The 72,089-nt window shown below is 42.7% G+C and overlaps 2 protein-coding genes and 1 pseudogene across 3 annotated transcripts; 1 reads left to right on the top strand and 2 right to left on the bottom strand.

Moving 5' to 3' along the window:
- Positions 1-18,641: 18,641 nt before the first annotated feature.
- LOC308293235 (proline dehydrogenase 1, mitochondrial-like) lies at positions 18,642-20,489 on the bottom strand (the record flags this gene model as incomplete). Its single annotated transcript, XM_080735670.1, has 1 exon — positions 18,642-20,489. One exon carries the CDS (start codon positions 20,487-20,489, stop codon positions 18,642-18,644), a length of 1,848 nt encoding a protein of 615 aa, XP_080591796.1.
- Positions 20,490-29,953: 9,464 nt separating this feature from the next.
- On the top strand, positions 29,954-45,090 carry LOC308293234 (protein disulfide-isomerase-like; annotated as a pseudogene). The gene is made up of 3 exons: positions 29,954-31,222; positions 44,537-44,586; positions 44,985-45,090. The product of its transcript is annotated as a protein disulfide-isomerase-like (transcript).
- Positions 45,091-45,181: 91 nt separating this feature from the next.
- Positions 45,182-60,795, bottom strand: lrrc3b (leucine rich repeat containing 3B; the record flags this gene model as incomplete). Its single annotated transcript, XM_080734508.1, has 4 exons — positions 45,182-45,397; positions 47,673-47,903; positions 58,955-59,131; positions 60,625-60,795. 4 exons carry the CDS (start codon positions 60,793-60,795, stop codon positions 45,182-45,184), a joined length of 795 nt encoding a protein of 264 aa, XP_080590634.1.
- Positions 60,796-72,089: the final 11,294 nt, after the last annotated feature.

Below are 72,089 nucleotides of genomic sequence, written 5' to 3'. Positions count from 1 at the left end.
TAGCTGAATAAATTAAATGTAATGCATAATGAGTTGTTGGTTAACAACAGTAAAGGTACTGTAACATCATTGTTATGTAAATTCTCAGATCGTATATAGTAATATAGAAATTGAATTTCCACAAGGTAAAGTGACAATGAATACAATATATTTATTAACAACAAAGTTCAGAGCTCTGAGGTAAACTGCATGCTAGTGTCCTCCCGTTCTCTCAGGCCAGTCTCCTCTTATAGAAGACAGTATTACAATAATAGGTGAAGGAGTGTCTGCTAAACAGTGTCTAAAGATACAATTCTGTTGTGAAGAGTCTTCCCTATATGGACTGGTGACGTAGGAGCCAGTCAGCATTTGGCAGCTGTTCTTATCACAGCTGCTGTTGAGTTAGTCTTATGTGGAAGGTGACTCATCTAATATTGCATACAGTAAGTTTGGGAAATACACAATATTACATATTGACAGTCGTATAAATAGTTTCTATTACACCATGGAAATCCACAACACATAACAGCAAAACATAAGCAGCTGACTGACATAGAGAGCTGTGCCCTAACTACGAATAGGTCAAATGGCTAAAATAAACAACATGTGATTAATTGTGATTCAAATAATTAATCGCGATTAACATAGCGTTGAGTTAATTACGATTAATCAAGTTGTTGTTTATCATACCCAACATAATCCATTGAAAATAATCTATTTTATCAATTATTTGGGGTTTCAACCATATACTGACGTATCTAATATTTGATTCATTGCAAACAGACCACTAGGGGGTGAGCCCAACTTGTTTGTGATGGTTTTTGAAAACCTTATATCCGTACCAAAAATCTAAAACTTTACCAGTTCCTCCCCAACTATTAGAATTAGTGATGTCAGCATGCTCATCTCCAAATTTGGGCATTGTTTCAGCATCTATGTTTTAGCATCTATCTATCTATCTATCTATCTATCTATCTATCTATCTATCTATCTATATTAGAGCTGTCAGAGTTAACTTGATTAATCGTAGTTAGGGCACAGCTCTCTATGTCAGTCAGCATGCTGCTGCTTATGTTTTGCTGTTGTGTGTTGTGGATTTCCATGGTGTAGTAGAAATTATTTATACGTCAACATACTAAAAAATCTGGAAAGAAACTGTTTTTAGCCCAATGAATGTGTTTTTGTGCAAAACAAATGCTTGCAATGAATTCAGAATAATTAAAAACACCTAGTTAGACCCCTCACATCCCACTTAAAGCAGATTTTTTGGGAGTATTTTTTTCCTTTATAGTACAGTGTATAGTAAGTGAATGAGACCCAGAATTAGCTGTCAAAGATTCTCCTAGGGATGTTGAATTTCAATCTTTGTTAGATATGTTACTAGACACCTTTACCAACACATTGTTAGATATGTTACTAGACACCTTTACCAACACATTGGTGAAGAAATCGTTTGGTAACACATTTATTCCCAGGTGTTATTAATATCCCCTGACTATTTGCAACACCTTCTGGTGAACAGACCTACAGATTCTCTGCCTCCTTCTGAGTTCATTCTTCAGCTCACTGAATGGACTCTCAAAAACGATGTATTTCTTTTCCAAGACCAATTATATACTCAAGATGGAGGTACTGCTATGAGGGCTTGTTTTGCCCCTAACTATGCAAATTTGTTTTTATGTCTATGGGAAAAGGATTCTCTTCATAACAGCAACTATAGTGACAAAATAAAATGGTGTTGGCACATTGATGACGTTCTTTTATTTTGGACTGGTTCAGAGGAGGAACTTCTACTTTTTCATGATTTCTTGAATACAGAACAGAAATATAAAATGTCAATTTCCTAAAGCAGACAGCTTCCAACCAAATTGTCTAAAAAAAAAAACATAGCTTTTGGACAATTCCAACGCCAACAGAGGTATTTGTGACACAGAAACATAGTTTGAAGAGCAGGCTATAGTCATGTCTAACCGTTTTGCACAGAGAGGCTATAAAACAAAGACTGCCCAGGATGCCTATAAAAAAAGCTCAGTCTGCCCCTAGATCTGAACTTCTTAATAACAAAAGACAAGAAAATCCCCAGGACAACAGGTTTAGTTTGTTACTACATACAGCTCTGTAGCAAATCCTATAACAAGGATAATACAGTCAAATTGGGATCTCATAAGCAGTGATCCTATAGTCTCAGGGAGGTTTTTCCTACCCGACCTAAGGTCAGTTTTAAGCAACACTACGGGATAGGCTGGTGCCAAGCCATCTCCCTGCTGACAACAAAAGAACCTGGCTTCACAGGTCTCCGAAGGGTACTTACAAGTGTGGTTCCTTTAATCACTGTATGAACATAAAGGAATGTAAGCCATTTACAGACTTTAAGACACAAAGAATGTATGACATGAAAGCATTTATCAACAGTAACACTACATTTGTGGTATACCGCTTGTCGTGTCCCTGTGGTTGCTTTCATATAGGTCGCACAAAGAGACGACTAAAAGAGTTTCAGAAGAGGTAATCTGAATTACCCTATGGCTAAACATTTTTACAATGTACATAACAGCAAACCAGATAGTAACAAGGTTGAAGGACTAGAAAACATCAAAAACAACATTAGAGTAAAACTAGACTAAAACTATTACAGCAGAGAGAAACTATGCATATGCAAGCCACTGTATATCCAGGATTGAATGAAGAGATTGATTTCAGTCCTTTTCTGTAGATGTCTAAATATGTGGACCAGCACCGACCTGGTCACCTATACCAACAGTGATGTTTGGAGGTGGAAATGCTATGGAGTTGTTTCTCATCTGTTGGTACTGGCAGACTTCATATCATTGAAGGAGCAATGAATGGAGCCATGTATCGGCACATTCTTCAGATGAACCTTCTTCCATCCACCAGGATGATGAAGATGAGACTTGTCTGGAGCTTCCAGCAGGACATCGATCCTAAGCACGCAGCAAAGGCAACTCTCCATTTTTTTTCTTTCAGGGAAAGAAAATCAAGGTGTTAAATGGTAAATGGTGCATTTATATAGCGCTTTTATCCAAAGCGCTTTACAGAGATTGTGCATTACATTCACCCATTCACGCACTCATTCATACACCGGTGGCGGAGGAAACCATGCAAGGCACCAACCTGCTCACCGGGAGCAATGTGGGGTTCAGAGTCTTGCCCAAGGACTCTTCGACATTCACTCAGGGGGAGCACGGATTCGAACTGGGAACCCTTCGTGCTCTAATAACGGTTTCTCTACCCCTGAGCTATGCCGCCCCAGAATGGCCAGTCAATCACCTGACTTAAATCCTACTGACCATTTGTGGAAAGAACTAAACTAAAGGGTTCACCAGAGGGCACCACAGAATCCTTGAGATTTAAAGACAAGCTGTGTGGAGGAATGGGCCAAAATCACACCTGAGCAGTGTGGGTGATTGGTTAATACATAATACAAAAAGCATCTGGACGCCCCCCCCCCCCCCCCCCCCCCGTTAATATGATGACGTCATAAAATGTCGGATCGATTCAACTTCAACTTTACTGTAAGTCGAGTCGACTTGAAAAAAGTCGACTCGACTCGTTAATGCCCTAATATAGGCTATATTAGGGCTGGGACGCGATTACAAAACAATTACCTAATTAATTAAAGGCTTTGTAATTAAAACCCACTTACTGCCAGGGGCCACAAGGTGCCGCTAGAGTGCCAGACATTTCTGCATAGGCCTTCGCTCTAACTTCCGTCTACACAGGCAGCAGTGGCTTGGGCTTTCACTGCTAACACTGCTAACGAAGTCCGATCTGAAGCTATTTAGCCGCAAAAAAACTTTGTCGCTGCACTGGGAACACAGTTCAGAGAAAAAGGTCTCTAAAGATGTGAGTTTGTATTGGAGTGGGCGGCGCGGTGCGGCGGCGTTACCCGATTACGTGCCGATGTAAACAGAATTGCGGCCCGGGGCATGGATGGAAAATTAGACCGGGGCTTCTTTGAGGCCTCCGATTAATTAATTCATTTTATTAAATATCCCGGACTAGATCGGGATAGGCACCCCGGAATATGTCGTGCCGCCGACAGTATAGATTGAGTTTTTTTGGGGGGGCTCTAAACTTTATTTTAAACCATTTTCAATGGAATAAATCGTTGGACCATCTAGAATCACTCGTTGGAAAGCGTAGGACGAGCCAGGACCACCCACATCTCTACAAAATAGCAAGAAAAACATTGTATTGGATTGAAAAAATACCGAACTTGTCCGGGATAGGCACAAGAAGGGTTAATTAATCACAATTAATCAAATTTTCAATTAAGATACCCATGTACCTGACAAAATACTTCCAAAACGTCAATAATGTTCATAATTACAATACCAGGGCAGGTCCACATATCACGTCCAACCCAGATTTGGCTTAAAAAAAAGGGTAAAATTATTTCTCTGAAGGCTTTAAATGAGTGTAAATACCTACCTTCCTTCAAAAACACTCAAAAAGCCACTAGATAGATAGATAGATAGATAGATAGATAGATAGATAGATAGATAGATAGATAGATAGATAGATAGATAGATAGATAGATAGATAGATAGATACCTTTATTATCCCACAGGGGAAATCAGTTGCCCAGAGGCAGCACAGCAGTATACAGTTATTTACAAAGTTTACAGAGGAGTAAGAAGAAAAAAATTAAAGAAACAAGAACAGAGTACAGTAAAGAGCAAGGTACATCAAGAGAGTGAACGAATAATATATAAATATATATACATGAAGTATCCTTAAGCACAACTATCAAAATAGTACAGTGTCCAAATCAAAGTGACCATAGCAGTCAATGCTAGTTAGTGCAATTAGTTAGTGCAACTAACAGGCGGCTGTATACCAAAACTGCTGGTAAAAAAGCCTACCTTTCTATTGTAAATACCATTCATTTTGTAAATATGTATATGTTTCTTTATGTCTTAGCTCAGGTACTTAAATGTAAATAAATATGTAGATACCACACCAGATATGTTGATCTCTCTCTACAATTTACAGTTAAGCATTTAGCAGACACTCTTAATCCAGAGCGACTTACAATAAGCAAGGTAATACATCAAATACATAGAAACCCAAGAGGGCAAATTGTCTAGGACGAGTGGATTTTTGTCCTGGGGTTTTTAGCGAAGGTTGTGTCAGCATCCCTGTGTTGGCTGATCTGAGTGAACGGGTGGGGTTATAGGGGTTGATCAGGTTTTGGAGGTATGGAGGAGCCATACCTTTGGCTGCTTTGAAGGTCAGCATCAGTGTTTTGTATTCAGTGCGGGCCGCAACCGGCAGGGGGGGACTCGGGAGAGAATTTTGGCTGGTTGAAGACCAGTCGTGCCACGGCATTTTGGAGAGGAGAGGTTTAAGGGCACATGCTGGGAGACCAGTGAGGAGAGAGTTACAATAGTCAAGTCAATACAACTATGGAAGGGGGGAGCAAGGGGGAAGAGAGATCAATAAAAGATTAATACAAAATAAAAACAACAAATGATAAACATATTTACACATAATTAATACAGTATAAAATGTCAAAGTTTAAGTTGTAGTTTTGGTTTGACGTCTGCCTGGTAACAAGTGATGAGAGTGAATGGTGTGTTTTCATTGGTTGTTGTTGAGTAGAAACTGAAGGCGAAGAGAGTCAGTGTTCATTTCTCTGAAACATCTCAACTCATCAACACTTCAACTAAACTCTGAAACATCTCAACTCATCAACACTTCAACTAAACTCTGAAACATCTCAACTCATCAACACTTCAACTAAACTCTGAAACATCTCAACTCATCATGACTTCTCATCTCTGGCTCTGTGTTTCACTGAGTTTCATTGGTTTAAGAGGAACAGGTAAACTTTATTTAATCAGTGGCTTGAGTCACTATTGTTTTTGTACTGTTTATTATTCTTCCGTCGTTTTACAAATAAGCCGGTGTATTGTCTCTACGGTGCTGTCGGTTTTGACAAAACTGGGCCATGCTTATTCATGACCCGAATCCCTCCCCTGCTCTCCCCTCCTCTCCTCTCCTCTCCTCTCCTCTCCTCCTCTCTACTCTTGTATTTCCAGATGGATATCAAAACCGTATGTTTCAAAAGTGTGTGTTTAACTCCAGTGAGCTGAAGGACATGCAGTACATAGAGTCACACAGCTTCAACAATGTAGAGTACCGGAGGTATGACAGCAGAGTGGGTCAGTGGGTTGGTTACACTGAGTTTGGAGTGAAGAACGCAGAGCGCTTCAATAAAGATGCTACAGTGATGGCTTTCATGAGATCACAACCAGAGAGAACCTGCAAACCCAACGCTGAGGCGTTCTACCCCCATGTTCTGAGCAAGATGGGTGAGCTGATCTCACAACATCACTGAACACTGTTCACCTCACTGACTATGACATGACATCATTATAAATCATCTATTCACACATTAATGGTGTTAAACATTATATTATTATAAAGCATTACTTTATAATCATTATAAAACATTAATTTATCTGCAGAGAAACATTATTAAGCCTGATTTATACTTTATCGTAATACGGTGTCACACAGCGGAAATAGCAGATCTACAAGTATGAATGAAGCACATATGACTGACTAGACCATTTATGTCTATAATAATAATAACAATGACATCAGGGTGAATGTAATTAAATACACTTTTTAAATCACCAGGATTAAAACCTGTTTATTGTGGGGAGCCTGCTGGCCTAGTGGTCTGGGTGTATACCACATGTAGGCTCTAATGCAGCCTGACAGAGCATCACAGTTTTGAATTCTATCAATGAAGACAGAACCCTCCTCCCAAATAAATAATAATATTTAGTTGTTTTTATTGTTATGTAAATCATTTGTATCATGTGTATTTATTTAATATAATGTTTTATTATTTAATAGTGTTCTATACAGTAGGAAACTGTCTCTGGCGCCATCTGTTGGCCAAACACTGACATTCACATTGATGTTTCACTGATATTCACAATTAAAATATTCCTCCATTCAACTCAATGACTTTAATAGAACAGGACACTTCTCTATTCAACTCTACTTTAATATAACAGGACTAAAAACTAAATAAAAATAATAAAGTAGGACAAGAACTATAGTATATTATTAGCTATAAACTATATAGCCTAACGTATTTCTCAGCAAAATGCTAGTCCCGATGAAGCTGTTCGATTTGACATATGATTTGACATAATTAATAAGTGCGTGCCACCAGAACAGTGGGAGGAGCATAGCGCAGCAAAATAAAGTTTATCTGAAAGATGGATGGAAGAAAGTTGGACAAGTGCTACAGTGTGGTCTCCACTTATTGCACGGCTTGTTTGGATCCCTGATTCTGATTGGTTAATGGCTGAAATCAGAGGTCTGTTATTTCTTGATAACAGACCGCTCCGCTCTGTAACAGACCTCTGCCTAATCAAAGACTCAGAACACCTGCTGGCTGCTGCAGTCAGGCTGCACTGTGTGAATCTTGTGCCGTATCCAACATGTCAGCCATGTAAACAAACACACACATTTGATTAACACTTCCTTGTTTGCATCGGGCGACGTTACGCTCTGCGGACGGCCCGTGCAACACTTTCACTACAGTAAGGAAATATGTATTTTTTTTTTTTTACTTGGGTCAATGTATTCATTTATTTAGTAAGTAACCGTGTAATAAGCGGGTTAACATCTCACTCAGTGGTCATTATGGAGTGATAGGAGCCTGACAGGTTGATATGCCACCGACTTGGAGTTATCCCTTACTGATAATACCATCATTGTTGTTCCAGTGAAGCCCTATGTGAGACTGGCCTCAGAGACTCCCCCTGGTGGTGGTAAACACACTCACATGCTGCGCTGCAGCAGCTATAGCTTCTATCCTAACCTGATCCTGGTGACCTGGCTGAGCGACCTGCGACCCCTGACCTCTGCTGTGACCTCTAGCACCCAGCTGTCTGATGGAGACTGGTACTACCAGTACCACTCCTACCTGGAGTACACACCCAGGTACACACCTAATAGACACCTACACATAGAAATACACACCTCTACTGGTACTACCAGTACCACTCCTACCTGGAGTACACACCCAGGTACACACCTAACAGACACCTACACATAGAAATACACACCTCTACTGGTACTACCAGTACCACTCCTACCTGGAGTACACACCCAGGTACACACCTAACAGACACCTACACATAGAAATACACACCTCTACTGGTACTACCAGTACCACTCCTACCTGGAGTACACACCCAGGTACACACCTAATAGACACCTACACATAGAAATACACACCTCTACTGGTACTACCAGTACCACTCCTACCTGGAGTACACACCCAGGTACACACCTAACAGACACCTGTACATAGAAATACACACCCAGGTACACACCTAACAGACACCTGTACATAGAAATACACACCTCTACTGGTACTACCAGTACCACTCCTACCTGGAGTACACACCCAGGTACACACCTAATAGACACCTACACATAGAAATACACACCTCTACTGGTACTACCAGTACCACTCCTACCTGGAGTACACACCCAGGTACACACCTAACAGACACCTGTACATAGAAATACACACCCAGGTACACACCTAACAGACACCTATACATAGAAATACACACCCAGGTACACACCTAACAGACACCTATACATAGAAATACACACCCAGGTACACACCCAGGTACACACCTAACAGACACCTATACATAGAAATACACACCCAGGTACACACCTAACAGACACCTATACATAGAAATACACAGCCAGGTCAGCCCTTAGTACACATCAGTAAACACCAGTACTCTCCACTATTAAAACCATCATAACTTACGCATTTACCCAAGTGTGTGTGTGTGTGTGTGTGTGTGTGTGTGTGTGTGTGTGTGTGTGTGTGTGTGTGTGTGTGTGTGTGTGTTACAGATCAGGACAGAACATCTCATGCATGGTGGAACACCCCAGCCTGACTGAGCCTATGTTTGTGCACTGGGGTCAGTGACTCTAATAAGTTTATTAATAACCCTTTATTAATAGACCTTTATTAATAAACCTTTATTTATACTGGGGTCAGTGACAGTATTATACTCCTTGATTTCTGTTGAATACAGTAGTTATTCTCAAATTCTCAAAGATGACTCCATGCCAGAGGCAGTGAAGAACAAGGTGTTTTAATAAACTGTAATAATATAATATCATTAATATATCATATTTCTATGACCAGATGACTCCATGCCAGAGGCAGAGAGGAACAAGGTGTTTTAATAAACTGTAATAATATAATATAATGTAATTAATATCATATCATATTTCTATGACCAGATGACTCCATGCCAGAGGCAGAGAGGAACAAGGTGTTTTAATAAACTGTAATAATATAATATAATATAATTAATATAATATATTTCTATGACCAGATGACTCCATGCCAGAGACAGTGAAGAACAAGGTGTCTTAATAAACTGTAATAATATAATGTAATTAATATCATTTCTATGACCAGATGACTCCATGCCAGAGGCAGAGAGGAACCAGGTGGTCTTGGGAGCTTCAGGTCTGGTTCTGGGTCTGGTCTTGTTCCTGTCTGGATTCATCTACTACCAGAGGAAGAAGAGAGGTGGTTCATTAATATGTTTAATCAATGTTTAATTAACAACCGACCAATCAATCAATCAATCAATCAATCAATCAATCAATCAATCAATCCCTTCCTAATAAACATTTTAGTTTTGTTGACCAAATTGTCATTATATTTAGTCATCATTTTAGTGCTCATAGCTTAGTTTTTATTTACTTCTTATTTGGTTTTCATCAGTGAAATAAAGTCGGAAAGATTCTCGTCAGTAGTTGAATAAATTATCATTGATTTCAAGGTCTGTGTGAATGTAAATATATCATCCATGTGACTCAAATGTATGATCGTTAATCTTCAACACTTTATGTATATAACATTTAATTATTTAAACATATTTAATTATATTACACTAAATGATTCTGATTATTTAATCAACTAGACATGTCTGCCTGCCTGCATGTCTGTGTTTTACCTGGGCGCGTATCGGTATTTCAATGTCCTGTTGTTTCGAGGTACGAGTAGTCCGAGGCTCGCGTAGCCAGACAACTATTCCACAATCTCCGAATGCTATATAGAGCCTGGAACGACAGCTAGCCACTGCTGCACTGAACTGCAGTCCCATTGGAAACATAACAGAAACACACTAGCACAGACAGAGTCATTATAATGAACTGTAGTCCCATTGGAAACATAACAGAAACACACTAGCACAGACAGAGTCATTATAATGAACTGTAGTCCCATTGGAAACATAACAGAAGCACACTAGCACAGACAGAGTCATTATAATGAACTGTAGTCCCATTGGAAACATAACAGAAACACACTAGCACAGATAGTCAGTCAAGCAGCATATTCTTGTTATGGGTGTATAGTTTAAGACAACATTTGAAAACATCATGGAAGTAACACCAACAACACCAGAGAAAGACAAAATAACGCCCCCAAAGCGGATGCGTCACATCCGCTTCATCTCACACTCATCGTTTTTATTTCTGTCTCCCAGACTGTATGCCGGGAGCATTTGTAAATCGCGTTAAGCAACAGTCTGGCCACACAAGACTAACATAACCCTTACCGGACAACGGGGACATCCAAACAACGGGACCTCCAAATATCGAGATTTTGTCGTTTTACCTGTATCTCTTCTCCTCCAATCAGGTGCTGTCCCCGTGCCGACGACTGAAGTGACCTGGAAGTGAACCACATCCAGGTTCACTTCCTCTTCCTGTTTGACACAAACTCACATTTAGTAAAATATTAACAAATACTAATATAGTGTATTAATAAACACATTTAGTCAAATATTAACAAATACTAATATAGTGTATTAATAAACACATTTAGTCAAATATTAACAAATATTAATATAATGTATTAATAAACATGTATATAATCAACTATTAACACATACTAATATAGTGTTTTAATAAACACATTTAGTCAAATATTAACAAATATTAATATAGTGTATTAATAAACATGTATATAATCAACTATTAACACATACTAATATAGTGTATTGATAAACACATTTAGTCAAATATTAACAAATACTAATATAGTGTATTAATAAACACATTTAGTCAATATTAACAAATACTAATATAGTCTATTAATAAACACATTTAGTCAAATATTAACACATACTAATATAGTGTATTAATAAACACATTTATGATACAATATAATCAATTATTAACACATGCTTATAAATAACTAGTAGTGTTAATCACTGATGATCCAAGGTTCAAAGATAAGGTTTTAAATATAGTTTTAATTTGGTTAATATTGATCTGTTATCAACTTCAATTAATCAATTATTGGATTTTTGGTTCACTTTAACTGCTCCACTGTATCTAAAGGAGCATTTACATATTCAGTTAATTATTCATAAGAAGCTATAGTTATTGTAATGTGTTACCCAACTTAATAAGGTCTAATTCTCATTGGTTCATTGTCTTTAATAACTAATTCTCATTGGTTCATTGTCTTTAATAACTAATTCTCATTGGTTCATTGTCTTTAATAACTAATTCTCATTGGTTTGTTGTCTTTTCTCTCGACTGTCTGTCATTCTGTGTTATTTTCAGAGACGCAGATGCAGTCATCACTGCACCCTGGTGGACAGAGGAGGAAGTACACGTCTATCAATCAGCTTTTTAAATGAGTGTCTTTTATATCAATGCTACTCAAAGTGGGGTGCGGGGACCCCCAGGGGTCCTTGAGGGGGTTCCAGGGGGTCCCCAGCAAAAATGAGATCATCATTTTAACCACATTAACCTTGCTTTAAACTTTGGCTAATCAAAAGTAGAATCTACAAGCTCATATATTATATCTGCTGTTTCTGACTATGTTTGAAAAATCTTGGAAAAATTTAAAGAAAAATGTAGATGGGGTCGGCGGGCAAATACATTAATTTGAGGTCTTTTGCATGAAAATGTTTGAGAACCTCTGTTTTATACAAAATGCTAACTGGCTAGTTGCTAAAGCTAATGTTGTTGTTGTGAGTGGGTTGAATTTTAACCTTTTATAGTTTGTTTGTTTGAAACATAAAAAATCGGTGACAAAAAGGCCTGACAATTATTAGATAATCGTCTCATCACAATTATTAGAGATCATCACAATTAATTTGTCATAATCGTTTCCATGCTAAAAATATTCATACATTCTCAAATATAAAATGTTTAGAAATCCATGGGTTTCATTCGTTGTCCTAAACGGCCATGTTGAGGACCAACGCAGGTGTTTCAATGTTTCTGATTGGCTTAGAACTAATGTTCTACACCAATTGGCTTAGAACTAATGTTCTACACCAATCAGAACTAATGTTCTACACCAATCACAACACTTATTTGTTCTGATTGGCATAGAACAAATGTTCTAAGCCAATCAGAACAGCTGTGCTGGTCCTCAACATGGCCGCTGTAGGACTACAAATGAAACCCATGAATAGCAGCTCTACAAGATTACAACGTGTTGTAAGCTTGTAGATCTTGGAAAGTATCAAATTATAAATCAATTATGTCAGGGATATTTGTCACATCTGCCCTGTGCATCGTTTGATTAGGCCCACGAAGGAAAACAGAAATATAATTTGTACTCAAATTCTCTAAAGCCAAAAACACAATTAAATCATTAAGGAGTCCCAGGGGAGTCCCAGGGGAGATCCGTCTGTAAGTGATCTTTTAGCAAGGTTTTGAAGCAGAGTAAGGATTCAGAACATGGTTTGGTAAGGATTCAAAATGTGGTTTTGAAGGAGAGTAACAATTCAAAGTAGTATGAGGTTAAAGCCACAATTATCACAAACTGAGAGCCCATAACCTGACTTGCGCCAGATGGTGGCAGTAGTTCGTAGGCTACCGCCCTACTTTACCATCTGAGATCTCTCAGGGGGAGTTGATAACGCTCGTAAAGCCCCGGGCCGGACGAATCAGCGGCAGCTACGGGCGGGCTCTGAGCGGCTCTGAGCCAATAGAGTCTGATTGCAGACCACGTGTAAACCCAGGAGGCGGATTCTGGGTGTAACGTCATGCAGACAGGCCAATATGAGTGGTTGGAGTTGGCACTCCCAGACTGTGATAGACAGACGGCCCCATCCAATCACCTGCTAAAGAATTTGAAAAAATGGCCCGCCCCTTACATCGGGTCTGCCGGAGTGATCCCAGATGATGGTAAGCAGAGCGGTATGCAGCCAGGCATACGCACTGCTGCCATCATCTGGCGCAGTCAGGTTAGAGAGCCCAGTATCCTTAAATAATAACTAGAAATATTGCCCCTAGGCAACAGTGTGGGCTCGCTGCTCCTTCATTGGCTAAAGGCCCTGCTGTCAGACACTGTTTTAGGAGATTAACCTGAGTATATAAAGATCCATCAGAACACACTGGTCAATAACATACTGGTCTCCATCAGAATAACATGAGTATATAAAGATACATCAGAACACACTGGTCAATAACATACTGGTCTCCATCAGAATAACATGAGTATATAAAGATCCATCAGAACACACTGGTCAATAACATACTGGTCTCCATCAGAATAACATGAGTATATAAAGATACATCAGAACACACTGGTCAATAACATACTGGTCTCCATCAGAATAACATGAGTATATAAAGATCCATCAGAACACACTGGTCAATAACATACTGGGCTCCATCAGAATAACATGAGTATATAAAGATCCATCAGAACACACTGGTCAATAACATACTGGTCTCCATCAGAATAACATGAGTATATAAAGATCCATCAGAACACACTGGTCAATAACATACTGGTCTCCATCAGAATAACATGAGTATATAAAGATACATCAGAACACACTGGTCAATAACATACTGGTCTCCATCAGAATAACATGAGTATATAAAGATCCATCAGAACACACTGGTCAATAACATACTGGGCTCCATCAGAATAACATGAGTATATAAAGATACATCAGAACACACTGGTCAATAACATACTGGTCTCCATCAGAATAACATGAGTATATAAAGATACATCAGAACACACTGGTCAATAACATACTGGTCTCCATCAGAATAACATGAGTATATAAAGATACATCAGAACACACTGGTCGATAACATACTGGTCTCCATCAGAATAACATGAGTATATAAAGATACATCAGAACACACTGGTCAATAACATACTGGTCTCCATCAGAATAACATGAGTATATAAAGATACATCAGAACACACTGGTCGATAACATACTGGTCTCCATCAGAATAACATGAGTATATAAAGATACATCAGAACACACTGGTCAATAACATACTGGTCTCCATCAGAACCAGTAAGACTCCCTAATCGGGAGATAAGCGACCGTTGGTCGCTTATCTCCACAAATAGGCCAAAAGTTTGTTTTACCAATTATCAAGACATACGGGCAGTTGACAGTTTGCCATGGTTACTCATTGAAGTTGAATCTCCATATATGGAGATAACCTACGCATCACACTAAGTCTGACCTCACCAGCCCATATTTGGGCATGAGCAACTTATGTCTCCATATATGGAGATATGATGACATCACACAGTCCTCAGCCGATGATGTGGCGTGATGTCATACAATACAAAAACGAGCCCTACAGTATAAAGGGGCAATTCTTGCCAGGAAAGAAGCATTTCTTCGACTCAGACCTTATCGCCAGGGTTGGCTTATAGCAGCTGTCGGTAGGACCATATATGGATTCTGTTAGTGTGGATCTCCTAACAGGGCATCATCTGGGATACAATCCCTTTTATGCCCATATATGGAGATCCCTAACAGAATCCCTTTCATGCCCATATATGGAGATCCCTAACAGAATCCCTTTTATGCCCATATATGGAGATCCCTAACAGCATCCCTTTTATGCCCATATATGGAGATCACTAACAGCTAACAGAATCCCTTTTATGCCCATATATGGAGATCCCTAACAGAATCCCTTTTATGCCCATATATGGAGATCCCTAACATAATCCCTTTTATGCCCATATATGGAGATCCCTAACAGAATCCCTTTTATGCCCATATATGGAGATCCCTAACATAATCCCTTTTATGCCCATATATGGAGATCCCTAACAGAATCCCTTTTATGCCCATATATGGAGATCCCTAACAGAATCCCTTTTATGCCCATATATGGAGATCCCTAACAGAATCCCTTGTCTGCCCATATATGGAGATCCCTAACAGAATCCCTTTTATGCCCATATATGGAGATCCCTGACAGAATCCCTTTTATGCCCATATATTATGGAGAAATCCCTGCTCTGAGTATCTGACATCAGTGTGATGTCACCTGGAGATCCCTGCTCTGCGTATCTGGTTGCTATGGTAAACAGTTGGTTGCTAGGGTAAAAAAACATGGTTGCTATGGTAAACAGTTGGTTGCTATGGTAAACAGTTGGTTGCTAGGGTAAAACCATGGTTGCTAAGGTGGTTGCTAACGTACACTAACAGACCAGCAACAACAGACTGTTGCCACAGCAACGTACACAAAGGTTTGTGTACACATGTGGTGTGATGTCATACTGATGCGGAGATATGAGCAGGGCAAAGGTGTGACGTGTGACGTGTGACGGACGGACGGACGGACGGACGGACGGACGGACGGACGGACGGCCGGTGGAGGTTTTCATAGTAAACTGCTCCCTGACGGTCTCCATGGTCTGCTCCCTGACGGTCTACTGGTCTCCATCAGAATAACATGAGTATATAAAGATACATCAGAACACACTGGTCAATAACATACTGGTCTCCATCAGAACACACTGGTCAATAACATACTGGTCTCCATCAGAACACACTGGTCAATAACATACTGGTCTCCATCAGAACACACTGGTCAATAACATACTGGTCTCCATCAAAACACACTGGTCAATAACATACTGGTCTCCATCAGAACACATTGGTCAATAACATACTGGTCTCCATCAGAACACACTGGTCAATAACATACTGGTCTCCATCAGAATAACATGAGTATCTAAAGATACATCAGAACACACTGGTCAATAACATACTGGTCTCGAGCCAACATGTTGTTGTTATTTATATCAGGTCGCACTTGGTCGCTGGTGATGATGTCACCTAGAACGCTGCTCCTCATTGGCTAAGGGCCCTGCCTTTGTACTGTCTGTCTTTTTTTTTTAGGAGAATAAAGTTGACCTATAAAGTTTTGGTATAACATACTGGTCTGGCCTTTCAGCGAGCCCACAATAACAAGAAATCCACTCTGTTGAGGTGCCAACTTGCGTCTTGTGCACAGAGAAATACTAAACTTTATTTATATAGCACATTTTAAAACAATGTTACAAAACACCATAAGAACAATTACCTCAACAGTGATCACTAGAAAGACGCATTTGGAAATTGCAAGTGTGGTTGCCGACATGACTACATTTGTATTATGCAGCAAGCTAACCGTCATGTGAAGCTCCACCAATACTCGTTTTGTTTTCAATTTCAATTTCCTTCAATTTCCAATTGCATCTGGTTTCTATAAATGTCCAATGGCAGCAGAAACGTTTATCTCGTGAAAATAAAGTTTCCCAAGAACTATAGAGTGTTGGCAACCACACTAATAAACAATTTCAGCAACAATAAAACGGAAATAAAAACAACACACGACAACAGTATCAGTGGGAATAGATGCACTTTGCAGTTAAGAGGTTACAAAGGCCTTTCTATAAAAATGGGTCTTTAGTTAAGATTTAAAAATATAGTTATGGAGCTAGCAAATCTGAGGTCCACTGGAAGGCTGTTCCAGAGTGTGGTGGCACACATTGGAGGCGCACATTGGGGGCGCAGAAGGCAACGGTTGCGGAGATATGAGCAGGGCAAAAGTGTGACGTGACGTGACGTGACGTGACGTGACGTGACAGACTGACTGACTGACTGACGGACTGACAGACAGGCGGTGGAGCGATCTGACGGTCGCAATCAATAGAAAAAAAATATTATGGGGTGAACTACTCCTTTAAGCCGCATACTGGGCCCTTTGTTACAGCATAACTCTAGATACTGACACCTCCACAAAATCAATGTTGTTTTTTGCTATTAAATATTAAATATGATATATTATATATATATTATATATTATATGTTATATATTATATGTTATATGTTATATGTTATATATTATATATTATATGTTATATATTAACATTGTACAATTCTAATTGTAATTCTGTTAAACATGCGGACATGTAATAGATCGTAATTTATGTTGAACAACTCATTTAAAATTATACCGTCACTTGGGTGGCCAAAAAGGGTTGGAATGACAGAGTCACTATGACCACTGGTTGCACTTGAGAGTCTGTCATTATGACCACTGTTGGGCAACTGGTAAAAAGAACTTCTGAAAACTCAGATTAAGCAACAGGTAGCTACCGGCAGGGGCCTCTTTGTCCTAATATGGGCCTCCAAATCTCCACTTCCTCTTCATAATGCTTACGTGACATGTAACCTATGTTTTTGGGAGGATCTTTCGGGAGGTTTTTCCACTTGGGGTTTTTGGGCTTCGGCCCTCCACGGGCTCCGTGGCCCCCGGGGCCCTTGGGCCCTATGGTCTCTTTTTGGGGATTCTTCTCTTGCACCTTGCTCAGATGTCGAGCAGTAATGGTTCTACATGGAGGAAGGTAAAAAAATGTGTGAGTGAGACCCCTAGTGGCCACTACGAGTACCTTGTCATGCCTTTTGGCCTTATGCTCCGGCTGTCTTTCAAGCTCTTGTCAATGAATAAATCGTAAACCTCTTTGTCTTTGTCTATTTAGCCTAGATTTGATCGTCTCCAGTAACCTGCAAGATCACACTCATCATGTGAACAATTAAATTATTATTATTTATTATTATTATAATTTTTAAATTTCTTTGCACATTTATTTATTTATTTTAGCATTTCTGTATTTATAATATCATTTATTTATTTATTAATTTAATTTGAGATTTGTCATTTTTGGTCCTCCATAACTACTACCGATAGATAATAAATAAATAATGAAGATAACATACGTGTGTTCGCTTTCAGCGAGCCCACAATAATGTCGAGGCGCCGACTCCGAAGCGGAGCGGGTCATGAGGCGTGCCCTGCTGACCTCATTGGATGGTAGAAGACATTACCAAGAACGCTCTTATAAACTCTGCTGACATCATCACCAGGAATGCTGCTCACTCATTGGCTGTAGGGAGACACCTACATACATATACATACAAACTGTAATGCATTCCCAGAATCCCATCCGTTTCAGGGCTAGGGTCTTCAACAAACCCATTTGCCTACATAAATACTCTGCCGATTACAGCACTTGCTCGCTCTGCCTGTGCAAGTAATAATAAACGTTATTTATATAGCCCGTTTTAAAACAATGTTAAGAAAAATTTAACCAAAACAGTGAACCATAATCACTAGAGAGACGCAATTGGAAATTGCAAGTGTGGTTGCGGACGTGACTATATTATGCAGCAAGCTCCATATATGGAGATGGCCATATATGAAGTGTGACATGGGGCGTGACTTACATACCGGTACGTACGGACGTACGGACAGACATGATCTGTGTGTTTTCATACTAAAAGCTGACCAGAGAACAGCCTACGTTTCAGCTCCTTCCACAGCAGGTGGCGCTCTCTCTGCGAGCCCTTCATGAGGCCGCGGTTCTCCTGGGCCCGGCGAGAAAGATACGGCAGGACGTCTCCCACCGGGCCGTACGGAACGTACTTGTAGACGGGAAACCCTGCCTGACCCAGAGGGAAGCTGATCTGGTCGCACATGCCCAGCAGCTGTCCGAAGTAGACTTTGTTCTGTGCGGGCGACATCCCCATGTCGCCCATCGCCCGCAGGGTAAACCTCACCGTGTCCTCGTTGTGGGAAGCCACCATGACGTTGGCAGTCCCGCGGAGCTCGATCTCCTCCAGCAGGAACTCCAAGCACCGGCGGTACATCCTGTCAGTGGCCTCGTAGTCCGGGTTGACGGGGTCTTCGTAGCCCACCTGCCTGGCGCGCTCTCTCTCCTGGTGCATGTAGGCGCCGCGGACCAGCTTGGCGCCGAAGTGCCAGCCCTCCCGCCGCGACAGCGCCACGTCCACGGTGACGCTGTCGTACGCGTCCTTCAGGTAGCACTGGTAAGTGTTGAAGACCACAGGCTTCTCCTCCCGGTTGAACCTCCTCTGCATCTCCAGGGTCAGCCTGCTGATGGCGGGCTGGAAGTACGTCTGCTCCGCGTCCACCATCAGCCTCACGCCGTGGGCCACGGCGTGCCGAGCCAGAGCGTCCGCTCTCTGCAGCATCCTCTTCATCTGCCGCTCCTCCTCGGCCGTGAAGCGCTCCAGCAGGGGCTCCAGGCGGCCCGTCTCCAGGTTCGGCGCCACCAGCAAACTGGACATTTTCGTCGTGTCGTCGATCAAGCTGTTCCAGTCGAGCAGATCGATCGTCCCCGAGGATCCCAGCCGTTCCCCGGTGAACCATTTATCGATGACGTCCTTTCCTCCGACGCCCAGGTCGGCCAGACTCTCCTTCAGTTGCTCCAGCTCGAGTCTTCGTTCCAGAGCGGCTATTCCCGATTTTCCTTGTTGCGCGGCGAGAAGGTCGAAAAAGTGTCTCCATTTCACCAACACTTCCGAGAACTGAAGGAGGAACTGCGGTCGGCCGAGAGCGGTCATCTTGATGGCGGAGAAGCCGTCCACGGAGCTTCCTCCGGACGCCTCGATGCAGTCCATGAAGGTCTCCAGCTGCTTGTCGCACTTGGCCTCGTCGGCGTAGAAGTACGTGCGAGCGCCGGTCACTCCGCCGCGCCGGTCCCCGAACTGACGGTGAGCCTCGTACTTCTTCTCACGACAACGGCGGCCGACGTGCGACGGATCCTCTCTCTCCGCTTGGGACACCAGCGAATCCATCTCCTTGTCCTCAGCCTCCTCCTGCGTGAGGTCTTCTTCCACGCTGTAGTCCAGCACCGCCCCGACCCCGAAGCTCCGGTTCCTGTGGATCAGGGGTTTGATGGAGTCGCGGTCTTCCCCCGCCACGAACTGTCCGTAGAAGGTCATCCTCATCATCTTCTCAAACAGCCACCGTCCGAAGACCTTCCTACTAAGGTCCATCAACGTCTTGTTGTTGTCCACCAGGAAGTCGATGGCGCAAAGCTTGAACACCAGAAGACTCCTGAGCAGCTCGGCGGTCGTCTTGCTTCTGTACGCTTCTTCGGTGTTGTTGAAGTCGACTTCGATCCTTTTAGTCTGAACCTTTTCAACATTTCTGCTTAGTCTGGCTTTCAGCGGAACGGCCTCATCGTTCTTCTCCAATTCTGGGCACTTGGACGATGCGGATGTCGATCCCAACCTGGCTGGTGAAATCCCAGCTCTCCTAACATTGACTGAGGATGCCCTGAAAAGAGCTGCTGCCACTTTAGCGTACGACATCAGCTCATATAGGGTTAGGGTGGAGTTTTCCTCTGCCGTTGGGTCACAGACAGCAGACGGCGCAGAGTTTCCTCTGCCGTTGGGTCACAGACAGCAGACGGCGCAGAGTTTCCTCTGCCGTTGGGTCACAGACAGCAGACGGCGCAGAGTTTCCTCTGCCGTTGGGTCACGGACAGCAGACGGCGCAGAGTTTCCTCTGCTGTTGGGTCACAGACAGCAGACGGCGCAGAGTTTCCTCTGCCGTTGGGTCACAGACAGCAGACGGACAGACAGAGTTTCCTCTGCCGTTGGGTCACGGACAGCAGACGGCGCAGAGTTTCCTCTGCCGTTGGGTCACAGACAGCAGACGGCGCAGAGTTTCCTCTGCCGTTGGGTCACAGACAGCAGACGGACAGACAGAGTTTCCTCTGCCGCTGGGTCAAGGACAGCAGACGGCACAGATGGAGGACATGTCCTTGGCAGCTCCTTTCATGTGACGATCTGAAACGTTTCACTTTCATTTAACAATGGAAGTCAATGGAGCTCTGATCAGCCTGAAACCACGCCCACATTTGGAGGCTTACGTCATCGATATGTCACACAGGCAACTGATGATGTCATAGATGATGTCACAGGCATGACACCCAGGGCTGTATTTTGATTTGTCTTAAAGGGGTACTGTCACCTAAAGGGTTTGAGGGGCAGATTACACTGTGACCTGAGCTTCTCTGAAACGGTCTGAAACAGTCTGAAGTTCATGTCACAGTGTAATCTGCCCCTTGCCCCCCAACAACAGCTGACCAGTACAGTAAGTAGTCATACAGTCAGGCTATACAGACAATTAATTTGATTGGCTTATAATTGCGCATCCCCACAATGACATCATAAAAATATTAACTTGTTTTTTTAAGATGATTCTTAAAGTGACAGTAACCCTTGTTGTAAAAAAAAGAAAACAAAAACAAAGTTGTCCTTTAAGTACATTTTTATGCCAACACTGTGTATTTTCCTAACATAAATTGTGACTACCAGACTCTTACTGTAACAGAATGTTTCTACATTGTGATGTTGATGCTTTCACCACTGCTGCTGTGTTTCCTTGCTCCTGGACCATGATGAATTATACAATTATTATTTCTGCAGCTCCAGTATTTTTGATGGATGGCCTGACGGCATACAGTTAATGATTCAGAGTCAGTGCTACCGTATGCTATCATAGTTTATATACTGTACAGAACCCTCGCTAAAAGCCCCAGGACAAAAATCCACTTGTCCGAAACAGTTTGCCCTCCTGGCCCCCAAGCTGTGGAATAAACTCCCTGTCGCACTTAGAACAACGGACTCACTAGTAGCTTTCGCAGAGGACTGAAGACTCACCTTTTCAGACTCCACCTTGACCCATAGCACTACTGTAACACTCAATGACCATATATGAAGCTAGTCAACATTTCTTTTTTCTTTTTCTCTTTACTGATTTAATTGTTTTAGATTGATATTCATATGCATTTGTTATATTGTTGATGTACTGACATATTATCTTGTTTATTATTGTGATGTTTTATCTGCTTATTGTAAATCGCTTTGGATTAAAAGTGTCTGCTAAATGCCTAAACTGTAAACTGTAAACTGTACCATAACAGATGATAACACAGTGCTACTGTATGCTTTATATCTCATAACAGTTGATTGTTGATAACAGTCGGTTGATGTATCATTAACACCGTGAAAGCATCCTCTTACATTTTAGCTATATTGGGACAACACAACTTGTGCTTTTCCTATGCAAACTGCTAATAAAGTATTCAATCAATCAATCAATCAATCAATCAATCAATCAAACCAACCAACAGGTCTGGATAACAACACAGTGACCTCACAAAGTCATTACTTTTACTTTTTTTTTATTTTGTAACCCGTTTTTCACCCGGTTCCAACTGCCTAAGCTGTAATCCTGGGCTCTGCTCTCCCTCTGCCAACCTGGGGAGAGCCCTGAACTGAAAAATATAATGGTTAAAAAAAGAACGAAAACGAACTAAGTTAGTTCATTTTGAGGAACCATGAACTTTAGTTCAAAATGTAGAATTATGAACTATGAAATGAACTAGTTCATTTTAGAAGTTTTGAACTTGAACTAGTTCATTTTGAAAGTGAACTTTCCCAACACTGTAGAAAGGATGAACCGCCGTACAGATGCTATGTCGCAATATCGACACGCTCCCGGAGGGAGCTTCCCAGGCTGGACGCTTCTTATCACCTGACAGGAGGGAGCTTCCCAGGCTGGACGCTTCTTATCACCTGAAAGGGGGAGCTTCCCAGGTTGGACGCTTCTTATCACCTGAAAGGGGGAGCTTCCCAGGTTGGACGCTTCTTATCACCTGACAGGAGGAGCTTCCCAGGCTGGACGCAGGGCGTGGAAGGAACACGTTATTCCAACCAGTTCCTTCCCCCTCCATCAGGCGCCCGGGCTGGCCAGGGGGAGGCAGTATAGAGACCAGGATTACTGCATGTTTCTGTGAGGGTATCAACCCTAGGAGACACGGGGAGAACATGCAAACTCCACACAGAAAGGCCCTTTGGCCAACCCTACCTAGGGTGTGGGCACTGATGATGCGGAGGAAAGAACACGCCCCCCCCAGTGCCCACAGCGTCCCCCGGTGGGAATCGAACCCAGAACCTTCTAGCTGTGAGGCGACAGCACTAACGACAGTGCCACTGTGCCACCTCTGCATTACTCTGGTAGTTTTAATAAGTCATCTTTTTTAGTTCTACTTGAGGAAACATTAGTTGCGTGAAGGCAGGGACGTGCTGGCCATTGGGAAAAGCGGGACAACTCCCGAACGGCCGGTTCATTCCCGGCCGGTCCAGGCCGGCCATTAGGAAAACATTAAAAAGTAAAATGTCGGCCTTCGTTCCATTTTGTGGGCTTGGCGGCCAACAGTAAATCGTCACTGTCGGGCAGAAACCTCGTATCTTCAAGTTTCAAATTTTTTCGCAAAGCAAAGCCCTGCTTCATCATACAAGGCTGTCGCACAAAAGTAGTGAAAACAGCAGATCTACAAGCACACAACGCCTCGCACCGCGAGGCGTTGTGTGCTTGTAGATCGGCTGTTTTCACTAGTTTAATTAATTTTTTAAACGATAAATACAAAACAAGCGGTTTTGGACATACAAGGTTTCCACCCGACAACGATGAAATACAACTCATGTACAGTAATTGGCCCACTGGCTTGTCACTTTGTCATGATCTGAAATGACAAATCTTTGAGTAGCAGCAGCGCTATAGAGAGAGATCTCTCTCTATAGCGCGCAATGAGGGCCTCTACAACTCTTTTTTCCCGGGATGAATCAGAGGCCCAGCACGTCCCTGTGTGAAGGAACAGCAGATGTACTTTCACTAAATATTCTCTCTCCGCTGCCAAGCGGTCCAGACTCACGTGTTAACCCATTTAGTGCTCCAGACATGAACGGGTTAAATGTCCAGCGTGCCTCTCGCAGGGCTCCATACGCGACCAGTATCTTATTTTGAAGGCCAGAAGTCCATTGCGTAAACACTTCCGGGTTGACGTCATGACGTCATACAACGGGAGCGGTCGTCACCCCATGCCGTTCCTAAAATGGCCGATCGATGCCTTTGTTATTATGTTATTGTAGCGAGAATCTAATGCCATCCTTGGCTTTAAAAGTGTTGTTTGGAGAAAATGGACATTAAAGATGAGATTCCCCGTCGGCCTCCATGTTAAGGGATTACTATTTTGTGCACGTGGATCCGTGATGATGATGAATCGGCGAGGCCGATCGTGCCAGGACTTTCCAACGGGCTATAGGGTAGGAGAACCGGCGTTACTCTATATACAGTATTTTACGCAAGTTTACTCGGGATCGGCACTCTAAATACTTGAGTATTTTTCGCGAGTATACTCGGGATCGGCTAGAAATGAGTTAATTCATACCCAGGGAATGGAAGCAATGCATCCTGGGAGATGTGCAGATATAATTGGGCTCCAGCTTCAGACGGTCACAGATGAAGAGCTTTGATGTTGCTGTCCGTCCGTCCGTCCGATCTGCTGCGTCCTGGAGAGATAAATGAGACAAACACTTTATTTATAGCCTCCCACGAGTCTCTGACTAAAAGCTCATTTTCATCTTAGGTTTTTCTCTGTGTGTGTGTGTGTGTGTGTGTGTGTGTGTGTGTGTGTGTGTGTGTGTGTGTGTGTGTGTGTGTGCGCGTGCGTGCGTGTGCGTGTGCATGTGTGCGTGTGCGTGTGCGTGTGTGCGTGTGCGTGTGTGTGTGCGTGTGTGCGTGTGTGTGTGTGTGCGTGCGTGTGTGTATGTGCGTCCTCTCTCTTATCTGAGCCAACATTCCAGTCATAAACAAATCATCACTCCATGGAATGAGGAGCGGTGAGGCCTGCCTGCGTGCCTGCCTGCCTGCCTGCCTGCCTGCCTGCCTGCCTGCCTGCCTGCGTGCCTGCCTGCCTGCCTGCCTGCGTGCGTGCCTGCGTGCGCGCGCGCACGTGCCTGCGTGCCTGCGTGTGTCAGAGAGAGAGAGAAACAGAAACTTTGGTGAGGCCTAAATGTCTCCAGGTATTTATGGTAGAATTTGAGATACAGATGTGATGTCTGAGTGTAACGCCCGGGATTCGAATTCAGGTCTCTCATTTGAAAGTCCAACATCTTAATCACTAGACCAAAGGGACATCCCTATGGCCACAGGGAGATACTAGAGTTTCAAGGACCATCAGGCTGAAGCAGTGAAGCGCTCTGCATGAGGAGAGAACAGAAATAGTTGTTTTGTGGACCAGATTGAGGTTAATGTTAATATGTTTAACATTAGGAACAGATTTGAGGATAGGATTTCATATAGGATGAGACATTTATAGGTTAACATTAAATGTTGGGGTTATGGCGTTATGCCTGATTTATTTATACTTGAGAAATAGCAGATCTACAAGCTCACAACGCAACTCCCTGCACCATTTTTCTTTTTCTTTTTTTTTTTTTTTTTTGCCTTAGGGTTATTGTATAAAATGACAAATCTTTAGAAAGAATTGTCCTTCTGAAAAGATGAGATCCTTGCAAGTACAGTAATGAAAACCTGTCTTTCTGTGTGTGCATGTATGTGTGTGTGTGTGTGTGTGTGTGTGTGTGTGTGTGTGTGTGTGTGTGTGTGTGTGTGTGTGTGTGTGTGTGTGAGAGAGAGAGAGAGAGAGCGTGTGTTTGTGTGTGTAAGTGTGTGCACTCATCCATGAACTACAACAGTACATAATGCAGTTATGTGTTTGTTTGTGCGATAGAGTTCATGCTTCCATCCTCTTACAGATTAAAATGCTCGTCAGCCACAAGAAGCTCATTAAAAACACAGTCATTTATACATCCACGTGTGGCGGTGTAGCGCACTGCGCATGCCAACAATAACCGATCTACAAAGCCCACAACACGGCGCCTCACAGTGCATCGTCAGCTTGTAGATCGTCTGTTTTCGGCAGAGGACTCTGTGGTTCGATGGAGTGTAGCCTACACCCACCTTCAGGAGGAGAGGATGTGGATTTAACCATGTTTTATTTAGGAAGATTATTGTTGAGTGGTGGTCTCACCACTCCTGTAATTCGCTTTCACGATGTTACTGGCTGGCTGGCCGGCCGTGTATGTCTGTCGCCTGCCATACCTCTCCTGACCACACACAGACCACAAACACACACACACACACACGTTAAAGGAGGGGCGCTATTGAGCAGGCAGACTCAACACTCTCTCTCTCACACACACACACACACACACACACACACACACACACAAATGTCCGCGACTGGGTGGCTGCAACAGCACGCACAACGTTGTGTGTGTGTGTGGCTGCTCGCGCTAATGTTGCAGCCGGAGACATAACTCTGAGCATGGAGAAAAGTCCCACGCTGAGGTAAACGCAATGTTGTGGTTTCATTGGAAGTGGCGTGCCGCTGAATGGAGCTCCCTGCAATTGTGTTCCACTACTTTACCTTGCATTGGATGTTTATTTTTCGGCGCTGTTGTGTGCACTCTGCACTGCAGCCTCGTCCGTCCGTCCGTCCGTCCGTCCGTCCGTCCGTCCGTCCGTTCAACACACATCACATCACCCAAGTAAATCCTGGCTTATACTTCTTCATCATGGCGTGTTCCGTGACAAAATGTGGCTGATCTACAAGCTCACAACGCCTCGCATCCGCGACGCGTTGTGAGCTTGTTGTTCTGCACCACAGCTATGGGGATCCTAAAGCCGGCATCATAGTCGCCTGGGCGGTGGAAGGCTTTACACCGCGGTGTAGTCTTTTCGAGTCTTTTTGAGTCATGAAACTACAACGTTACATCATTCCTCACGGTGGAGAGCTTTCCACCGTGAGTCCCAACACATCTCTCTGTTTTTACTATCAGACAGACAGGCTCTACACCCCGTTCACTGATTGGTCGACCTGAACCGGTCTAGACAGGGTGAAGGACTTCACTGTGGGCCGTGACTATGATGTCCTGCACTTATTTTCTGACTTGAGGTGGAAAGCTTTCCACCTCAAATTTGCAGTGGATAGCTCTTCACCGTACACTCTGATATGGGCTTCATAGTCTCCATAGACTCTATAACCTGATCCTAATAGACTATAACCTGAGCACTCTTTAAACATGGGCAACTGGCGGCCCGGGGGCCACATGCGGCCCCCCACCTTCACTTAATGTGGCCCGCAGATTAATATTGGAATACGGAATAGAATTGACTTCATCACCTCCATCACTCTAGTAGGCATAGGCCAGGGGTGGGCAATTTTGATGATGGAGAGGACCACCATATCTCCACACTCACTCCAGAGGACCACTATATCTCCACACTCACTCCAGAGGACCACTATATTTACCTCACTCCAGAGGACCACTATATCTCCACACTCACTCCAGAGGACCACTATATTTACCTCACTCCAGAGGACCACTATATCTCCACACTCACTCCAGAGGACCACTATATCTCCACACTCACTCCAGAGGACCACTATATCTCCACACTCACTCCAGAGGACCACTATATTTACCTCACTCCAGAGGACCACTATATCTCCACACTCACTCCAGAGGACCACCATATCTCCACACTCACTCCAGAGGACCACCATATCTCCACACTCACTCCAGAGGACCACTATATCTCCACACTCACTCCAGAAGGGCCCCAGGGACAAATGCACAATCTGTGTGAGTTTTGGATTAAATCTGAAGTAGTAGCCCAAAAAGTGTGTTTAGAAGAAAAGTTCCCAGAATAAGGATGTGGAGGACCGCTCTAGACCATGACCTTTTAAACGTGGCTATGCCATGGAGGACTCATTGAGCTCAACTAAAGGTTTACAGCATGAAAGCAGACAGGAAGAATTCCTCCACACAGTATACTGTATGTTAACTGTACATTACAATCCTCCACACAGTATACTGTATGTTAACTGTACATTCACAATCATCCAGGGAACTACCAACTACCAACACAAAACAGACTGGAAGGAGTGAAGAACTGTCTGTCTTGTCTGTCTGTCTCTCTCTGTGTGTGTGCGTGTGCGTGCGTGCGTGCGTGCGTGCGTGTGTGTCTACCTTCTCATGACGTATAAGCAGTAGAAGTGTCTCTCCTCTCCCTCCTGTTTTCAGACTGTACAGTGAGCTCAGGTGTTTGTTGGTGGATGTGTTTGAAAGCAGCTCAGGAGAGAAGCCAGGCCAGATGGAGCTGCAGTAGAGGAATAAAAGCGTACAGATAGAACACACATCCTCTTATAGCCCAGCCAAAACCAACAGTCTTTTTACAGAGAATGTTTTAACCCATTTAGGCCCGAACACATTATTACGCAATATTTTATGCTTTAAATTATTAAAAAAAATAGCAGATATACAAGCTCACAGCGCGGCACCGAGTGCCGCGCTGCGAGCTTGTAGATCTGCTATTTTTCACTGGTTGAAGCATTCAATAATTCTAGGCATAAATGTTTTAATTGCTCCCTGCAGGATGAGGTGTCAGAGAGGAGCAGAGACACAGTGTTTGTCACAGTAACAAACTGCATCTCAACAGCAGCAACACAGAAGGCTCCATTCATCCAACTTTACAAACGTCGTAGGCTAACAACGATCTTTGTGCTGAGAAACGGTATAGCGTGGTGGAAGGAGGAAAATAATGAAATAAAATACTCAAGTTGAGAGGTATTGAAGCACTTAAGCCCATTTTCCACAGGCCCAACTCCACACCACTCCACACCACACCGCCCACTTGTGCCAGGTTTTCCACTACAAGGACCTGGGTAGAGTGGTGTGAAAGTGGTACTAAACAGGGTTCTAAAAAGTATCCACTCTAGAGTAGGTCTGAGCTAGGCCAAATAGGGCCAAACACTTCATAATGACTGATCACTCACTGACTTTTCATTTAATAGATTCTATTGTGTTATAGCCACTATTATAATCTATTATAGTGTATTTTAATTATCATAGTAATACATTAATACTTTATAATGTATTATAATCACAGTTATAATCCATTACAGTGCATTATAATTAGGATAGTCGTAATACAAATTTATATTGTATTATTTATAATCACAGTTAAAAGGGTCAATTTGTTTCTTACCGATAGGGGTACTTTTTTGTAATGGAAAATGTAGATAGTTTTATGTGGTGCGGTGTGGTGTGGTGTGGTGTGGTGTGGTGTGGTGCTAAAACTGCAGTCGAAAAGGGGCTTTAGACATGACAGGAAGTTAGTCTTTTGCGTAACATTTAATTTTGTTTTAGTCACATCTTTGTCATCTGGAAAGATTTAGTCTTAGTCCCATCTTAGGTGCCCTCCACACTACAGGCGGTTGCCGTCGGGGCTGCCGCTAGGATCAGCGGTGAGACACAAACACACTCGCTCAGTGAGTAAACGCCGCGCGGTATTTCACAAAGATGAACACAATCCATCTCTCGCCGCCCGCGTACGCATGCACAAGCGAGCATCCACGCTCGCGGGGATTTCACGGGACCGCGCCCCTCTCCTCGCCGCCCCAAAACTTCCCATGACATCACAACATACAATCCCTTTTATGCCCATACATGGATATCCCTATCTGAACCAGCCACACAGATATGGGCCATGCCTTGGCCATCTGGCCAGTGATGTATATCGATGACATCAGGGATCTCCATATATGGGCATAAAAGGGATTCTGGGGAATACCCATATATGGATGTGTCACAGTGATGTCACATGTGATATCACCTGTGATGTCAGAAGGCTGTGATGCTTTGGAGAGTTTGTGGGCATAAATAAACAGACTTGACTCAGTGAACCCAAGTTCGGTGTTTCTTAGTGGTTTACGGTTGAGGCAGAGTTGGAGGATATGGATCTACCACCAAGCAGAAGAATAGTAGTACATGTACACCCTAACCCTGTTGTTGTTGAAGACTCGAAGGACATATCTGTGACACAGTACGCCGTACGCTGTGTACTACTGGTGGCCATGTTTTGGCTGGTGCTCAGCAGATGGTCATCCCCAAATCCCATCCCAGAGGAAGAGGGCGTCCTGGTTCTGAAGAAGAGTAACTTCGACGAGGCACTGAAAGCCCATCCCAACCTGCTGGTGGCGTTCTATGCCCCGTGGTGCTCCCCCTGCAAGAAGCTGGCCCCCCAGTATGCCAAGGCAGCCGGCATGCTGAAGGCAGAGGGCTCGGATATCCGCCTGGGTAAAGTAGACATCACAGTGGAGAAGAAGCTCCTCGATGTCCAGATGCTCCCGACCATCTTGTTCTTCGAGGGAGGAGACAAGGAGTCATACAGCGAGTACCTCATACAGCGAAGTGGTATTCAGGCTTACAACATTGTGAAGTGGCTTAAGAAACGCACAAGCCCAGCTGTTAACCACCTGGCCGATGTCGCGCAGGCAGAGTCTATGGTTGCAAACGAAATGGCGGTCATCGGCTTCTTCAAGGATGCCGAATCTGAGGACGCTAAGGTCTTCGTTAGAGCAGCGGAAGACGTAGATGACATCTTAGATGAGGCCGTCCCATTTGGGATGACCTCTGATGACGAGGTGTACTCAAGGTTTGAGGTGTCCAAGGACGGCGTTGTCGTCTTCAAGAACGGTGTTGTCCTCTTCAGGAGGTTTGACGAGGGTCGTACCATCTTTGACGGAGAGTTTACCGCTGCCAACCTCCTAGACTTCATTAAGGCCAAAAACCAGCTTCCTCTGGTCACTGAGTACTCAGAGAAGACTGTCCGTAGGATCTTCAGTGGCGAAGTCAAGGTCCACGCCTTCATGTTAATGTCAAAGGCTGCTACTGACTTTGTGGACAAAATGGATCAATTCAAGAAGGCAGCAGAAAGCTTCAATGGCAAGATCCTGTTTGTCTTCATGGACACCGACGTGAACGAAGAAATGATAGAGAGTAGTGGCCTGACGAAGGAGGAATGCCCCACCATCCTTATCTCCCCGACAGAAGACGAGAAGATAGCTTACATAATGCCAGAACATGAGGCCATCACCACTGAAAACATTATCAAATTCTGCACATTCTTCACCGAGGGAGACTGGAAATAAAACCCTGTCGACCCCACCAAGAACGTCTTTGTGGATTTCTTTGTGGATGCACCGTGGTGTGGACTCTGCAGACAACTGGAACCCGTCTGGGACAAACTGGGAGAGCAGTACAAGGACAGAGAGGATATCATAATGGCCAAGATCCACTTGGCAGCCAATGAACTGCAGTCGATTGAGGTTCACAGCTTAAAGGTGTGCCCACCCTCAGGTCTTACTATATATGGGTATTCCCCGAAATCCCTTTTTTGCCCATACATGAAGATCCCTGATGCCATCGATACATATATCACTGGCCACTGGCCAGATGGCCAAGACATGGCCCATATCGGTGTGGCTGGTTCAGATAGGGATCTCCATGTATGGGCATAACATATTTTGTATGTACATGGATGCATATTATTATTAATAATAAAGGATTAAATAAAAAGTCCATTTGGGCATTCCCAGAAATAAATCCCTTTTATGCCCATATATGGAGATTTCTGATGTCATCAATCCCAGGACCTAACTGGCCCAATAGCCTGCTTTACTCTGATTTACAACCTACCTTCCCTGAAAACGTTAATATTAAGTCCATATGGATATATATTAATAAAGGATAAAATAAATAAAACGTCCATATATGGTATGGGCATTCCTAGACGATGCCCTGTTAGGGTACCCCCTTATGCCCATATATGGAGATCCCTGTCCCAATGTCATCAATATTAAGGACCTATCTGGGAATGCCCATATTTGGTAATGCCCATATATGAGCATGTTTTGCCATAACATTGTTGACTATCATGCAGGGGTCTCCATATATGGGTAACTGGTCCGATATACTGTACATCAGTGGCCAGAGGTGGTATCGTGCGGAGGTGCTGAAAGACAGGAGGGGGCGAAGATTTACTATCCTGTCCATAACAGCACATAACTTGGTAACGGCGCTGAGTCGGCTCATGCGACCGTCGCAACGCTCGACACGGCGACCCGCTCGCTCGGCGGTGTCTCACGTGTAGTCAGGGAAAATTAGCAGAATACCTGTCAAATCTGGGAATAAATTCCCTACCAAACAATTTCTTCACCAATGTGTTCGTAAAGGTGTCTAGTAACATATCTAACAAAGATTGAAATTCAACATCCCTAGCAAAATGTTTGACAGTGAGGGTAATTCTGTGTCTCATTCACTTAGTATACACTGTACTATAAGGGAAAGAATCACTCCCAAAAATATGCTTTAAGTGGGATGTGAGGGGTCTAACTAGGTGTTTTTAATTATTCTGAATCCATTGCAAGCATTTGTTTTGCATGAAAAACATTCCTTGGGCCACAAATGGACCCCATACACCTTGTGAAAAGTGATGACTCATCACTAAACCATCGTTTTTTTTTCGTCTGAATGAGACCCAGAATTACCCTAGCTGTCAAACATTTTGCTAGGGATGTTGAATTTCAATCTTTGTTAGATATGTTACTAGACACCTTTAGGAACACTTTGGTGAAGAAATTGTTTGGTAAGGAATTTATTCCCAGGGTTTTATAAAAATTCCCTGACTGGTGGCGTCATCTCCACGGAAAACAAACGCTCCGCCCTTCCATTGTTGGAAGTGGGATGGTGTTTTGATTGACATGTTCCAGTCAGGGGTCTTGCCCTCCCTGCTCAAATAACCTGTCTTTCTCTCTATGCTGTGGTGGAGACTGTGTCAACACTATTAGGTTGGACATTGAAGTTAACAATGATGAAGATGAATAGATCCTGCATGTCTGAAATTATTGTATTGTAGTGAATCTCTTTGGGCATAACTGACCATGGGCTCTTTTAGAGGATAGGGTGAGGGTTTTGGGGTGACAATAACAAAGAGGTGTGTGTGTGTGTGTGTGTGTGTGTGTGTGTGTGTGTGTGTGTGTGTGTGTGTGTGTGTGTGTGTGTGTGTGTGTGTGTGTGTGTGTGTGTGTGTGTGCTGTTGTCAGTGTGAGTGCAGTGCAAGAAAATGGACACGTTCTGCCTGCCCAAAGTGAGAAGGTATTATACCTTCATTATTGTTAACAGCTGTCAACAATACATAAACCCAGGATACATAAAAACATTCAAAGTTTTAAATGGTAGTAGCAAATGGTATTTGCTACTACTCATTTTTGTTTTCAGAGCCCAGCTACAACTTTTATGCTTCAATCATTGATTGATTGATTGATTGATTGAAGAATTTATTAGAAGTTTGCAATAGAAAAAAGTACAGTTTCATGACAGTACAAATCACTGGTACAAGGTCAACTAAAAGGAGATCCTAGAAAGCCGAGGCTTATTTCCACAGGAACCACACTTTAAGTATCTCATATAACATTGAAAGACAGACGGATAGAACATAGTACTTTATCTAGGATAATATCAGTTTCAAAAGCATAACATCAAATACAAAAGGCAGAATACAAAGAAAGGGGGGGGGGGGGGGAGCATGGGGGCTTAGTCTATTTACAAGTCACGGGTAGCTGCTGTCTGAAGGTGACTTTTCATACCAATTTTGAAGGAGGCTAGGGATTTGCTCTCCTTTAGGGCTTGTGGAAGGGCGTTCCACATGTTGATGGTATAGCAGGAGAACGAGTTAGCGCCTTGTTTAGTGTTAAATCTACGCTGATGATGATTAGTGGAGCTGCCTCTGGTGTTATGATCGTGAACATCCTTGACCTTTAAGAAGTAGTTTGTCAGGTACATGGGAATCTTGGAGGTGTAGTGTATCTTGTACACCAGGCCCATTGCAAGATGCTGTACTCTGTCAGCTACTTTGAGCCACCCCACGCTTTCGTGGTGATGCTCGGTAAGGTGGGTCAGAGGAGGGAGACCAAGCACAACCCTAATTAGTTTGTTTTGGGCTGTTTGGAGCTTTAGCTTTAAGGCAGCTGGGGCGTCGCGATACCAGACAAGGACTCCGTAATCAATGAGGGGCCCAATAAGAGCACCTCCTAGTGTCTTTCGGGATTTAATATTGATCAGCGGGGCAACTCTTTGCAAGAAGCGAATTCGTTGATTGACTTTATTGATTACCTTGGTGGTCATTTTTTCACTGGATAGGTTAGCCTCCAGGATGCAACCCAGGTAGCAGATGTGGTTTTTTCTTTCTATCACAGTGTCACCTACTTTAATTGTGAAGTTCTCAACTAGGCTAAGTTTCTGACTAGATCCAAAGAGGATACATTCAGTTTTGCCTAGGTGAATTGAGAGTCTGTTGTCATTGAGCCAGGTGCAGATCTTGTTAAGTTCACAGTTAAGGGCCTTTTCAACCTGCAATATGTCTCTGCCTGAGACTAGGAGAGCCGAGTCATCCGCGAACAGAAACAGATTGCAGTCACAAGCAGATGACATGTCGTTTACGTATATTAGGAACAACAGTGGTCCTAGTATACTCCCTTGAGGTACTCCACAGTTTACTGGGAGGGGGGGGGACAGGGTTCCGTTGACTTCCACCATCTGTTCCCTCCCCACCAAGTAAGAGTGCATCCATCTCACTGCTGTGCTATCAAGACCAATAGCTTTGAGTTTTTCAATCAGAATAGAATGATCGACGGTGTCAAATGCCTTCTGGAGGTCCAGCATGACCATGCCGCAATATTTGCCATCGTGAATTTCACGTTTGATGTAATCATTCAAATAGATGAGGCATGTATCTGTGGAATGGGACTCTCTGAAGCCAGACTGGAACTCGTAGATCAGTTTATTCTCTTCAAGATATTTAGCCACCTGTTCATAGACAATTTTTTCCATTACCTTAGAGATGGAACTAAGGATTGAGATTGGCCTGTAGTTGCCAGGGTCAAGTTTACTGCCTTTTTTGTGCAGGGGGGTTACCTTGGCTAATTTGAAGTCCTGGGGGACATAACCCTGCTTGATAGATAGATTAATAATATGGGTAATGATTGGGGCAATGGTGGCAGCTGAGTCTATGAGAAATTTGGGGGCGATTTTATCATGGCCAGCGGCCTTGAATTGAGGTAGGGTGCGCAGTTTTTTAAACACTTCATCAGTTGTCACCGTGGCAAGTTTAAAGTTGTCTTTGCATACCCCAAGGTTCCTGTAGAATTTCAAGATGTGCCTAACACCAAACAGCCCAGATGGAGCGGGCAGTTTATTGACCAGATTTTTGGCCATGGAGGTGAAGTAGATGTTGAGATTTTTGGCTACATCAAGACTATCAGTGAGGAGGGTTATGGGAGTTTGGATGGATATGTTCATGATCCAATTTAACATTGTTCTCGAGCAGAGCAATTACTGAGATAGGCTCAAAGGTCTGTCTGGGGGGTCGCAGGTGAGGAAAGACCCCAACCAAAAGTCAGAAAGGTTAATATGGTTTTAAAAGTGTAATAGATGAACTCCGAAACCTAGAGCTTAAAAACCCTAGCTTCTAATGGAAGCTAGGGAGTGAGTCTGTAGTTCTAATGGAAGCTAGGGAGTGAGTGTGTAATTCTAAGTGCAACAGGGATTTCATTCCACAGTTTGGGGGCCAGGAGGGAGAAGAGGTGAAGTTGAATCCAGCCGAGGATAAAAATGACACCAAAGAACAATCCAAATGTCCTTTATTTGCTTCAGTGCATCATTCATGACATGTGTTGTCTTTACATCATAACCTGTGGTCCTATTTTATCTGCTCACACTGCAGTGGCCCTATGCATGGACACAAAGAAAATACACTATCTCACATGGCAGTGACATTCAGCTCTACACACACACGCACGCACGCACGCGCGCACGCACGCGCGCACGCGCGCGCGCGCATGCACGCACACGCACGGGCACGCATGCGCGCACACACACACACACACACACACACAGCACATTAGATCAACAACATTAACTTTACAAACGTCGTAGGCTAACAACGATCTTTGTGCTGAGAAACAGTATAGCGTGGTGGAAGGAGGAAAATAATGAAATAAAATCAAATATAATAATAACAATAATAAAATAATAAAGTTTTTATTGAGGCACTTAGACATTCTGTCAGGTCCTTGGCTACACTGTGCTTTCCTCCTTCTAATTATTACAAGGCAGTGTTGATTGGACAGGAAGATTACATTTAGTTTTAGCCGTAGTCTTTTGAATAACGTTTAATTTAGTTTTAGTCATATCTTAGTCATCTAAAGTCAACTAAATCAGCGGTTTAATTTGTCGGCAAAAACATATTTGGGCGGTGCCTTGGCTTGATGGCAACGTAATGCCCGATCTTACACTCGGTTGCATACTGAATATCTGATATCTTTATGCATTTTTAGATCTGTTATTTTCAGAACGCAACTCCCGAGCGCAAACCGAACATTAAACTACTTGTCTTTCAGTTCTACTGGATCTCTTCTCCACTAGTCCCTCCCTAGTCTGGATCTCTTCTCCACTAGTCAGTCTCTAGTCTGGATCTCTGCTCCACTAGTCAGTCTCTAGTCTGGATCTCTACTCCACTAGTCAGTCTCTAGTCTGGATCTCTACTCCACTAGTCAGTCCCTAGTCTGGATCTCTTCTCCACTAGTCAGTCCCTAGTCTGGATCTCTTCTCCACTAGTCAGTCTCACCCTAGTCTGGCGTGGCCTGACTGTTGACTCCACGATTTGCAAACGCTCCCGACGTCCCGTCATACGGTCTGGAATAACGTTAGAAGAACGATGAGTAACCGGTTAAAGCGGAAGTGAAGCCTCTTTTCACTTCCGTTTCCGTCTCACATCGCGCACATTTATCCTAATATAAATAAAAATCATCTAAGCATATTTAGCTCTGCTTAGCAGAAATTATATATAATAATAATATAAATGCCAGCTTCCATTACTTGCCGTTCAGGAGGTGTAGTTCCAGACCCTATATAACATTCAGAGATTGTGGAATAGTTGTCTGGGTATTACAACAGAAGAGAGAGAGAGGAGCACTCATCAAACACAGTTCCATCAAATACTTGTCTTGGGTGCACGGCTCAGGGAACGCATGAACTTTTTAGAAAGGAGATGCCAGCACTCACTTTAGAATGGAATCTTCCTCAGCTGAGGATTAAGACCCAGACGGGTCGAAACGTCCTGTGTTTGCTGCTGTGCTGCTGGGGCAACTTGAAATAAAAATTCCAAGATTCCTTTCTAAAGTGAGTGCTGGCATCTCCTTTCTAAAAAGTCTGGCTACACAAGACTAGTCCCTCCCTAACATTTTAGTCTAGTTTTTATTTGTCGACGAATTTGTCAATACATTTAGTTGTAGTTTTAGTCATCATAGATTAGGTTTTATTACGTTTTTTTTTCCATAGTTCTAGTCGATTAAATCAACACTGCTGCAAGGTTTGCTCTGCCGCGCCTGGCTGGTTCTATAGCTCTGTTCCTCTTCTAACACTATGGACCAGAGCTAGGCTGGTTCTATAGCTCTGTTCCTCTTCTAACACTATGGACCAGAGCTAGGCTGGTTCTATAGCTCTGTTCCTCTTCTAACACTATGGACCAGAGCTAGGCTGGTTCTATAGCTCTGTTCCTCTTCTAACACTATGGACCAGAGCTAGGCTGGTTCTATAGCTCTGTTCCTTTTCTAACACTATGGACCAGAGCTAGGCTGGTTCTATAGCTCTGTTCCTCTTCTAACACTATGGACCACAGCTAGGCTGTTTCTTGCTACAACTCTCAAAGACCACCAATTAAAGGGATTTCAAGTATCCAACAACAAACAACATTATCCTACTGCATGTTTATATCTTAATCCGGTCGGCTCCAGCTACGCGTCTCCCTGTGCTATTGATCTCACTATCACTGATGTACTGTCTTTGTTTGTTTTGATATTTATTCATTGTTATCTTTTTGTATTATTCTTTTAAAGAAACCACGAGTTATATTATGAAAACCTCCACACAATGTTGGCATTTAATAACGCACCGCCGCCCACCCTGCCTTGACTGACAGCTCATTCATATTGTGTTGTTAGGATGATCAGATAGCTACTGTAATAGTGATGTCAACGCAGGCCTAATAATCTACTGCTTATGAATAATCGCTTCTTCTCTCTGTGAAGTCTTTGCAGAGCCCTGCTTGTCTGGCTGTCATTTACTGCAGTCTCTCTGTGTTCCGGCACGCAGTGTGTTATTAAATCCTAACAATGCGTGGCTTCACAGTCACACACAGATCTGCATTTATTTCAGCACAGAGATGGAACAGAACGGAACAGGCTGTTTGTTACCGACTGCTCACAGAGATGGAACAGAACAGGGCTGTTTGTTGTCCACTGCTCAACACTGCGGCTGAATTGATTACTGGTCTTCCTTCTGTTCTGAGCCTGAAAACATGACACTGCTTCAACCTGCATGGTTTAGAGCGATACCTCCACAATTGCCCCTTAACGTAAACGTTAACATTTCAAATATAAAGCCCTTATCCCCGGGCCACGGATGTTACAATAACTGTACGGGTCCGCAGAAAGTACCCGTATCTTCCGTTATGTTTGAGAAAAAAAGCTTTTAAATCCGATCGGTGGCTGTCTTCTGAAAAGGTTAGTTGAAAGCACATGGAGAAAAAATGGCCACCGATCGCAGTGATTTAAATTATTAAACAATACGGAGGATACAGGTACTTCTGTGGGGCCGTACAGGGTATCGTAACCTCTGTGGCTCGGGGGTTGAGCACTTTATATTTGAAATATGAATGTTTATGTAGACGATAGAGGGTACGCGCGTGACATCATCATCAGACCAGGAAGTTATGCGGGAACGCCTACCGAGTGGCAAAAACTACTTTCTGGTCTTGACAGCCCAAACATTGAAACAGAAAAGTCCTTTCTGATTGCATTACAACAACGTTAAATGACGTTAAACTGCCACTCGATTTGCCACTCACCCTACGCATGCCCATACCCTCCCTCTACTGAGGAGAAAGCACTCTAAACAGGGACGTGCTGGGCCCCTGATTCAGCCCGGGAAAAACAGGCCCTCATTATGCGCTATAGAGAGAGATCTCTCTCTATAGCGCTGCTGCTATTCAAAGATTTGCCATTTCAGATCATGACAAGTGACAAGCCAGTGGGCCAATTACTGTACATGAGTTATATTTCGTCATTGTCTGGTGGAAACCTTGTACGTCCAAAACCATTTTAAAATGATTTAAACTAGTAAAAACAGCCGATCTACAAGCACAGGTGCGAGGCGTTGTGTGCTTGTAGATCTGCTGTTTTCACTACTTTTGTGCGACGGCCTTGTATGATGAAGCAGGGCTTTGCTTTGCGAAAAAAATTACAAATGTGAAACTTGGAGATACGAGGTTTCTGCCCGACAGTGACGATTTACTTTGTTGGCCACCCAGCCCCCAAAATGGAACGAAGGCCGTCATTTTATTTTTAATGTTTTCCTAATGGCCGTCTGGGACCGGCCGGGAATGAACCGGCCGTTCGGGAGTTGTCCCGCTTTTCCCAATGGCCAGCACGTCCCTGACTCTAAACCAGATTGAAGCATCATCATGTTAACCTTCTGTTGTGTGTTTGACAAACTCTCCGCTCCACTCCGTATCAAAACTCACTCCCCAACGCTTTCTTCTGAAGATGGAAGGAGCAACACCGCTAGTATAGAAATCAAGATGTACATTCTGTGTATTATTTTTCTTCTTCAGTTTAACACAAGCATTAGGAAAAGGCAACGAGTCCAACAGGATCCACTTAAGGACAGGAGGAAGAAACCACGGTTAAACACCTATAAATACAAAACACTCCATTGAATCTGAAACATTTTAAAACCGTGTCCATTGTTGTGCTTTTTTACAGAACATATCTCAATCTTTTACATAATTATTTTTTACAGTTCACAGAGTTTTGACTTTGACATTAAAAGTTGATCAAAGACAACAAGACCTACCGTATAAACGTGAAACAGTGAAGGAAGAAGAGTTCGTTAGTTCTGTACAGTGAAGACAGTCTGGTCCACTTCAGTAATACTTTATAGATATGAGAAGGTTACGGTTGAGTCCGGAACCATAAAACCATTCCTTCAGTATCAAAGACATTCTAGTATGTGTCTACTATATCCTGCTCACTCGCTACTAGCTCATCAAAGACATTCTAGAGATTGATTCAGATCTTAACACAAGGCTTCACTTCCTGGTTCCATCAACCAGGAAGTGACATCATCATCATCATTATCCTCCAGAGCATACATGGGAAACTGGCGGCCCGGGGGCCACATGCGGCCCCCACCTTCACTTAAAGCGGTCCACAGGTTAATATTGGAGTACTGATGTAGGCTATACGGTATGTGCGTTGGCTCTCGCCAACGTGCCTGGCACTTTGGCTGACTGGTCAGCGCACATACCTGGCAAATCGGGGTCCCGGGTTCGCCTCCCGGCCGTGACGCTACATTGGTGGCAGCGGTACAGAGGAGAAGTATTCATCCCCGGCGGCGGTGTAGACCTGTCCGGCTAGTAGTCGACGACTGTTCCCCCCTGAGTTGCGTTTGAACCCCCCGGTTTCAAAGTCGATCTTAGATCCTGGCCGGCGCGCGTGGTCGCGCTTCCAGGTAGAGGGGACGACTGTAGGCTATACGGTATGTGCGTTGGCTCTCGCCAATGTGCCTGGCACTTTGGCCGACTGGCCAGCGCACATACCTGGCAAATCGGGGTCCCGGGTTCGCCTCCCGGCCGTGACGCTACACTGATATATTATTGATTTCAGCTGTTAACAATTCCAAACATGGAAAAAATGACCGGCTTTAATTACTTCAGTCTATATTAGTAACTAAATGACTAGTATTAAAATGTTATTGTATTTTTGTTTTATGTCCAATGTATTTGTATTTAAGTAAGAAAGAACATAAAAATGCATTTGAAATTTTAAAACAAAAGAAGAAAAAAAAAAGTAACTTTTCAGGATTCCAATTCAAAAATAGCAAAAATAGCAGATCTCCAAGCTCAAAACGCGTCGCCCTGCGACGCGTTTTGAGCTTGGAGATCTGCTATTTTTGCTATGTATATGCATTGTGGCCCTCTGGAGTGAGTGTGAAAATGTAGTGGCCTCTCCATCATCAAAGTTGCCCACCGCTGCTCCAGAGTTTCAATCTATGACTCAAGCATCGGTTCAGTCCATCTGTGACTCTGTTCCATCTGTGACTCTGTTTCATCTGTGACTCTGTTCCATCTGTGACTCTGTTCCATCTGTGACTCTGTTTCATCTGTGACTCTGTTTCATCTGTGACTCTGTTCCATCTGTGACTCTGTTCCATCTGTGACTCTGTTCCATCTGTGACTCTGTTTCATCTGTGACTCTGTTTCATCTGTGACTCTGTTTCATCTGTGACTCTGTTTCATCTGTGACTCTGTTTCATCTGTGACTCTGTTTCATCTGTGACTCTGTTTCATCTGTGACTCTGTTTCATCGGTCCATCTGTGACTCTGTTTCACCGACTAAGATAGGGAGTTAGTTTTGCTGCTAGAAAGTAGAAATGTCCCCTTTTCTTTCAAAACGCAAGGACCTGAAAAGCCCCTATCACGCTGGCACCGCGGTGATAAGCTATCCACCGCGGCGTAGTCTTTTTAAGTCATAAAACTACAACATTGCGTCATTACTCGCGGTGAAGAGCTTTCCTCCGCGAATTTCGACACATCTCTCTGTTTTTACTTTCAGACAGATCGGCCGATCACCCCGTTCACTGATTGGTCGATCTAGACCAGTCAGTCACAGTGATAGGACTTCACCGTGACGGACTATGATGGCCTCCACTTGTTTTCTCACTTTAGGTGGATAGCTGTACACCTAAAATGTGAGGTGAATACCCTGGACTCTGATAGAGGCTTTAGGGTACGTTCACGCCACACTTTTATCCTGCCTGCGTGGATGGATTCTGACAACACATTTCAATGGGAACAGAGCGATTTGCTGATCTCTGCAAAAACACTTCATTCCCATTGAAATGAATGGTCAGAATTGGCCCTCAAAGCCGGTGGAATAAGTAAAGGTGTAGTGAGAACGTGCCCTTTAGTGAAGAAAAATAGCAGCGACATGTTATGTTACCTCCACTACATGTTACATGTTACATGTTTGATTGTTGTGATGTAACAATGATGGTATTATTTATCCAGGAATGTTTTCATTTCGGGTTTTTTGAAATGCAGAGCTGAGTGTAAGCTTCTTCTTTAAAGTCCATGTTGTTTTCCAAAGTAACCACAGCAAATGAAGCGTGCGTTTTGAAGAACGCAACCTTTTTAAAACCATAAATAAGAATCACTTTTCTCTACTTTGTCGTAACCCACCAACCATAGGGTTTTTTTTTAACAGCATGGTTAGTTTCCATGGCAACCAGGGCTGTGCAGGCCTGGGCAGGTGTTTTTGGCAGTGTGTTTTCACTCAGGGTGTTTTAACTCTCAAATACCCGGAACGCGCCCGAGTCGCGTCCGATTTGAACCACTTTAACCATTATTGAATGCTTTAACTATTGAAAAATAGCAGATATACAAGCTCACAGCGCGGCACCGAGTGCCGCGTTGCGAGCTTGTAGATCTGCTATTTTTGAAAAATCGTGAAAATGTGTGCAAGTCTTTGAATATCTTTGACCCGATCTTTGACCCGACTTCTAAATCCTCCTTCTAAATCATGTTGTTCGCAAACTTTTTCATGTCAAGGACCCCCAAAATTACAGGTATTTGGCCTGCGGACCCCCCCATCTCAAAATATGTTGTTCCAGGGACCACCCAGAAGCAAATATTTGAGTTATGAATGTTCGCTTTTAAATAGATATATTCAAAGACTTGCAAAGAAATATCATGATTTTTCAAAAATAGCAGATCTACAAGCTCGCAGCGCGGCACTCGGTACAATTTTTCCAAAAAGTGTATTAATTAACGTTCCCAGCTTCAGAATCCACTCTAAACACTTAATAGATTAAAGGCATTGTGTATCATTAAATATGAGGTAAAAATATGAATCATAACGTAAATAAACATTAAAGGAGTAGTTCACCCCCAAAATGACTTTTTTTCTATTGATTAGTCACGCCATGGAGAGTAGAGTTCAATAATATTTAAATTTTTTTGTCGCATTCCTAAGACAAAAATGTGATAACAATAAATGTATCCCCATTCGTTCCATCCGGAATCAATGGGGGTAAATTTACTAAATCTTTTGTCTTAGGAATGTGACAAAAACCAAAAAATATTATTGAACTCTACTCTCCATGGCGTGACTAATCAATAGAAAAAAAGTAATTTTGGGGGTGAGCTACTCCTTTAACATAGGTAATAATGACATTGGTGCTCAAAACCTTTCCATGTCAAAGGTCAAGGACCCCCACATTGACATGTTTCTGGCCGCCATCCAACAATGTTTTGTCACCATCTTCCCCAACATATTCAAAGATAGCAGCTCTACAAGCTCACGTGTTGCCATGCAAAGCATTGTGAGCTTGTAGATCAGTTACTTTCAAGTAGCCAACATGAAAATAAAAACAGGGCTCAAGGGAGTTTAAAGTGTTTATCATCTTGCTAGGGTTTGTCTGGACCGCCCCGTCAAGGACCCCTGGGGGTCCCTGGACCACACTTTGACCCGCATCGGTGAGTGTATATCTTATGATGGGTCGTTTTATTTTGATTTATTCCTCAGATTATGACCTAAAGATAAATATATTATAATAAACCTGAGATTCTGATTTTCCACGTGGGACAAACTCTTCACAACATTTTAGGTTTATGTTTTGGTTGTGTAATAAATAATAATAATAAATAATAAAAAGCTATTCTTGGTATCGTGTAGAGACAGTAGATTGTAACGATCCAGCTTCTATATTGAACTTGACCTTGACCTTCAGGGGACGACCTTCAGACTCATTAGCATGTCATTAGCATATCATTAGTATTCCATGTTGTCATAACGTTGCGTACCGCCTCACACCAGAGCAGCCAAAACCTGTTTTGTTGTTGCAAAAAAGTCGTCAGTGTCATCAGTAACACCCGGGATTTGAACCGGGGTCTCCCACGTGAAAGTCCAACATCTTAACCATTGAACCAAAGGGATATCCCTATGGACCGAGGGAGAGGCAGTGAGTCACTCTGCTACGCTGACGTCATTGTGACGTCACGGTGACGTCAAGTCGTCTTGCTCCTCAAGCTGCATCCTAACCTGAAGATATTTCTTCTATTCTAGTGGCTTCTATCAGTGGCTTCTATCAGTGGCTTCTATCAGTGGCTTCTATCGCTTCACTTTGGTTGCACAGGTCCTCGTTGGTAAAAAAAAAAAATCATGTCCCGTTGGAATCAAGGCGAAACACCTGGAAAAAAAGGGAGTCCCAACACCAAACACCAAAAACATGTCCGTGTCTCCGGACAACATCAACGCTGATTGGCTGTCAGGACGCGATGGGTGGAGTCGGGGGTGAAGAGAAGGTCGCTTCAGTGGGGTGAAGATACTGAAGCAACCGTTTGCGCCGCCCCTTTCGGATGATTCGCTCCGCCACGCCCGTTCGCCCCGCACTCATGCCTCGCTCGGTCGTGCGTCATCTCGTCTTTGCGTTCACTTTGTACGTGATCGCGCCATCTAACCATCCGGGTCTGGACGCAGCTTGAGGCCATCAAGCTGGGCAGGGAGGATGACGTCACCGTCACACCGCGGTACAGATGTCATCACAGTGACATCATTAAACCATGGTACAGATGTCATCATCAATGCAGATGTCATCACAGTGACATCATTAAGCCACGGTACAGATGTCATCACAGTGACATCATTAAACCACGGTACAGATGTCATAACAGTGACATCATTAAACCACGGTACAGATGTCATCATGGTGACATCATTAAACCACGGTACAGATGTCATCACAGTGACATCATTAAACCACGGTACAGATGTCATCGCTCTCCTCAGGTTTCTTGGCCTTGCTACTCTGCAGGGATGACGTCATCACTGTGACATCATTAAACCACGGTACAGATGTCATCACTGTGACATCATTACACCACGGTACAGATGTCATCACAGTGACATCATTAAAACCTCTCCTCAGGTCTCTACTGGGCAGGGATGACGTCATCACAGTGACATCATTAAACCACGGTACAGATATCATCGCTCTCCTCAGGTTTCTTGGCCTTGCTGCTCTGCAGGGATGACGTCATCACAGTGACATCATTAAACCACGGTACAGATGTCATCATGGTGACATCATTAAACCACGGTACAGATATCATCACAGTGACATCATTAAACCACGGTACAGATGTCATCACTCTCCTCAGCTTTCTTGGCCTTGCTACTGGGCAGACTCTTCAGGTACTCCAGGTGCCTCCTGGCGTCCTCCTGGTTCTGCCGGACGTAGAAGACCACGTAGGAGATGACCATGGAGAACCACAGGAACATGGTGACCAGCATGGCGTAGTCCGTGGTGCGGCGGGCCAGGTTGCACAGGTCTGTGTCCGTCTGGGGGATGGGATGGGAGCACAATGTCACGGTTAAAGGAAAATTCCAGAATAAAACATATTAATCCTTAATCAGCCTTTTATCACGTCTGTACATACCTGGTATGATGGATTTTTATCATAATCCTTCCAGTTTTTACTTCTCCTGGACTCCTCAGATCTCTCTCCCACAGCCAAAACGGCGGTAAATTGTGGTCCTCCAAAAGCGCTAATTTTCACCGCTGCAAAGTTACTTTTTTCTTCATAAATCTGCTATTTATAGTTCCAAGAGAGCCAGTAATCCACTGTTTTATCGCGGGTTGAGGGAAATGGCCGTTGTTGACATGATCCCAATAGTACTCACAGAAGAAGAATGAAGTCTCGCGTCTCGCGTGATTACCGCGTTTCCTTTAGCTTTTTCTTTAGCGCAAAAGAAAGCTTTCTCCTGGAGTTATTACAGCCAGTATGTACACAACAAGGCATCGTGGTATATATATAAAAAATAAGAAAGCAGAAGAATATAATCTAGTTAGTCTATTGATCGCTAGAATCTAGTAATATGACTGAGAAGGATTCATAACAAAGCATTTTAACGGACTTCCTGTAGTCATAAGGTAATTCTATTACCTTTATTTATTTTATTTTTTCCTCAATACATTTCTTCGATTTTATTTATTATTTATTTATGGAATTACTTATAAAATAACTTTGACGTGTATTATTATTTGTAAACAATGTAGGCTACAATATAATCACAAAATAATTGTATTTTCCTCAAGACATTCTGTAATGCCTCACCAAATAAACGTTAGGTAAAAAGTACCTCATGAAAGACACGTTTCTGTGGTCATGTATTGTCCGTTAAAATGCTTTGTTATGAATCCTTCTCAGTCATATTACTAGATTCTAGCGATCAATAGACTAACTAGATTATATTCTTCTGCTTTCTTATTTTTTATATATATACCACGATGCCTTGTTGTGTACATACTGGCTGTAATAACTCCAGGAGAAAGCTTTCTTTTGCGCTAAAGAAAAAGCTAAAGGAAACGCGGTAATCACGCGAGACGCGAGACTTCATTCTTCTTCTGTGAGTACTATTGGGATCATGTCAACAACGGCCATTTCCCTCAACCCGCGATAAACAGTGGATTACTGGCTCTCTTGGAACTATAAATTAGCAGATTTATGAAGAAAAAAGTAACTTTGCAGCGGTGAAAATTAGCGCTTTTGGAGGACCACAATTTACCGCCGTTTTGGCTGTGGGAGAGAGATCTGAGGAGTCCAGGAGAAGTAAAAACTGGAAGGACTATGATAAAAATCCATCATACCAGGTATGTACAGACGTGATAAAAGGCTGATTAAGGATTAATATGTTTTATTCTGGAATTTTCCTTTAAGGACGTTGCACACTAATATGTTTTTCGGGCTCCGAATTTCGGAGCCCGTAAATAAATAAAAAATCTACATCACCTTATGTCAATCACGTTTGCACACTGCTGCCCGTTTCGTAATTATTTTCGGACCAGGGTTGATATGTTTCCGATTTCCGCAACTCTCAGCACTGAGTCCCTTGCTCTCTCTCTCTTTCCTCTCTCTCTCCCTGGCCCCCGGATTTCGGATTTCCAAAACGCAATGAAAAAGCGCAGTGCAGTGCAGTGTGCAACCAGCTTTATTGTGACAGAAAAAATCACGAATTATTATTATTAATATCGCGATGAAATATCCCCGACATCCGGAACATTTGCCAAAAGAGATTTGGGGAAAGAGATTTGGTCGAGAGTGAAAAAAATACTGTATCAAGTATGTTATTTACCAATTATAGAGGGTTTAAATGGTACCAATTATAGAGGGTTTAAATGGTACCAATTATAGAGGGTTTAAATGGTACCGGATATCTGGCTCTGCAAATAAAAGTGTACTAAGGAACATTTCACGATACATGAAATCTCCACGATACGATGATCACGAGTGTTTTTTAATCACGATAAACGTTGCTAGCGATTATCGTGAGTGTTTTTTATCACGATAAACGTTGCTAGCGATTATCGTGAGTGTTTTTTATCACTATAAACGATGCTAGCGATTATCGTGAGTGTTTTTTAATCACTATAAACGTTGCTAGCGATTATCGTGAGTGTTTTTTATCACTATAAACGATGCTAGCGATTATCGTGAGTCTTTTTTAATCACGATAAACGTTGCTAGCGATTATCGTGAGTGTTTTTTATCACTATAAACGATGATAACGATTATCTTGAGTGTTTATTATCACGACAAACAATGCTAGCGATCACCTGTAGGAAGGGCCGGCCCTCCTGGTCTCCGGGCATGGAGGAGCTGCGGCAGAGCACGCTGTGCGCGGCCGTGGCCTCCTGGTGGCCGCTGTGCGCCATGGCGCCGCCCAGCGCCTGCTGCAGCGTGCAGTCACAGTGCCAGGGGTTGTCGGACACCACCACGCGCGCCTTGAGCCGCGAGAAGGCGTCGCGGTGCACCGACGTGATGCGGTTGTGGGACAGGTCCAGTACCTGCACCGGGACACACACAGTGTTGGGGAAGTTACTTTGAAAGCGTAACTTGCACAGTTACAAGTAACTCACCATGGCAGTAACTTAAAGTTATACCCCTGGAGAAATATAACTTATAAAGTTTCAAGTTACATAGAAAAAGTAACTGAGTTACTTCAAGTTACTTTTTTTTCAGCGTTAAATTGAGAATGTACATTTGGTGTACGTGAAACAAAATCTAATATCCTACAAAAAAAAGTCACATGCCAGACAAAATATGCCTCTCAACTGAGTTTTATGTTTTATTTCAAAAAGGTTGACATTTTCTTTAGTAAACATCTGTGTTCCTAAAATAAAGTAAAAACAAATATATACTAGAAAAGAAAATTTCCAAGAAATTTTAAGTGTGCCTGCAGCTCGCTAAGTCTGTGCAACCTTGTGTAGTGGTTGGTGTTAGCATTAGCGTTACATTTTTTAACATTAGCATTTTTTGCATAAGCTTTAACATTATGGTTCTTCATATGACACCACCCACATGTCTGTACGACAAACAGATCACGAGATAAAGGGTCACTTCCTGTTTGGTGAGGGGCACTTCCTGTTTGGCGAAATAGGCCCCAATTAAGGTTAAGGACTCTTAATCAAGTCATTTCACACCACCCGCACGTCTGCACGACAAACGGTTCACGAGATAAAGGGTCACTTCCTGTTTGGTAAGGGGCACTTCCTGTTTGGCGAAATAGGCCCTAATTAAGGTTAAGGACTCTTATTCTTGTCATTTGACGCAACCCGCGCATCTGTACGACAAATGGTTCACGAGATCAAGGGTCACTTCCTGTTTGGTGAGGGGCACTTCCTGTTTGGCGAAATAGGCCCCAAGGTTAAGGACTCTTAATCAAGTCATTTGATGCCATCTACGCGTCTGTACGACAAACGGTTCACGAGGTAAAGGGTCACTTCCTGTTTGGTGAGGGGCACTTCCTGTTTGGCGAAATAGGCCCCAATTAAGGTCATGGACGATTAATGAATTAAAGCTGCAAGCAGCGATGACCGGGCCCTCGCAGCTCTACCCACGTCACAAGGCCAGCAGCCAATCAGAAACCGGAAGTCAGCCATTTCGACTAATTAGTGGCGTTTTGGCACATTTTTGGCCGTTATCACGGGTCGCACTTTAACGACAGTTTTTTGAGAAAAAATTGTTTTGAGAGAAAAAAAAAAAAAAATTGAGAAAAAAAAATTTTTTTGAGAAAAAAAAAATTTTTGAGAAAAAAAACTTTTTGAGAAAAAAAATTTTTTGGAGAAAAAAAAAAAGTTTTGAGAAAAACAAATTTTTGAGAAAAAAAGTTTTTTGAGAAAAAAAGTTTTTTGAGACAAAAAAAGTTTTTTGAGAAAAAAAAATTGAGAGCAAAAAAATTTTTTTTGAGAAAAAAAACATTTTTGAGAAAAAAAATTTTGAGAAAAAAAAAATGTTTTGAGAAAAAAAAAATATTTTTGCGAATTACGTCGCCATGGTAACGCGGATCGGAAAGAAAAGTAATAGCAACCTATTCCCGGCCGAGCCGCACGTTTTGATGTATATATTGCGTGGGTGCCGTAAATTGTGCGGCAGTTATTACGTGCAGAAATTTGCAAGAACATTACCGACCGACAGACAGACCGACCGACTTAAGTATGGCAATGACAATGACAATAAGTGTTTTGCCATTGCATTGCATGGCAGGCACACTTAATGATCTCGACATTTGATCGTCAATCTTTTTCTTGTAACTTCTTGTAACTTGTAACTTGAGCCAAAAATGACCCAAAAAGTATCTCAGTTACTTGACGAGTTACAGAAATATGAATGTAACTCAGTTACCAGCGACTTACAGCAAAATGTAACTTAGTAACGTAACTCAGTTACATGTAACTTTAACTTCCACAACAGTGCACACAGAGACATAATGAGGTGATGGTTGAGGGACAGGACAGAACCTGCACCGGGACACAGAGGGCGGGGCTTCAGGACTATAGTGATGGAGCTGGAAACAAGGCTCCGCTACAAACTCCATAACAGATGTATTGACTAGAAAAGAAAATTTCTAAGAAATTTTAAGTGTGCCTGCAGCTCGCTAAGTCTGTTCAACCTTGTGTAGCGGTTGGTGTTAGCATTAGCGTTCATTTTTTAACATTAGCATTTTTTGCATAAGCTTTAACATTATGGTTCTTCATACACCCACATGTCTGCACGACAAACGGTGCACAAGATAAACGGTCACTTCCTGTTTGGAGAGGGGCAGTTCCTGTTTGGCAAAATAGGCCACAATTAAGGTTAAGGACTCTTAATCAAGTCATATAGCTCCACCCACGTTTCTATACGACAAACGGTTTACGAGATAAAGGGTCACTTCCTGTTTGGTGAGGGGCACTTCCTGTTTGGCGAAATAGGCCCCAATTAAGGTTAAGGATTCTTAATCAAGTCATTTAACGCCACCCACGCGTATGTACGACAAACGGTTCACAAGAAAAAGGGTCACTTCCTGTTTGGTGAGGGGCACTTCCTGTTTGGCGAAATAGGCCCCAATTAAGGTTAAGGACTCTTAATCTTGTCATTTGATGCAACCCGCGCGTCTGTACGACAAACGGTTCACGAGATCAAGGGTCACTTCCTGTTTGGTGAGGGGCACTTCCTGTTTGGTGAAATAGGCCCCAATTAAGGTTAAGTACTCTTAATTTTGTCATTTGACGCAACCCACGTGTCCGTACGACAAACGGTTCACGAGATCTAGGGTCACTTCCTGTTTGGTGAGGGTCACTTCCTGTTTGGCGAAATAGGCCCCAATTAAGGTTAAGGACTCTTAATCAAGTCATTTGATGCCATCTACGCGTCTGTACGACAAACGGTTCACGAGATAAAGGGTCACTTCCTGTTTGGTAAGGGACACTTCCTGTTTGGCGAAATAGGCCCTAATTAAGGTTAAGGACTCTTAATCTTGTCATTTGACGCAACCCGCGCATCTGTACGACAAACGGTTCACGAGATCAAGGGTCACTTCCTGTTTGGTGAGGGGCACTTCCTGGTTGGCGATATAGGCCCCAATTAAGGTTAAGGACTCTTAATCAAGTCATTTGATGCCATCCACGCATCTGTACGACAAACGGTTCACGAGGTAAAGGGTCACTTCCTGTTTGGTGAGGGGCACTTCCTGTTTGGCGAAATAGGCCCCAATTAAGGTCAAGGACTCTTAATCAAGTCATATGAAACCATCCACGCATCTGTACGACAAACGGTTCATGAGATGTAGAGGCACTTCCTGTTTGGCGAAGGGCACTTCCTGTTACATAGGGGGCGGGGCTTAATCAATTACAACTCATCCCTATTGGCCGGAAAAAGACCAAAGTTGTGTGTGCATTTTAAAGTTTAAATCACGTTGCTAGGCAAAAGTATGGCAGGGTTATGTGGCCACAAAGTTTCTGTTTTTTTTTTTTTCGGAGTCCCCCATTCAAAGTCAATGGGGTTTTTTGAGCGTAGTTTTTTACGAATTACGTTGCCATGGCAACGCGGATCGGAAAGGAAAGTAATAGCACACCATTCCCTAGCCGCACATTTTGATGTATATATTGCGGGGGTGGCGTAAATCTTGCGGCAGTTATTACGTGTCATACATTTTTTTTTTCTCAAATTTTTTTTTTTCTCAAAATTTTTTTTTTCTAAAAAAATTTTTTTTTTCTAAAAATTTTTTTTTTTTCTCAATTTTTTTTTCTCAATTTTTTTTTTCTCAAAAATGTTTTTTTTCTCAAAAATTTTTTTTTTCTCAAAAATGTTTTTTTTCTCAAAAATTTTTTTTTTCTCTCAATTTTTTTTTCTCAAAAAACTTTTTTTTTTCTCACAAAACAATTTTTTCTCAAAAAACTGTCGTTAAAGTGCGACCCGTGATAACGCCCAAAAATGTGCCAAAACGCCACTAATTAGTCGAAATGGCTGACTTCCTGTTTGGTTTCTGATTGGCTGCTGGCCTTGTGACGTGGGTAGAGCTGTGAGGGCCCGGTCATCGCTGCTTGCAGCTTTAATTCATTAATCGTCCATGACCTTAATTGGGGCCTATTTCGCCAAACAGGAAGTGCCCCTCACCAAACAGGAAGTGACCCTTTACCTCGTGAACCGTTTCTCGTACAGACACGTAGATGGCATCAAATGACTTGATTAAGAGTCCTTAACCTTAACTGGGGCCTATTTCGCCAAACAGGAAGTGCCCCTCACCAAACAGGAAGTGACCCTTGATCTCGTGAACCATTTGTCGTACAGATGCGCGGGTTGCGTCAAATGACAAGAATAAGAGTCCTTAACCTTAATTAGGGCCTATAGTCAGGTCCACTATGTATTTTTGTTGGATTTCTTTGGAGATTAGTAAAACTATACATTTCTGGAATCTTCAGACCATGGTGAATCCAAAAATCTTTGTTTGCATTTGCACAGACACCTGCAAAGCCGCCATTTTGGACGTTCAAAATGGCCGACATAAAATGCATAATTTGTGCTATCTTGGCTTCTAGACAACCTAGAAACTTAATTAAACATGCCAATCCTATGTTTTCTGGGTCAAGGAATCGACTGAGTAAATGATGGGTGTAAAATGTTCCGGACCCCCACCCCCTTTCTTGGGGTTATCTATTTTGGGACCTCCCAGAACAGTACGCTAGCCAGTTAATGTCTTTTTCATAATATTAGAGTTTTGTAGGTTTTAAAACATCCTGAGTTGATTCATTAGACTTTAAAAGCAGCCAGAATAACCGTTCTGACTTTTGGTTGGGGTCTTTCCTCACCTGGGACCCCCTAGACAGACCCATGAGCCTATCACAGTAATCGCTCTGCTCCTGCTCCAGAACAGTGTTAAATTAGATCATAATTGAAGCATAAAAGTTGTTGTAGCTGGGGTCTGAAAACAAAAATGAGTAAGCAAAATACCAGAGGTCTTCCTCAGGGGGTCCGGGACCCTTGGGGGGTCCTCATAGTTACTACAGGGGGCACCAAATCTTAATGGGAAAGGATTTTCTTTTTTATGTATGTTTTTATGTATCCTGGGTTTATGTATTGTACTTCGATGATTTATTAGTATTCTCAGTATTATTTATACAATTTTTGTGTTAGACAGTTATGGTTGACAGGTGTTACTGCAGGGATTAAAGTATTGCAACTTCTCACTTTGGTTGTGCAGACTAACGTGTCCATTTATTGCACTGCACTCACACTGACAAAACACACACACACACACACACACACACACACACGCACGCGCGCGCACGCACACACACACACGCACGCGCACGCGCACGTGCACGCACACGCACACGCACACACACAAACACACCTCTTTGTTAACACAATGCCTGCCAAGGGTTAAAAAAAAATCTATCTTAGTACTGCCCGGCTTTTTACAAAAAATTAAAATGAAAAAAAAAAAAAAATTAAACATTTTTTGAAAAAAAATAAGCTCTCAGAAGATGTCCATTGCCCCCTTGCAGTTGGCAGAAAAATATAATCAACCCCAAGAAAAATCTATTTTTAGATTAACACACACAAACAATTACAGCATGTGGATGGTGGCCATTTTGGCAGCCATCTTGAAGAAGGTGTGCAGAAAGCTGATTACATGAATAACATTTTTATAATTTTTTATCAGCATCACAGGCTGCCCAAAGAGCTGTGAACACATTGCTGTCTCATATATTAGTGAACAGTGCCCCCCAGTGGCCAAAAACGGTAGAACGTACAGTAACGTGTAAGGCGGTAGATAGCTGGGCAAAATAGAACGTTTATAAACGTGTAAGGCGGCAGATGTGTTAATCGTCACCCCAAAACCCTCACCCTATCCTCTTAAAGAGCTCATGGTCAATTATGCCCAAAGAGATTAACTAAAATAGTACTGTACATGTCCTCCCTAATTTGCAAGACATATGTGTTGACAGTCTCCACCATAGCATTTGCAGGTAGGAGTGCAACCTGCTTTGCAGCCAAATTTGATGGGCTCAAGTACTGCCTTTGGAGCAGGGAGGGCAAGACACCTGACTGGAACATTCCCTCCACTGTCTAAATGCCATCTATTTTCTTGGATTGATCGAAGCTTGGGACAATTTGTCAGGTATGACAAAGTAGGCATCATAATACGATATACCTTCATCAAGGGACATGATTTTGTGGAAGTGCACAAACATATTCAAGCAAGTTCAAGTTATTGGATGTCACAAATGTCAAGGGTTCCTTGGCCTACATGATTTTTCTGGTGCTGGCTGGGGAAGAGAATTTTGTTGGAATCTCCAAAAAGACATGGGTCAATGCCTACTTGAAGCCTGGTGATGATGACCAAGTCATTAACCACTTCAAGGACCTTAAAGGGTTCCATTCCTCCTGAGCTTATTATTGGTGAGCTTCCATCAACATTGCAGTCATTGGAGCATTTTGCATGCCATGTTTACAGTTCAAAAGGTCCAACAACCCTGCGATAACTCAGATGGGAACTATTTCTGTCAAAGAACTGAGGGTGAGATGCTACCTCCAACTCGTGCTGCACTGCTACCACATCCGTGCCAACTACGTCACAATGCAGGATAAATCATACCTGACAAATTGCCCTGAGCTTCCACCAATCGAAGAAAATAGATGGAATTCAGAGAGTGGAGGGTATTTTCCAGTCAGGTGTCTTGCCCTCCCTGCTCCAAAGGCAGTACTTGAGCTCATCAAATATGGCTGCAAGGGACGGTGCAGCTGCTCAAGTAACCTGCCTTTCACTCCATGGTGGAGACTGTGTCAACACTATTAGGTTGGACATTGAAGATGACAATGATGAACACAATAGATCCTGCATGTCTGAAATGACTGCATTGTAGTGAATATTTTTGGGCATAATTAACCATGGGCTCTTTAAGAGGATAGGGTGATGTTTTGGGGTGACAGTAACAAAGAGGTGTGTATGTGTGTGTGTTGTGTTGTCAGTGTGAGTGCAGTGCAATAAATGGACATGTTTGTCTGCACAAGTGAGAAGTTGCAATACTTTCATTATGTCAAATTCCCCTGTTCTACCACACTTTGCTCGCACCCTCCCCTCCTGTGAACCTGATTGTCAATCTGAACTCCTCCCGGCTTCACAGCTGTGAGCTGTTGCCGGATGACTACCTAGCTGTCCTTTTATGGTTCCCTTGGCATCACAGGGATCTCCATATATGGGCATAAAGGGGAATTGGTTCCCCTGACATCACAGTGATGTCAGAGCGGGATGCCAGAGTGTGAGAGTCAATCAACAAAAAAGCGTTACCTGTCCAGACAGACAGATTATACGGTCAAGATGTGACGGTTCTGATAGTAAACTGTGACCTATAGGTTGCAAACTGCGACCTATGGCCGCAATGAACCCAGGATACATAAAAACATTCAAAGTTTCAGTTTCAAATGTGAAAAAAAAAGATCCCATCAAGATTGGCGGGCCCCCTGTAGTAACACTGAGGACCCAGCAGGGGTCACGGACCCCCTGTGGAAGACCCCTGGTATTTGCTACTACTCATTTTTGTTTTCAAAGCCCAGCTACAACAACTTTTATGCTTCAATTATGATCTAATTTAACATTATTCTGGAGCAGTAGCAGAGCGATTACTGAGACAAACCCCTAGACAGGGGTCTGTCTAGGGGGTCCCAGGTGAGGAAAGACCCCAACCAAAAGTCAGAAAGGTTATTCTGGCTGCTTTAAAAGTCTAATAAATGAACTCGGGATGTTTTAAAACCTACAAAACAACTATAATATTATGAGAATCGGACATTAACTGGCTAGCGTACTGTTCTGGGAGGTCCCAAAATAGATAACCCCCAGAAAGGGGGTGGGGGTCCAGAACATTTTACATCCATCATTCATTCATTCGATTCCTTGACCCAGAAAACATAGGATTAGCATGTTTAATTACGTTTCTAGGTTGTCTAGAAGCCAAGATAGCACAAATTGTGTATTTTATGTCGGCCATTTTGAAAGTCCAAAATGGAGGCTTTGCAGGTGTCTGTGCAAATGCAAACAAAGATTTTTGGATTCCCCATGCTCTGAAGATTCCAAAAATGTATAGTTTTACAAATCTCCAAAAAAATCCAACGAATAAACCTTTATTAACATAGCGAACCTGACTACTATTTCGCCAAACAGGAAGTGCCCCTTACCAAACAGGAAGTGAACCTTTATCTCGTGAACCGTTTGTCGTGCAGACGCGCGGGTGGTGTGAAATGACTTGATTAAGAGTCCTTAACCTTAATTGGGGCCTATTTTGCCAAACAGGAAGTGCCCCTCACCAAACAGGAAGTCACCCTATATCTCATGAATTGTTTGTCGTACAGACGCGTGGGTGTCATCAAATGACTTGATTAAGAGTCATTAACCTTAATTGGGGCCTATTTCGCCAAACAGGAAGTGCCCCTCACCAAACAGGAAGTGACCCTTTATCTTGTGATCTGTTTGTCGTACAGACATGTGGGTGGTGTCATATGAAGAACCATAATGTTAAAGCTTATGCAAAAAATGCTAATGTTAAAAAATGTAACGCTAATGCTAACACCAACCGCTACACAAGGTTGCACATACTTAGCGAGCTGCAGGCACACTTAAAATTTCTTAGAAATGTTCTTTTCTAGTCAAGCTTGTTATCCAGCATAGCAGCCCATGATGTCATGTTTAAACAATCTAGAGAAGAGGCCATCTTAAGAAACTATTACAGTACTATTCATAATATAAAGCTATTTAACACTTATTGCACACTAATGAATGATTGTTTTAATGATGTTTAAAGGTAATATTTGTTACTTTTGTCAATTGTCATCTTCATAGATGGTGGTCAGCCACAACAGGCCAAAACAGTTCTGTTCAGAATGTGTCGTCTCACGTCTTTCCACAAAGTAGAAAACTCTCAACAGTGGGCTGATAAAAGCCTGGCTCAATAAGCAGAATTATCAATGCTCATTATCAATAAAAATGTACAAGCTCCATCCCTATTCAGGACACTCAAAATGTACCAACAGTACCAAAACTAAAAGTGCAAAACGTTTGAAAATAGCAGATCTACAAGCTATGCGATGCGACATGTTGTGATTGTGTATTTTCAAATAACCTAGGAATAAAACAGGGCTAAAGTGCTAATGTATGTTTTATAGCCTAATAATAATAATTTATATCTGCAAAGTGACTAGTAACTAAAGTTTTCCAATAATTGTAGTGGAGTAAAAGTACTAAATTTGGATGTGGAGTAGAAGTTTTGGAAATTGGAAATACTCAAGTAAAGTACAAATACCTCAAAACATTACTCAAGTAGAGTACTTGAGTAAATGTACTTAGTTAAGTGTGCCTGCCATGCAATGCAATGGCAAAACACTTATTGTAATCCGCCATACTTAAGTCAGTCATGTTCTGGCAAATTTCGGCGCGTAATAACTGCCGCACGATTTACACCACCCCCGCAATATATACATCAAAACGTGCGGCTCGGCCGGGAATGGGGTGCTATTACTTTTCTTTCCGATCCGCGTTACCATTGCGACGTAATTCGCAAAAAACGACGCCAAAAAACCCCATTCACTTAGAATGGGGGAAATTTCGGCACGTAATAACTGCCGCACGATTTACGCCACCCCCGCAATATACACATCAAAACGTGCGGCTCGGCCGGGAATGGTGTGCTATTACTTTTCTTTCCGATCCGCGATACGATTGCGATGTAATTCGCAAAAAACGACGCCCAAAAACCCCATTGACTTAGAATGGGGGACTCCGAAAAAAACCCAGAAACTTTGGCGCCACATAACTCTGCCATACTTTTGCCTAGCAACGTGATTTAAACTTTAAAATGCACACACAACTTTGGTCTTTTTCCGGCCAATAGGGATGAGCTGTAATTGATTAAGCCCCGCCCCCTCTGTAACAGGAAGTGCCTCTATAACTCATGAACCGTTTGTCGTACAGACTCGCGGCTGGTGTCATATTTTTTTTTTTTTCTCAAATTTTTTTTTCTCAAATTTTTTTTTTCTCAAAATTTTTTTTTTCTCAAAATTTTTTTTTCTCAAATTTTTTTTTCTCAAATTTTTTTTCTCAAATTTTTTTTTTCTCAAAATTTTTTTTTCTCAAAATTTTTTTTTCTCAAAATTTTTTTTTCTCAATTTTTTTTTTCTCAAATTTTTTTTCTCAAAATTTTTTTTTCCTCAAAAAAATGTTTTTTTTCTCAAAAAACTTTTTTTTCTCAAAAAACTTTTTTTTTCTCAAAAATTTTTTTTTCTCTATTTTTTTTTTCTCAATTTTTTTTTCTAAAATTTTTTTTTCTCAAATTTTTTTTTCTCAATTTTTTTTTCCTCAAAAAATCAAAAAACTTTTTTTTTTCTCACAAAACTGTCGTTAAAGTGCGACCCGTGAACGGCCAAAAATGCGCCAAAACGCCACTAATTAGTCGAAATGGCTGACTTCCTGTTTGGTTTCTGATTGGCTGCTGGCCTTGTGACGTGGGTAGAGCTGCGAGGGCCCGGTCATCGCTGCTTGCAGCTTTAATTCATTAATCGTCCATGACCTTAATTGGGGCCTATTTCGCCAAACAGGAAGTGCCCCTCACCAAACAGGAAGTGACCCTTGATCTCGTGAACCGTTTGTCATACAGACACGCGGGTTGCGTCAAATGACAAGATTAAGAGTCCTTAAACTTAATTGGGGCCTATGTCGCCAAACAGGAAGTGCCCCTCACCAAACAGGAAGTGACCCGTTTTCTCGTGAACCGTTTGTCGTACAGACATGTGGGTGGTGTCATATGAAGAACAATAATGTTAACGTTTATGCAAAAAAATGCTAATGTTAATAACGCTAATGCTAACACCAACCGCTACACAAGGTTGCACAGACTTAGCGAGCTGCAGGCACACTTAAAATGTCTTAGAAATTTTCTTTTCTAGTTATACTTAACTCCACTGATCTAATCTCAACGCATTGCCAAGCGACGCAGAGGAGGGAACAACACTATGCATAAAATAACTAATATAAGATTAATAATTGAAGGATAAATGTGAACACTAGGTGGCGTCCTGCTGCTACCTGCAGTGTGCCCTCCACGCCACTGAAGGCGCCCTCTCCCAGCGTCTCCACAGCGTTGTAGGACAGGTTGAGCTCCCTCAGCAGCCGCAGGCCGTGGAAGGTCCGGTCCGGAACCGCGTGGATCTGGTTGTGGTCCAGACGCAGCAGCACCGTGTCCACCGGGAGGTCCGGGGGAACCTGGGGGCGGAGTTATAGGTCCCCATTTACCGAGAGGATACTAGCCCCGCCCCCTTGAGATGAAGCAATTCATTTCATACACATAAGAAAACATTACATACAATACATATACACACAAGTAAACATACATTACAAAAACACAATGCCATAGACTGTAAAAAAATATGGAGTCGACTTTATCGTTTGATGACATCACATCATACATGACCCCCCCAATTATTTTGGGGGGTCCCCAGATGATTAACTTAATGTGAAACATTGTTTTCTCACTCAACAGTAAACAAACCAACATAAAGTTTAAGTGTATAGAGGGTATCTGCACATTTCTAAAGTGACAATTTAAGGACTTTTTAATACCTCTAAAATGACAAATTAAACATTGTACAAATTGTCAAATATTAGAGGCAGAAATTGTAAAAATAGCAGATATACATGCTCACAATGCCTCGCAACGCGAGGCGCTGTGAGCATGTAGATCTGCTATTTTCACAATGCAAAGGTTTTTTTTTCAACTTCGACTTTTGACTTTCTCTGGTGAGAGTCGACCTGTGTAAGGAAGTCGACTGAGTCGACTTGTCGACTTTTTAGTTAATGCCCTGATACATCCCAAACCGATTACAGTACTTGCGCGCTCTGCTTGCCAAGTAATAACTAGAACTGCCCTCTGTTGTTATTTATATCCAGTAGCACTTGTAGGTGGTGATGTCACCAAGAATGCTGCTCCCTCATTGGCTAAAGGCCCTGCCTTTGTACAGTCGACCAGAAACAGACAGCACTGAAAGTAGTCCTTGCGCACTCTGCTGGAGCAAGTCATGAGAGCTAATTTGCATTTACCAGAGAATAAATATTACACAGTATAACTCTGAACACATTTACTGTGCAACTGAGAAAGGCAGAAGACCAAGGCAAAGACAACCGCTGATGAAGCTACGCTCACATTGTTTGTCTCGCCCTGTAGTGGACCGGAGGTCCGGCGTGAGACCTATTCGTCACTTTTCTGTCTGTGACCACATTCCTTAGTGTATTGACTATACTTGTACTGTCCTCCATTGTTGTCTAATAAAATAATCACTCAATCAAAACACAACATGAACCTGGGTACAGTATAGTAACAACATGTGGGTACATCCAGGGTACAGGTGAACTATAGTAACATGTACATGCGGGTAACTCCTGGGTACAGGTGAACTACAGTGGTATCCTGTTGACTTTGTCCCACTTGCCAAACTGGTTTCCATAGAACCCTAAAGGTACCTACATTAGGAACGCCCCCCGATTATTTAGCCTCCCCCACAGAAATATTTGATTTATTTCAACCAATCTTATGACACAATGGGAGGCCTCCAGAGGCATGTTTTAGCCTAAACTTCGCTCTTTGAAAAAACAAAGGCGTGTAGTAAAAAACAGAACCTCTGGCAAAACCAAACCAGGTACCTTTGAGGACAAAGTCAACAGGAGACCACAGTATAGTAACAACAGTAACATGCGGGTACCTCCTTGAGGCGGGACTGGGTGCAGGTGACGTTGAGGCCGTGCAGGTGCACGGGGTCGGCCCGCTGGCACAGGCAGCCCTTGGGGCACATGGAGGCGGAGGGGAAGCACAGGGCCATCAGAACCAGGCTCTGCAGGAGAAGCACCATGGGGAGGAGGTCCAGCAGGCTCATGCTGCTGCATCCCCCCTGGCTGGGGGGGCCGGGGGACCCCAGAACACCTCCTCACTGAGACCCCACAGCGCCCTGGGGGGGCCGGGAGACCCCAGAACAGCTGCTCGCCGAGACCCCGCAGCGCCTGGTGGATCCTCACACCCACAGCCCCATCCTGGAGGAGACAGGACAAGCAGCAGAGTAAAGCCCCATCCTGGAGGACACAGGACAAGCAGCAGAGTAAAGCAGTGCTTTTCAAAATGCTTTTCGTATCAAAGGTCCATTAATTATTTATCATTTGAGCCACAGAACCACCATTTGATGAGTTGTAGTCCCTCATTGAGGGACTACAACTCAGACCCCTCAGATCCAAGACTTAAGAATATTTTGTTGTTGTTGAATAAAGATTCTGTCCACAATTCCATTCAGTATGTTGGTGCCATAGGAGAGATAAACTGGAAAACATTGATCAAAAGTCTGTGGCAAGTTGTGTGTATACATTTCCCCCCTCCCCCTCCCCTCTATGACAGGCATCAAACAGGTCTTTGATGCTTTCATTGATTAGAGAGATCACTAACGAACACTTGATACTTGTATGGCCCAATCAATTACCTCAGTGCACAACCTCTTTGAAGTTCAAAAGGAGCTATTAAGAGCTCTGGCTGAGATCCCCCTGACAAAAACCTCCCTCCAAGGGATGAATGTCAACATAAACAGTGGAACAAAACCAAAATACAGCCGGGGGGATGTGTCTTACTGCAAGGAAACACAACACAACCAAAATACAACCAGGAGGATGTGTCTTACAGCACAACACAGTGACTGATAAAGGGAGCGTACTTCTTCCACTGGTGCCGACCAGTCCTCAGCTCCCACCCTCTTCTCCCATTGGTTGAATGAGCAGAGTCCTCAGCACCTGTCCTCTTCTCCCATTGGTTGAATGAGCAGACCTCAGTACCCGTCCTCTTCTCCCATTGGTTGAATGAGCAGAGTCCTCAGCACCTGTCCTCTTCTCCCATTGGCTGAAGGTGAGCAGACGAAAGCATGCTGCACCTGGAACCAGAAACCCCACCCTCAATTAGCTATGTTTTACCGTCGTAATTACTTGTAATTAATTACTTCCGTTGGTGCTATCACACTGGGTCACAGTGTCATTTGTTTTGTTTAAAGGGGGCCTGTCACCTAAAGGGTTACTGTCACTTTAAGAATCATCTTAAAAAACAAATTAATATTTTTATGATGTCATTGTGGGGATGCGCAATTATAAGCCAATCAAATTAATTGTCTGTATAGCCTGACTGTATGACTATTTACTGTACTGGTCAGCTGTTGTTGGGCAGATTACACTGAGATAGTTTCAGACTGTTTGAGGATGCACACTGGAGAGAGACCACATGACCTACTGTATCATGCTATTATAATTTTGGGGCTGACAGCGGACCTTTAAATACCATAGGGTCTCAATAGTATTGTGGCATACTGTATATGTACTGTATATGTACTAGAGTTGCCAATATTCCTGAGAGATGAATATTGGTCTTAGAAATGGTCTCGAATATCGAATATATTCGATTATTATTATTAATATTAAGTATTTATTTTTCATATATATATATATATATATATATATATATATATATATATATATATATATATTACATCTAAGCAGCATGCATTGTGTACTCATTGAGCAGTAGAAGATGCATGTCAACTGTATCACACAGAATTGTTACCATGTGTACTAGGCAACAGCTCCTCCTGGGGTAACGTTATTCCATAGGTCACCTGTTTCAATGTAACGCTACCATCGCTAAAGTCTGCATGTTTACTTTCCCTGAGATGGATTTACATTTTCTTAGCCTGGTAATGCCGTGGAGACAACGATATGATGGTGAGTTCAACGATGTGATGGTGAGTTCAACGATATGATGGTGAGTTCAACGATATGATGGTGAGTTCAACGATATGATGGTGAGTTCAACGATGTGATGGTGAGTTCAACGATATGATGGTGAGTTCAACGATGTGATGGTGAGTTCAACGATATGATGGTGAGTTCAACGATATGATGGTGAGTTCAACGATATGATGGTGAGTTCAACGATATGATGGTGAGTTCAACGATATGATGGTGAGTTCAACGATATGATGGTGAGTTCAACGATGTGATGGTGAGTTCAACGATATGATGGTGAGTTCAACGATATGATGGTGAGTTCAACGATATGATGGTGAGTTCAACGATATGATGGTGAGTTCAACGATATGATGGTGAGTTCAACGATGTGATGGTGAGTTCAACGATGTGATGGTGAGTTCAACGATATGATGGTGAGTTCAACGATATGATGGTGAGTTCAACGATGTGATGGTGAGTTCAACGATGTGATGGTGAGTTCAACGATGTGATGGTGAGTTCAACGATATGATGGTGAGTTCAACGATATGATGGTGAGTTCAACGATATGATGGTGAGTTCAACGATATGATGGTGAGTTCAACGATATGATGGTGAGTTCAACGATATGATGGTGAGTTCAACGATATGATGGTGAGTTCAACGATATGATGGTGAGTTCAACGATATGATGGTGAGTTCAACGATATGATGGTGAGTTCAACGATATGATGGTGAGTTCAACGATATGATGGTGAGTTCAACGATATGATGGTGAGTTCAACGATATGATGGTGAGTTCAACGATATGATGGTGAGTTCAACGATATGATGGTGAGTTCAACGATATGATGGTGAGTTCAACGATATGATGGTGAGTTCAACGATATGATGGTGAGTTCAACGATATGATGGTGAGTTCAACGATATGATGGTGAGTTCAACGATATGATGGTGAGTTCAACGATATGATGGTGAGTTCAACGATATGATGGTGAGTTCAACGATATGATGGTGAGTTCAACGATATGATGGTGAGTTCAACGATATGATGGTGAGTTCAACGATATGATGGTGAGTTCAACGATATGATGGTGAGTTCAACGATATGATGGTGAGTTCAACGATATGATGGTGAGTTCAACGATATGATGGTGAGTTCAACGATATGATGGTGAGTTCAACGATATGATGGTGAGTTCAACGATATGATGGTGAGTTCAACGATATGATGGTGAGTTCAACGATATGATGGTGAGTTCAACGATATGATGGTGAGTTCAACGATATGATGGTGAGTTCAACGATATGATGGTGAGTTCAACGATATGATGGTGAGTTCAACGATATGATGGTGAGTTCAACGATATGATGGTGAGTTCAACGATATGATGGTGAGTTCAACGATATGATGGTGAGTTCAACGATATGATGGTGAGTTCAACGATATGATGGTGAGTTCAACGATATGATGGTGAGTTCAACGATATGATGGTGAGTTCAACGATATGATGGTGAGTTCAACGATATGATGGTGAGTTCAACGATATGATGGTGAGTTCAACGATATGATGGTGAGTTCAACGATATGATGGTGAGTTCAACGATATGATGGTGAGTTCAACGATATGATGGTGAGTTCAACGATATGATGGTGAGTTCAACGATATGATGGTGAGTTCAACGATATGATGGTGAGTTCAACGATATGATGGTGAGTTCAACGATATGATGGTGAGTTCAACGATATGATGGTGAGTTCAACGATATGATGGTGAGTTCAACAATATGATGGTGAGTTCAACGATATGATGGTGAGTTCAACGATATGATGGTGAGTTCAACGATATGATGGTGAGTTCAACGATATGATGGTGAGTTCAATGATATGATGGTGAGTTGTGAGTTCAACGATATGATGGTGAGTTCAACGATATGATGGTGAGTTCAACGATATGATGGTGAGTTCAACGATATGATGGTGAGTTCAACGATATGATGGTGGAATGATAGAGTGTCAAGGGGCTTGAGGACAGAAGGAGTAGCCTTTCCATAGATGACATCTCCATAGTCCAACACAGAAAGAATAACCCTTTTCCTACATGGAAAACTGTCTCTGTTCAAGTGATTCATGTATTTATAATTGTAGGCCTTCAAAAGCCTACCCAGGGCTACCCCGTTTACAGTTTAGGCATTTAGCAGACGCTTTTAATCCAAAGCGATTTACAACTAGAAGCTGTGCTCTTCCGAGCACATGACTCCACCAGGACGCCTGTTATAATAGGCCAAGGTAAAAAGGGTGGCATGTGTTCTTCGCCAATCTTAGACCTTTCATGGCAGTCGGACGCTGCATGGATGATATTAGGCATTGTGTTCCAGAAATGTGTTTTGTTAAAGTCTACCTGCTGGTGGCGCTATAACAGGCCAATGTGAAAAAGGTTGCATTTGTTCCTTGACCTAGTGGGAATATGTGTGGCAAATGTCACGCTAATCGCAAGCTGCGTTGATGATTTGAGGCATTTTGTTCAGAAACGGAGCAATCCTGCAAACTTTGGAAGCTAATATTAGGATGGAATAGTAAATATCAGACGGATCGGACTTGATCACATGACTATAGAGATACTGTCTACTGATTTGATCACATGACTATAGAGATACTGTCTACTGATTTGATCACATGACTATAGAGATACTGTCTACTGATTTGATCACATGACTATAGAGATACTGTCTACTGATTTGATCACATGACTATAGAGATACTGTCTACTGATTTGATCACATGACTATAGAGATACTGTCTACTGATTTGATCACATGACTATAGAGATACTGTCTACTGACTTGATCACATGACTATAGAGATACTGTCTACTGATTTGATCACATGACTATAGAGATAGTCTACTGATTTGATCACATGACTATAGAGATACTGTCTACTGATTTGATCACATGACTATAGAGATAATGTCTACTGATCACATGACTATAGAGATACTGTCTACTGATTTGATCACATGACTATAGAGACTTGATCACATGACTATAGAGATACTGTCTACTGATTTGATCACATGACTATAGAGATACTGTCTACTGATTTGATCACATGACTATAGAGATACTGTGTACTGATTTGATCACATGACTATAGAGATACTGTGTACTGATTTGATCACATGACTATAGAGATACTGTGTACTGATTTGATCACATGACTATAGAGATACTGTGTACTGATCACATGACTATAGAGATACTGTGTACTGATTTGATCACATGACTATAGAGATACTGTGTACTGATCACATGACTATAGAGATACTGTGTACTGATTTGATCACATGACTATAGAGATACTGTGTACTGATCACATTGTGTACTGATCACATGACTATAGAGATACTGTCTACTGATTTGCATGATTTTTGGATAAAATCTCAAGGAATAATAGGAAAAATTGTGTTTTACATAAGTCGGCCTCCTGGTGGCGCTATAAAAGGCAGATATGAAAAATGCAGGGCAAAGGTTTTTCCTTGGCCTCTAGGGAGTGCGCTTACAAAGTTTGAAACTGATCGGTGGAGTTATAGGAAAAACCACAAATTTGCCTGTTATAGCGCCACCATGAGGCTGATTTAAAAAAAAATAAGTGGCATTTCTTCCTCAGCCTAGTGGGAACATGTGTGTGCGATTTCATGATAATTGCACTTGTTCAAAACGGCTCAATCGTACAAACTTTGGAAGCCAATCTTAGCCAATCAGGATGGAATATGCAAAATTGGACAGATCCATGTTAATCACATGACTGTCGAGATACTGCCTACCGATTTGTAGGATTTTTGGACAAAATCTGTAAGAGTAGTGTACAGAAATGTGTTTTGCGAACATCGGCCTCATGGTGGCGCTAGAACAGGCCCATTTGAAAAATGTGGGTCAGAGGTTCTGAATTGGCACCCAGGAAGTGTGTGTGCTCATTTTGGCAGCGACCGGGCCAATGGCGACTTAGATTAGGTGGTAACAAACTGCGAGGACGCACGGACGGACGGACGGACGGACGGACGGACGCACGCACGGACGCACGGACGGACGGAGGGGAAGACATACTCTCTCCCATGCCTTCGTCTGGTGGAGACAATAAGCAGATAATACATCACTATAATGAGCAAGATAATATGTCAGTACATTTACAGCAATATGACAAATGCAAAGGAATATCAATCTAGAAAAACAATAACATAAGTAGACCATGCACCTGATCAGTAGAACACGTAGAAAATGCCAAGGCATTTACCTAGGGCAAATACCCAGGCCTACCCAGGCCTACCCAGGCCTACCCAGGCCTACCCACTGAATGATGGTCTATCAGGTAGCCTACCAGCTGATTGTCAATAAGTTACATTGTGATGTCATTATTGTTGAACTGTGCTCCGTCTCAGTAAACTATAGGATCAGAATGCAGATCGTCCGATAACAAAATATAGCAGACCTACAAGCTCAAAACTAAAAGCAATGTTTTGCTATTTTTTTATTTTATTTGAAATGTAATAGCTTTGGACACGTCACTATTACTGACATGTTTGTAACATTAAACTGAGCTGGGTAATATGTGAGCAGTACAGTATGTGTAGTAATAATGTGAGCAGTACAGTATGTGTACAGTAATAATGTGAACAGTACAGTATGTGTAGTAATAATGTGAACAGTACAGTATGTGTAGCTGCTTTGACTCATCCTACCACGGTGTTTACAGAAATAGAAAGCATCAGAGCAGTGTGACAGGAGCTCTGAGAAACATAGAAATCAGAGGTGTAACGATACGTCTAACAACGATACGATACGCATCACCGTACATCAGGGTTCCCCAATAGGCGGCCCGCGGGGGGCTACTGTCTGGCCCCCACCAACCACAGTAATAATGGTGGTATAAGAGCAGCAACAACACTAGTATATTGTTGTTGTCGGGTGGAAACCTTGTATGTCCAAAACCGTTTGTTTTGTATCTATCGTCTAAAAAATGTACAAAAAAAAAACTAGTGAAAACAGCCGATCTACAAGCACACATTGTAGATCTGCTGTTTTCACTAGTTTTGTCACTTTTGTGCAATGGTCTTGTATGATGAAGCAGGGCTTTGCTTTACCAAAAAAACGTACACATTTGAAACTTGGAGATACGAGGTTTCTGCCCGACAGTGACGATATCTGAACTGTCGCTGGAGTAGAGGGAACGCCACAGTCGCCCCCTGCAATGTTGCCCTCGGCTTGGTACCTTAGACATAATTCGGCCCTTGGGGAAAACTAATTGGGGAAACCTGCCATACATGCTTGACACAACACATGGACGATATTGGTTCATTCATGGCGATACGATACGATTTTATTGAGACTTTATTTGAGACTTTCCAGAGACTTTCCAGTCAGGTTTCAGAGCACACCATAGCACTGAGACAGCACTTGTGAAAGTAACAAATGATATCCTGATCGCGCTGGATAACGGACTCCTCTCCGTGTTAGTTTTGCTGGATCTTAGTGCCGCTTTTGACACTATCGACCACCATATTCTGTTACAACGACTAGAGCACCTGGTTGGTATTAGGGGTACCGCACTGGGATGGTTCGAGTCCTATCTGTCGGACAGATCTCAGTTTGTAAACGTTAATGATACATCCTCATTACGTGAAAAGGTCAGATACGGAGTCCCACAAGGCTCTGTGCTTGGACCAATACTATTCACCCTATATATGCTTCCTCTGGGTGAAATCATTAGAAAACATTCTATACACTTCCATTGCTATGCAGATGACACTCAATTATATCTGTCAATGAAGCCAGATGAAACGGATCAACTGGCTAATCTGCAAGCATGTCTCAAAGACATAAAGAGTTGGATGACCAGTAACTACCTACTCCTCAACTCTGACAAAACAGAAGTTATCGTCCTGGGCCCTAAGCACCTAAGGGACAAACTGGCAGATAGGAACTTTGCTCTGGATGGCATTACCGTGGCCTCTAAGGCCGCTGTGAAGAATCTGGGGGTTACGTTTGATCAAGATATGTCTTTTCATTCTCACATCAAGCAAACCTCAAAGATTGCCTTCTTCCATCTGCGTAACATTGCTAAAGTGAGGCGCATCTTGTCTCAAAGTGATGCAGAAAAACTAGTCCATGCATTTGTTACCTCTAGGCTGGACTACTGCAACTCAGTACTATCAGGCTGCCCAAGTAAGTCTCTGAACAGCCTACAGCTAGTCCAGAATGCTGCCGCTCGTGTATTGACAGGAGCCAGAAGAAGTGATCATATCACTCCTTCCCTGGCATCTCTACACTGGCTCCCGGTTAAATACAGAATTGAATTTAAAATTCTCCTCCTCACATACAAAGCATATCACGGTCTGGCACCGCAGTACCTCGAAGAGCTCATTGAGCCTCGCAGTACTGCTAGACCGGTGCGTCCACAATATGAAAACATGCTTGTCATTCCCAAAAAAATACCTAAGGCCAGAACAGGAGCCAGAGCTTTTAAGTATCAGGCACCTCAGTTGTGGAACCTCCTCCCAGTCTCTGTCCGTGTGGCAGACACACTTTGTGTTTTTAAGACTAGATTAAAAACGTTTCTCTATGATAAAGCCTATAATTAGGTTCGTTCGTTCGTTCGTTCGTCGCTTGTTCGTTCGCTGCTTCGTTCGTTCGTTCGTTGCTTTGTGTCGATCAATTCGGAGGACTCGCTCCTCCGCGGCTGGGGCGTCGCAGGCTCTCCGGAGCCTTCGTCCCCTTAAGTACAGACCGTTGCTTCGTTCGTTCGTTCGTTGCTTCGTTCGTTCGTTCGTTCGTTCGTTGCTTCGCTTGTTCGTTGCTTCGTTCGTTCGCTGCTTCGTTCGTTCGTTCGTTCGTTGCTTCGTTCGTTCGTTCATTCGTTGCTTCGCTCGTGCTTCGTTCGCTTGTTCGTTCGTTGCTTCGCTCGTTGCTTCGTTTGTTCGTTCGTTCGTTGCTGACTAAATTACCTCCCTCAGGCTGTCCGGGTGCATGTTGGGACCAGTGGCCGGGCTGACAAAAGGCCGTGGCTCTGTGAGACAGCGTACAGTCACTCCTAATCCCAACCTACAAAGTCACTGGGTTGGGCTGAATAATGGGTCAGAGGGGAGGGGGAACCCTCCTCCCTCTCTTCCCCCTTTTGGTTGTGTGGGTTTGTGTCACATCATTGCAATTGTAACTAGCACTGTGCCTGCCATTATAAGGCCTGCCACTAATTCGAACTCCGGGGATCATCCCCGGAGTTTCTTTTCTGTCTCCCACTCCACAGTTCCAGTTCCTGGAAACTCGACAACCTAAATACCTAAAACTCGACAACTCAGCTGCTGGGATTGCTACTAAAACCCGACTACTCAGCTGCAGACCAAGAGTGTGACCCCGGACCAGGCCTCCATGAAGCACACCTGTGGACCTGCCTGGATCTCTCTGTGTCTATCTCTTGTTCTCTCTTTGTTCCTTACTGTCCCCCCGACTCGGTCGAGGCAGCACGGCTGTCCACCCCAGAGTCAGGATCTGCCTGACGTTTCCTCCTCCTTAAGAGGGGGTTTTTCGTTACCATTGTAGCAAATTGCTTGCTCAGGGTGGGGGCCTCGGGCCTGTGAGGTATCCACTCGAGTTCTCTCGGGGGGGTACCTCACAGGTACAGGTTCTGCTCGGGTTCTCTCTCTCCTCCCCCCACCCCCCCTACCCTTACCTCCCCCTCCCCTCCCCTTCCCCTCCCCCTACACACGCGTGCGCATGCAGCGCCTGTGTGTGTGTGTGTGCGTTCGTTCGTTCGTTCTTGTACATACGCATGCGGGACCTGTGTATGTGTGTGCGTGTGCCCCTTGTTGTCTTTCCCTTGTCTCTCCCTTGTTTCTCCCTCTCTCCTCTCTCTCTCTCATGGCTCTTTAGCCTTTGTAAAGTGTCTTGAGATAACTTGTTATGATTTGACACTTTAATAAAATTGAATTGAATTGAATTGAATTGAATTCCATTCAATGATTTAAAATCAATATACTGTAGCAACTATTTTGCAAAGAAATGAAATCTTTGTAAAATGTGTAAAAAATCTATTATTATGGAAGTAAACGCTGTGATTCTCTAGCAAATACATGGACGTTATATTTCGACACATATGGACCTTGACATGAACACAGAGATTAAACACATTTATCAATAGACCAAGAGTAGCTATATGGAATGGAAAAGTAATTAAACCCCTCTTTTTCATTTTCCTTCTTAAAATGGCTTAAGACAAGGCAAAAATACTTAGTTTCCATACAATCAATTATTTGCATTTGCAAAACGATTCGATAACGATTACTGCATTTTAAAACGATACCAATAAGATACAAAGCCAAAACGTTACGATATTTTGCTTTTGCAAACGATATAATAGATCAGGGATACTCAAACTTCTGAACTTGTGGCCACATTACAAAACATGTCAAGGGGCCAGTTGATAAAATCACATTACTTGATAACCTCTTTCATTTGCTTTATTTCCTCATAACTTAAGACAAGTGCAATGTGCATTATTTCATGGCTTGGAATTGCATTTAGATTCTGGCAATGACAATTTGAAAGTAATTTGCTACATTTTCTCTCTTTTTAATAATTCTGTGCAATTAGCATATTCCAAACAAACACCAAAACAAACTACTGTACATGTGTCTGCTATTTGTCTGTCTGCCTGCTATCAAGAGGGAGAGCGTTAAAGATAGCTGAGCACATCTCTTTCAATTGCTTCAATGTTATTTGTGACTTGGCCCACATTCAACACAAATGGCTTTTTACAGAAAATAAATATATAGTTATGGCTAAGGAGGATACAATAACAATGTACAATCTACTGTTTAGATTAGATGCAGTTGTTAAGTAGAGCTACAGTACATCTCTCTTTCATTTGATTTGCATTAGGCCTACTATTAACGTTTTAGGTGTGCTAATAATTAGTCGAGCAGAGCCACTGGTAAAAAAAAAACCTGTGAAAATCAGCAATTTCAATGGCCGCTTTCAAGATGTTTTGGCCATTATCTCGGGAACGCAAGGTCTAATCTGCTCAGTTTAAAGCTTGTTGGATGCGTGACTTTAAGGACATTACGCTGGTGGGCCAGTCAGGGCCGGAGTTTGAGTATCACTGTAGTAAATCATTGCAAATTAAAATCGTTATTCGATTCAGTTACTCTATCGTTACACCACTAAACCACAGTGTTTACAGAAATAGAAACACCAAAGCAGTGTGTCAGGAGCTTCATGATCTCACTCTTCTTTCACTCCTCTCTCACTCCTCTCTCACTCCTCTCACACATTCCTTCCTCTGTCACACAGCAGGCACGTGCACACATAGACATCAAAGGGGGCTTGAGCCCCTGCCCTTTTATCCGTCTGTAAAAAAGTGCCCTCT

Source organism: Nannobrachium achirus, assembly GCF_963921795.1.
Source record: "Nannobrachium achirus genome assembly, chromosome: 10".
NCBI classification, from domain to species: Eukaryota; Metazoa; Chordata; class Actinopteri; order Myctophiformes; family Myctophidae; genus Nannobrachium; species Nannobrachium achirus.
This window is presented reverse-complemented; position numbering and strand designations above follow the sequence as displayed.